General features: G+C 39.5%; 1 protein-coding gene across 2 annotated transcripts; it reads right to left on the bottom strand.

Moving 5' to 3' along the window:
• Positions 1-16070: 16070 nt before the first annotated feature.
• On the bottom strand, positions 16071-68707 carry LOC126484429 (cyclin-Q). Of its 2 annotated transcripts, none has more exons than XM_050107944.1 (7): positions 68576-68707; positions 55705-55849; positions 48341-48438; positions 45648-45866; positions 37680-37775; positions 17015-17149; positions 16071-16935 (listed from the first exon to the last, which is right to left on the bottom strand). In XM_050107944.1, the coding sequence occupies exons 2-7, from the start codon at positions 55820-55822 to the stop codon at positions 16843-16845; spliced, it is 759 nt and encodes a 252-aa protein (XP_049963901.1). In that variant the 5' UTR covers positions 55823-55849; positions 68576-68707; the 3' UTR covers positions 16071-16842. The 2 variants fall into 2 exon arrangements, with proteins under 2 accessions (XP_049963901.1, XP_049963900.1); XM_050107943.1 differs by lacking the exon at positions 68576-68707 and adding an exon at positions 56683-56819.
• Positions 68708-72089: the final 3382 nt, after the last annotated feature.

Genomic DNA, 72089 nt, shown 5'->3' with positions numbered 1-72089 from the left:
AACAGGACTTTAAGGCCCAATGGTATCAACAGACCACCATGTTATCCTCAACCCACAGGCATCACTGGATGTGGATATGGAGGGGCATGTGGTCAGCACACTACTCTCCTGGCCGCTGGCAGTTTTCGTGACCAGAGTCGCTCTTCCCCAACACGTAGCTCCTCAATAGGCCTCACAAGGGCTGAGTGCACCCCGCTTGCCAACAGCACACAGCAGATCAGTCACCCATACAGGTGCTAGCAAAGTCTGGCAGCACTTCACTTTGGTGATCTGACAGGAATCTGCGATATCACTGTGGCCATTGCACTAGTTATTATCGTTTCTTCCCATTCCATTCACATATGGAGTGCTGGAAGAATGATTGAATGCCTCTGCACACAAAGTAATTATTCTGACCTTATCCTCATGATCCCTATGTGAGTGATATGTTGTGGATTTTAGTATATTCTTAGAGTCATCATTTAAATTCTGTTCTTGAAACTTTGTTAACAGACTTCCTCAGGACAATTTACGCCTGTCCTCAAGAGTCTTCCAGTTCAGTTCCTTCAGTATCTCTGTGACACTTTACCATGAATCAGACAAACCTTTGAACACTTGTGCTACCCTTCTCTGTAAATATGCCCTGTTAATCCTATTTGGTACAGGTGCCACACACTTGAGCAAAATTTTAGAACTGGTCGCATGAGTGATTTGTGAGTAATCTCTGTTGTAGACTACACTTTCCTAGTATTCTACCAATAAACCGAAGCCATGATTGAGCTTGTGATCATTCCATTTCATATCCCTACGAAGTGTTACACCTAGGTATTTGAAGAGTTGGCCAATTCCAACAGTGACACACAGATATTATAGTCTTAGGATACTACATTTTTTCGTTTTGTGAAGTGCACAGTTTTATATTTAAGAACATTTAAAGCAAGCTGCCAATCTTTGCACTGTTCGGAAATCTTATCAAGCTCTGACTGAATATTTACACAGCTTCTTTCAGCCAGTGCATCTTTATAGATAACTGCATCATCTGCAGGAAGTATGAGGTTACTATTAACATAGGAGAAACAAAATTAGCATTCTGCGGATTGGAGCGTGGAACATCAAATCCCTTAATTGAGCAGGTAGATTAGAAAATTTAAAAAGGGAAATGGATGGGTTAATGTTAGATATAGTGGGGATTACTAAAGTTTTGTGGCAGGAGGAACAGGACTTCTAGTCAGGTGAGTACAGGGTTGTAAATATAAAATCAAATAGGGGTATAGCAGTAGTATGTTTAATAATGAGTAAAAAAATAGGAGCGCGAGTAAGCCACTATGAACAGCACAGTGTACGCATTATTGTAGTAAAGACAGACACGAAGCCCACGCCTACCACAGCAGCACAAGTTTATATGCCAACTAGCTCCGCAGATGAGGAGGAGACTGAGGAAATGCATGATGAGATAAAAGAAATTATTCAGCTAGTTAAGGGAGACAAAAATTTAATAGTCATGGGTAACTGGAATCTGACAGCAGGAAAAGGAAGAGAAGGAAAAGTAGTAGGTGAATATGTAATGGGGGTAAGGAATGAAAGAGGAACCCACCTGGTGGAATTTTGCACAGAGCATAATTTAATCATGGCTAACACTTGGTTTAAGAATCATGAAAGAAGGTTGTATACAAGGAAGAGACCTGGAGACACCAGAAGATTTCAGATTGATTATATAATGGTAAGACAGAGATTTCAGAACCAGGTTTTAAATTGTAAGACATTTCCAGCAGCAGATATGGATCCTGACCACAGTTTCTTGGTAATGAACTGTAGATTAAAGCTGAAGAAACTGTAAAAAGGTAGGAATTTAAGGAGGTGTAACCTGGATAAACTGAAAGAACCAGAGATTGTAGATACAAGAAGAATGGGTAACTTTGAGAGATCAAATAGTGAAGGCAGCAGAGGATCAAGTAGGTAAAAAGATGAGAGCCATTAGAAATCCTTCGGTAACACAAGAGATATTGAATTTCATCAACGAAAGGAGAAAATATAAAAATGCAATAAATGAAGCAGGCAAAAGGGAAAACAAATTTCTAAAAAATTGGATTGACAGTAATGCAAAATGGCTAACCAGGAATGGCTGGAGGCAAATGTACGAATGTAGAAGCATATATCACTGGGGGTAAGATAGATACTGCCTACAGGTAAATTAAAGAGCCCTTAGGAGAAAAGAGCACCCAAAGCTCACATGGTAAACCATTCCTAAGCAAAGAAGGGAAAGCAGAAAGGTGGAAGCATTATGTAGATGGTCTATACAAGGGAGATTTACTTGGGGACAAGAGGACATAGATGAAGATGAGAAGGGAGATATGATACTGCATGAAGATTTTGATAAAGCTCTGAAAGAATTAAGTCAAAATGAGGCCCTGAGAGTAGACAACATTCTGTTAGAGCTACTGATAGCCTTGGGAGAGCCAGCCATGACAAAACTCTTCCATGTGGTGAGGAAGATGTGTTGAGACTCGTGAAATACCCTCAAACTTCAAGAAGAATATAATACTTCCAATTCCAAAGAAAGCACATGCTGACAGGTGTGAAAATTACTGAACTATCAGTTTAATGATTCATGGTTGCAAAATACTAACATGAATCCTTTACAGAAGAAAGGAAAAACTGGCAGAAGCCGACCTCAGGGAACATCAGTTTGGATTCCATGGAAATGTTGGAATATGTGAGGCAATACTGACCCTACAACTTATCTTAGAAGATAGAATAAGGAAAGGTAGACATACATTTCTAACGTTTGTAGACTTGAGAGAAAGCTTTTGACAATGCAGAGAGCGAAAGACTATTTACAATTTGTACAGAAACCAATTAGCAGTTACAAGAGTAGAGGGGCATGAAAGGCAAGCAGTGGTTGAGAAGGGAGTGAGACAAGGTTGTAGCCTATCCCCAATATTATTCAATCTGTATACTGAGCAAGCAGTAGAGGAAACAAAAGAAAAATTTGGAGCAGGAATCAAAGTCCAGGGAGAAGAATAAAAACTTTGAGGTTTGCTGATGATATTCTAATTCTGTCAGAGACAGCAAAGCACTTGGAAGAACAGTTGAGCGGAATGGGCAGTGTCTTGAAAGGAGGATATAAGAAGAACGTCAACAAAAGCAAAAAAAGGATAATGGAATGTAGTCAAATTAAATCAGGTGATGTCGAGAGAATTAGATTAGGATATGTGACACTTAAATTAGTAGTTGAGTTTTGCTATTTAGGAAGCAAAATAACTGATGATGGTCAAAGTAGAGAGGATATTAAATATAGACTGGCAATGGCAAGAAAAGCATTTCTGAAGGAGAGAAAGTTTTTTAATATTGAGTATAGATTTAAGTGTCAGGAAGTCCTTTCTGAAAGTATTTGTATGGAGTGTAGCCATGTATGGAAGTGAAACAGGGACGATAAACAATTTAGACAAGACGGTAATAGAAGATTTTGAGATGTGATGCTACAGAAGAACGCTGAAGATTAGACGGGTAGAACATGTAACTAATGATAAGTTACTGAATAGAATTGGGGAGAAGAGTTGTTTGTGGTACAACCTGACTAGAAGAAGGCATCAGTTGGTAGGACACATTCTGACGCATCATGGAATTGTCAATTTAGTACTGGAGGGAAACACGTGGGCACAGGGAATTGGGTGGGTTGGGGGGGTGGGGTGGTAAAAGCATAATAGAGGGACACTAAGAGATGAATACAGTAAGCCGAGTCAGAAGGATGTAGATTGAAGTAGTTCCTCAGAGATGAAAAGATTTGCACAGGATAGAGTAGTATGGAGAGCAGCATCAAATCAGTCTTTGGACTGAAGACCACCACCACCAACAGCTTCCTGGGCACACATGAAGTTACTTCCACATCAGATGATGACTTCCCATCCAAGACAACATGCTATGTCCTCCCTACCAAAAAGTCCTCAATCCAGTCACGAACTTCACTTCACACCCCATATGATTGTACTTTTAACAAGAAGTATAGATGAGGTACAGAGTCAAATGCTTCTTGGAAATCAAGAAATACTGCATCTAGAATGAGATTTTCACTCTGCAGCGGAGTGTGTGCTGATATGAAACTTCCTGGCAGATTAAAACTGTGTGCCGGACCGACACTCGAACTCAGGACCTTTGCCTTTCACGGGCAGGTTCTCTACCAACTGAGCTACTGAAGCACGACTCACGCCCCGTCCTCACAGCTTTACTTCTGCCAGTACCTCTCATTCTGGAAACATTCCCCAGGCTGTGGCTAAGCCATGTCTCCGCAATATCCTTTCCTTCAGGAGTGCTAGTTCTGCAAGGTTCGCAGGAGAGCTTCTGTAAAGTTTGGAAGGTAGGAGACGAGGTACTGATGGAAGTAAAGCTGTGAGGACGGGGCGTGAGTCGTGCTTCGGTAGCTCAGTTGGTAGAGCATTTGGCCGTGAAAGGCAAAGGTCCAGAGTTCGAGTCTTGGTCCGGCACACAGTTTTAATCTGCCAGGAAGTTTCAATACTGCATCTACCTGACTGCTTTGGTCCAAAGCTTTCAGCATGTCATGTGAGAAAAGTGCAAGCTGGGTGCCACATGATCGACATTTTTGGAATGCATGCTGGTTGGCATTGAGAGGTCATTCTGTTTGAACTCTGAATATGTTCTAAGATTCAACAACAAATCGGTGTCAAGGATATTGGATGGTAGTTCTGTGGATCAGTTCTACTACCCTCCTTGTAGACAGGTGTGACTTGTACTTTTTTTCCAAGAACTGGGCACAGTTTTTTGTTTGAGGGATGTTCGATATATTAGTTAGAAGAGAGACCACTCAACTGCAAATTCAGTATAGAACCTGACAGGGATCCCATGGGTCCTGGATCTTTGTTGAAGTTTAACGATTTCCGCTGTTTCTCAACACCACTGACACTAATACTTATTTCATTCATCTTTTCAGTGGTCCTAAGATTAAATTGGGGCAATTCTCCTGGGTTTTCCTTTGTGAAGGAACATTTGAAAGTGAGTTAAGCATTTCCGCTTTTGCTTTGCTACCATCAATTTCAGTTCCTGTCTCTCTCACTAAGGAATAGACGCTAACTTAGGTGCTACTAACTGCTTTTACATATGATCATAATTTCTCCGGGTTTTGTGAAATATCATTTGACACTATCCTCCTACAGTAGTCATGGAAGGGATCATGCATTGCTTTCTTGACAGCCACATGCGTTTCATCTATAGTGCTACACTTTGTTCTACTGGGTATGTATCTATCCACTGTGTGGTCAACTATTCTTTTAAATTTGAGCCATAATTCCTCTACATGATTCTGCCCTGTGCTTAAAAATTTCAAGTGCCTCATCAAGATACGGCACTACCAATTTTTTTAATCTAGTTTATTGAAAATATGTAACTTTCTGTTTATTTTAGTTGTTTATCATTGTTGACACAATCACGTCATGGTGCTGATACCAGTTTCGATGCAGACTTCCTCAAAGAGGTCAGATCTATTTGTTGCCATTAGATCCAATATATTTTTAACGTGAGTGGGGTTCCTAACTATCAGTCTATATGGTTTTCAGAGAAGGCATTAAGTAAAGTTTCACAGGATGTCTTATCATGTTTACCATTAACAAAACTGAAATTTTCTCAGTTGATTGTTGAATGATAAAAGTCTCCACTGATGATTATAGAATGAATGGGGAACTTATATACTAGTGAACTGATGTTTTCTCTAAAGTTTTCAGTTACATCAGGGGATGAGTCTGATGGGAGACACAACAATTGATTTATCATTCTATGGCCAACTCTGATACCGAGTCTTGTCCCAACAATCTCACAAGCAGCTTCAATTTCTATCTTGATGGAGTTTCTTGTCTACTGTGACAAATACACCAACTCCATTTCTCATTTGCCTATCCTTTCAATATACACTTGACTTTTCCCCAAAAATCTCACTACTGTCTATTTCAGGTTTCCACCAGCTTTCTGTACCTAGTATTATGTGAACTTCATTCCTTTTCATGAGTGCTTCAAACTCTTGCACTTTGTTGTGAATGCTTCAGCAGTTTACCATTAGGATTTTAACACTCTCACCAGCGGGAGTTATTTCTTTCCAACTTGTATTGATACGTCTGGGTTTCCCACAGTTAACATTATATAGATTGGATGGAGAACCAGCTAAAAAAATAAAACCTTTTTTGCACCCCACATACAGTCAGCTACCTGAGTAGCAGCCTCTGACTTGTCACAGAACCTTCCTTGGTTCAGTCTTTCAACTCGACTCAGAATTAAAGAGCCACGATCAGTTCTGGGAACAATGCTGCAAATTGTGAGCTTCGTTGACACTTTATGTGCAAGGCTGGTCTTCTCAAACTTCTGTGCCATTCACTGGAATGACTCAAGTATGATCTTGCACCAAGACAACAGGCATCACGCCATAATCAGCAATTGGTTGCTCCCTGTTCTCTCAATGGCTGCTGAAACTGCCTCTTCAACATGTTGAATCAGATCTACAGGAGAGAACAGCACAGGTACACGACTCTCAGTTCTTCCAACACAATGACTCACAGCAGCTGCCAATCATTTGACAGTAGTCTGGGCAATTGACAGCTGCTTACAAATGTCAACTATATCCTGTGTCCAAGAACAGCACTCACAGTGGGGCTGCATTTTGCCTCATCTACATGGATACTCTGCAAATCACATTCGAGTGCCTGGCATCTCCTGTAGTGTACGGAAAAACGAACACCTATACCTTTCCATATGAGCCCTGATTTTATTATGGTGATCATTTCTCCCTACGTAGGTCGGCATCAACAAAATAGTTTCACATTCAGAGGAGAAAGTTGGTGATTGAAATTCTGCTGCAACAAAAAATGCCTTTGTTTTAATGATGTCCACCCCTAATTCTGTATCATTTCAGTGACACTATCCTCCCTATTTTGCAATAATACAACATGTGCTGCCCTTCTTTGAACTTTTTCAATGTACTCCGTCAATCCCATCTGGTAAGAGTCCCATACTGCGCAGTAGTATTCTAAAAGAGGATGGACAAGCTTAGTGTAGGCAGACTCTTTAGTAGATCTGTTACATTTTCTAAGTATCCTGACAATAAAACACAGTGTTTGGTTAGCCTTCCTCACAACATTTTTTATGTATTCTTTCTAATTCAAGTTGTTTGTAATTGTAATTCCTAGGTATTTAGTTGAATATATTGTCTTTATATTCGACTGATTTATCATGTAACCAAAGTTCAGTGTATTCCCTTTAGCACTCATGTGGATGACCTCACAGTTTTCATTATTTAGGGTCAACTGCCAATTTTTGCACCATACACTATCTTTTCTAAATCGTTTTGCAATTTGTTTTGATCTTCTGACGACTTTACAAGTCGGTAAATGACAGCATTATCTCTAAACAACCTAAGACAGGGTCTCCCAAATCTTTTATATAGATAAGGAACAGCAAAAGGCCTATAACACTACATTGGGGAACACCAGAACGCACTTCTGTTTCATTCGGTGACTTTCCGTCTATTACTACAAACAGTGACCTCTCTGACAGAACTCACGAATCCAGTCACATAACTGAGATGATATTACACAAGCACACAGTTTCACTACAAGCCGCTTGTGTGGTACAGTGCCTGGTACAATGTATGACAAGGCAGCTAACAAATAACATTAAATTAAGCTCGCTGATTATCTTTTCATCTGTTGAAGCAAAAAGTTGCTAATTGCCTATCAGAATTGAAGAAAATACACAAAATGAGATTTCTATTAGGGCAATACAAAAAAACCTGTCGTAAAAATTAGTAGTTTCCGAAAACATTTCTGGTTTAGTTACAGTTGTTAGTAAACTCGAAAAACAGATTTAATTTACAATAAATGCAGATAATGTATAGGGCTACTGACCTTTAAAAGAGAACTTGATGTATCACAATACCTTAGCTAGAATATCTACTACAGTAACTAAATCACAAATTCCACTTTATTACAAATTGGTTAAAAATTATGCTGAGGCCAATGGTAGCTTCCAAAATTTTCAAAAATACACTTTTATTTTCGTTGCTATACAAGATGTTCCATTTATCTGATGACCGCCTGCCTGGGGTATTGCTGGCCAGCCATGTAAGTCACAACTGCTGGTTGAATGAGTCCATCAGGAACGCACTATGCGCCGTCCACCCCTCTTTTTTTTTTTTTTTTTTTTGGGTTTTAGCCTGAAGGCCGTACAGACATACGTGCCTTGTCGGACAGTGTCATTTGAACAGTGAAACAGGTATCACAAGTATAACAGTGGAGTTTGCGAATGCAACAATGGCAAGAGCGAATTATTCAATTCCATGAATGTTTATTTACAATTCATATGTATGTACAGAGTTTTCAGGTGTTTGAATTCCAAGTAGTGATGCAGTTCACAACTTAGTGAATAAATTTCATGAAACAAGAAGTGTTCACGACAAGAAGTTAAACGATGACATACAGTGCTCACAGAAGCTTGTCTCTATGACATTGCGTACTGCCTGGAGAAAGTCTCTTAGATGTCTTTCGCAGCAAACACAAATATCGTGCACCTCTGTACAACGAGGTGCTAAGCTGTTTGGGCTAAGGTCCTTTAAAGTATCAGTAGTACAAGAACTTTGACCTAGCGACCCTGCACACAAGGTTAATTTTTGTGAATGGGTGTCAAAACAAATGCTTGACGGTGAAATGGACCCTTATCTCATTCTGTTTTCAGATTATGCTTGGTTCCATTTACTTGGTTATGAAAATTCCCAAAACTGTCAACACGAGTGCAGACCTGTTGCACTTCATGAGGAAACCCCTTCATGATCAGAAAATAGGGATGTGGTGACAAGTGAAAGATATGTGCAAAACATTTTGTGACTTTTTTTAATGAACTGAGTGAAAGAGAATGAAGCTTCACATTTTTTCAACAGGATTCAACAAGAGCTGATACGGCCAATGTTTCTTTGCATGCAATTCACAATGTGCTCGATAAAAGTGGGATTAGTAACAATATCTGGTCCGCTAGAAGTTCTGATTTAACTCTGCACGATTTTTATTTGTGGTGTGGGGTGCACTGGAGGACAAAGTGTACACAACAAATCTCACATGATAGAGGAACTCGAGGATAATATCCTTGAATTAATTGATCCATATGTCAGAGAGAATAACTTTGTGTGATTAAAAATTTGTTGAAGAGATGTCAGAAATGCAAGGAAAATATGGCCGGCAGTTCCAGCATCTCCTTGCATGACTGGGGTTGGTAAAAATTTATTTGCTTATATTTTAAATGTAGTCATGTTGTACACAGCAGTACACGGGTGAGACTGCATCTGATCGCCGGGTAACAGAGCGCTCACTGCCCATCATCTAATGCGCCACACTGGCGGTCGTCAGATGAATGGAACACCCAGTACAATGAAATTCAGGAGTGATGTATTCTTTGGCAGAACTTTGAAGCACAAACACTGATTTGCTACGAAGTATCTTACGTATCCTAAACACTCGTACCAGTAACTTACAGAAATATAGTTTTGTATTCATCCGAAAATTCTCAAAAATAACCTATTCTCATGTAATTGCACAATAAAATTAGAGAACGAGTGTTCTGTGCGAGAATAGACCTATTGTTCTCAAAAATTTTGAAGAGTACAAGTAAGTTTAAGTCTACAACTAACAATAACTGTAAGAGTTTATCGGGACACTTGTGAAAATTTGAAATTTCACGATATATCAAAATACAAACGAGTTTTGATACAACCAATAAGATTATGCAGAAGCAATGCGAACAGCGAAATATGCAAATGTAGAACTTCAAATCGGCAAAATGAATCTGGTATATGTGGGCTCACACAAAGGAAAATCCTAATACCTGTACTTGTCATACAAGTGTTTCGGCAGCTTGTGCTCCTTAATCCTGTTACCAAAAGCAGCTTGGGCTACCTTTGCAACACCACCGCCATCACACTTATGTGCCACCAACTTTAGCCAGCACAAGGTGATTTAAAAATTATACTTACATTCGAAAATTTTAATTGTGAAATGAAATTAAAATGTTTGATTGTTAAATTATGTTATCTCTAAATTTAAGACAACAATGAGACTGTTAAATTCATCCAAGAATTCTTTCAGGGGGAGGGGAGGAGATGTACAAGGTTTCCCAAGCCCCCATAAATGACAAATTTTTATTATAATCCTGCCAGAGCCAAGTTCTGTCTGTCACAAGCCAGAACAAAGGGGGAGTGATAGAGGAGTAACACCTCTTTAGAAAACCTTGGTTCAGCTGACCTAGCTGATAGTACCATGTGAGGGCCCCTGCCAGGGTGACAGTGAAGATGGCCGATGGTTTTGAAGGCAGAAGACAACAACCATGTCCCAACAGTGGATAAAGCAGATGAACTATCTTCCTGGAGCAGTGTCTGTTCTTCAGAGAAGTGGCTGCAAAGGGGGACTGACTCCAGAGGAGCGGCCTATTATCAAGCGCTGGGGGCATACAACCTCGTTTCTATTAACGGGAAGGATTTGTCTGACCCACACTAGTTTGATCAACCAAGCATCATGGAATGTCATCATAAAAAGAACACCACCCCAGGTAGTACATCTTTGAGGGAATCTACCACTCATAGGAGTGCAATCAGGCCTGTGGATTCTGGGGAGCCTGAACCTAGATGCTTTGAAGACATGACCCTGCATACAAAATTCAAGACAAAACAGAATTACTATTTTGGGATTCTGAAAGTCAATTTTCTATTGTAAGTTGGATAACACAAAGAGTTGACTATGATGATGGACAAACATAACCATCTTGGCCATTCAAGAAACCAGATACTTAGATGAAGACAGGATTTATAAAGGCAAAAGGGCAGTCAAAATAGGTAAGAACATGCCTGTACTTGGCACAGCTTTTGTTGTTTATAAGAAGGTTGTCAGTTCAATCGTAGAGTTCTTCAGCCCTTCTTACAAACTTTCTATCCCAACTCTCAGCTGTGGTAACGAAGGATACACACTGATCAAGGCGCATGCACCAATCAATGAAGACAACAGACATAATCCTGAGAACATTGAACAGTTCTGGGACCTTCTTGAAGAAAAGTTAGAGAAAATACCAGTTAAGAACATAAAGACCCTACTAGGTGACTTTAATGCTCAGCTGGGAAGAGAACCGCAATTCAGATTAACAATTGGAAAGTATTCTGATCACAATACGACTAATAGAAATGGTATAAGACTCATCAATCTGTGTCGATCCTTCAATCTTCAGATGATGTCAACATTTTACAAACACAAGCCAAGTAAACAGAAGAATTGGCGATCATCAGGCAATGTGTGTGGAGTGAAACAGATTGATCATGTAACAATCTCTAGGAGAGCAATTAAGGAAATAATGAATGTTAAAGTACAGAGCGGTGCCCAGTTTGACTCTAATCATTACCTCTCCATGATCAAAATCAATTTCATCCCCCCCAATAAGGCCATGAAAACCAGAAATAAAATTCATAAATATAATGTTGCGAAGCTCAAAATCAATCAAAACGTATTGGAACAATACAACCAGAAACGGACATTTGAACCTCATAAATGGACGGACATCGTCTCCAAGATCCAACAAGCAGTTAATACTGCAGTCCTGACAGCTAAAAAGATAAAGCATAGTTGGTGGAATGAGGTTTGTGATGAGGTGGTGGCCCAAAGAACAAATGGCTGGCAAAAGTGGAACTAACCAGGAGACCTGAAGATTTTGATGTATTCCGTGAAGTTGGAAAATATGCGGCCAGAAATTTATGAAGGGTTAAGCTATAGGATGGGAAACAGCAGTTAGAGCAGACTGATCAGGATTTCCAGAAAAACAATGCCAGAGACTTCTATCAGATGTTCAAGTCAAATTTGAAAGTACACCAAGACCCTAGTCTTTGTTTTAGAGACAAAAACGGAAAGCTCGGCCTGACCAACAAAGAAAACTGCACGATCATGTCTCGTTATTTTGAAAACCTACTTAATTGTGATGAACCGAAAGAAAGATTTCCTTCATGTGCCCCAATCCACAAACTACCCAACTCATCTCCACCTGGTAAAGAGGAGACCAGAGATCATCAACAACCTTAAGAATAATAGGGCAGCTGGAGAAGATTCAGTAGTGGTAGAACTACTGAAGCTGGCAAATAGTGAAACTATATATGCACTAGTCCAACTTTTTGAGGACATCTGGAGAACTGGAGCGATACCAACTGAATGGCAGTCAGCTTTAAGTCTATGAGTATAGGGGCCAAGTTCTGACATTATAATACAGTTGTAGAACCTGAGGACTTGTATGCATCAAACTTTGACCATGAAAAAGACAAGGACAAACTGAGCGGCTGGAAAAGCGAGACCGTAGGCTATTAAGGAAAATCTTAGGTAATAGATGGGTTGATGGACAATGGCAAATGAGAGCAAACGAGGACCTGTACAGCAAGACAGAAACTATCACAGCATCCATTAACAGGAGACGATTGTTATTTTACAGTCACCTCATGAGGATGGACGTTGATCGACTGACAAAAAGAATATGGAATTTTATCCAATCTAAGAAAACAAGGCGGAGATGGTTTGAAGAATGTGAAAAAGATCTTAGGCGCATTGGTATCTCAGAGAGAGAAATTCCTGACAGTAACAAATTTAGAAGATTGGTAAATAACTACCAAGGATTTAAAATGGCATCAACATCTGAAAGACGGAGAGGACCTTTGTCCGAAGAGCATAAACAGGCACTTCTTGATGAACTCAGAAGATACTGGCAGGAAGTCAAAGCTTGAACAAGAACAAGACCTAGACACTAAAATGAAATTGGTTGTTACCACGTAGTCATAAGAGGCTCAACTCGATAAAGAAAGTAAAATAATATATTTATAAAGTTGCCACCTTTTTCATCCATCACCTTTTGGTTGATACAACAATTGACTGGTTCAGGAATAGGCTGAATGACCGCAGCAAAGCCAACTTTCCAGTCAAATCATTGTCACAGAATTCCTGACTTTTTTGACTGAGGGCTCTCTGAATCGTGACCGAAAAATGGCTCTCTTCTTTTTTGAACAGCTGCCTAGGGCAGATGCTAAATAGCTTAGTTTCTTTACCCTGGCATTTTCCCTTCCCCTCCAAAAGGGGTCTCAGGCTGCTGAAATCATCTTTTCTTGTCCCTCCTGGAATCCTCACCATGAACAAATAAACCAATACAGTTTATTTTTCTGATCTTCTTAATTACAACCCTGCACCTGTTTCTATTCCTGACTACAACACGGAGAGTGTATAGGTATCCAGCCTCTTTCCACAGTATATCTTCCATTTTGCAGTTAATATTCACTATTAATTACTGGTTTCAAACAACTTTCAGCTGTGAGTGGTACATGTGTGCTGTTATTGTTGATGAATGACAAGCATTGGGCCTTACCCTCAACTCTTCTATAATTAATAAATGTTATATTTAAAATTTCCTTTTCTGTCATTTTATGATGCTTGCCACCCTTACAAGGGTCCTGGCATGGTTTCATGTTTTAGTACCTCTCACTGCTCATCCAATACACAGACGGGCTTCTCCAACTTAAATAAATTCACACGCATGGGCCACGCATAGTTTGTAACCCAAGGAACTTGATTAGTGTGTGTCATACATGTATAACCTTTAAGAGGCTCCCTATATTTCTCCACCAGACTTCACAGATGAAGGAAAAACCTACCGAGGTTGGTGTATTTGGCAGGTTTCCGAGGTGCCGAAACAAAGCCGCCAACCCGCAACATAGCATCACTATGCAGGTCATCGCTCCATCTCTGCAGGCACAAGGGCCAAAGTCAGTTGAACATTGTCTGACCTGCAGGAAGCAGGCCAACTCAGACGGTGCGCGCAAAGGCAGTAGAGGCCACCACATATATGGAGGGAGAGAGGGAGGGGGGAGAGGGGAGAAAGGGGGCAAGGAGGGAGAGAGAGCTGGGAAGGAGGGGGAGAGAGCTGGGAAGGAGGGGGAGAGAGGGAGGGAGGGAGGGAGAGAGAGAGAGAGAGAGAGAGAGAGCTGGGAAGGGGAGAGGGGGCAAGAGAGGGAGGAAGGAGGGAGGGGACAAGAGAGGGGGAGGGGGTGAGAGAGGGTGGTAAGGAGGGGGAGGGGGAGAGAGAGGGTGGTAAGGAGGGGGAGGGGGAGAGAGAGGGGGAAGGGGTGAGAGAGGGGTGGTAAGGAGGGGGAAGGGGTGAGAGAGGGGTGGTAAGGAGGGGGAAGGGGTGAGAGAGGGGTGGTAAGGAGGGGGAAGGGGTGAGAGAGGGGTGGTAAGGAGGGGGAAGGGGTGAGAGAGGGGTGGTAAGGAGGGGGAAGGGGTGAGAGAGGGGTGGTAAGGAGGGGTAGGGGGTGAGAGAGGGGGTAGAGGTTATTAGCAGATGCTACAACGTTTGCCAAACAGGTGTTGCTTCACAGGAAACCTAAGTGTTCAACGCCTATTTTATATGCCTCTTCTGGGTATAAACCTTCTTCCATAAAGACTCTCTTCGTAATTTCTTATATGTATGTTTGTTGGAACATCCTTCCCTGAAGGGACATCATTTGTATTAATACAAGTGTAACATGATAAAAGACAGGATTTAACTTAGGAATATGGCCATTAACATATGTTGTACAGAATACCACATTTACCTGATTATAAAACAGGGTTTTTTCCCCAAATTCAACATTCTAAAAATACAAGGTCATCTTATATTCGTAGATTAAACTATTGCTGCTGAGGTTAACATTTTTACTTTGTTTAATAGAGTACATGGGTTGTGTTACACTTAGAAATGAAACTTTGGCTATTGAGATCGCATTCAGATTTATTTTGAAGAATTTGTAAGGGCAGGCCCGGGCAAATGATACTTACATTCAAACATGCTCAAGATTCCCCAATATGCCAAAGTGCTTGATACAGTACCGACGTTGCTTGAACAATCATGTGACTGACTCGCACAGTGCTTGTGCAAGGGAAATACAACAAACTATGGACTAGCCACCATAATTTACAAGTTATTGCTCTTGTTGAAATTTAGCAATTTTTTGAAACATAGGAGGAAAAAGCACTAAATTCCATCATCTTACAAATTCTTGGTGTATCTGAACAAGTTTGTAACAAACATTTTGAGATGTGTATGGATGCCATGCACAAATATTATTGCTGCCCCCACACGTTCTTCAAAACATCACTTGAGTCTAAACCCAGAATCAATATTTTATTTGACTATGAGAGACTGTAATAAATAGTAAAAGGTTGCAAATGAGAAATTCAGTCTCTATTCGTGTATTAGAACACTGGTTACATTACCAGCTTTCGATCAGTTTTAGAACAGGTGATGGTGACATACAGATGAAACAAGAAGGAAAATTAATTGAGGATGAAATCTCTAACAAAATAAATCATATTAAATTGACTAATTGTTGTGGCGAAAATAATTACAGCAACAAGATCCATCGTGGAGATAGTATCAACAGATGTCACTAGATTGCAGGACAAACAGAAGTTCAAGACTGGATCTGAATCATTGTGATTTTTTATTCATGTATTAGTTGCTGTTGTTACATGACTTGCACCCTACAAGCTACTGCAGTCAGCACAGCGCTACAGAAGGGTTGGAGGGGAACAATGATACCAGCTTGGCTGAGTGCAGGTATGGAAATAGTGAGTGGGGAGTAAAATACATCATGTTGACCAACATGGGAATCTATGCTATGTACCTTGTCTTTTTAGGAACATCTAACACATTTACACTGCAGTTTGCTTAAGTCTAACTGTGGCTGTAATTGAACTGACTTTAAAACTGGACAAATACTTAAAAGTAGCACCCATTTCTGCAGAGGACTGTAAAAGTCTAGATAAGGATCAGTGGCGTATTTAGATGTTTCGTACTGCAATGTTGGTGATGTCACCATGACATATGATAGGAGCAAAACAGGTGTATTGTATGCTGGTTGTACACAGCCAGTGATATTTGTGGCAATGAAGATATAAATTTCAGAGTTATGCTAATAGGATGATGGTGATTAAAAATAGTGATACCACTGACAACAAGGTTAATACGCGAAAAATGTAGAAAAGAAAATGGTCCAGAAATGAATATAAACGATCTCTCTCTATTTTATTTCACATTGTATTATCAAAATGTAGAAAATTAATAAATGGGATAAATTTAGAATAGGTATAATGTTAACTTTTTAGGCAAAGTTTATGTCAATAAAACAGTTTATAATTTTGATTAGCAAGAACATGTTAAAAAGATTTTCCCCAAGAATGTTTTTCGAAAAAAAGAGTTTCACTTTATAATCAGGGTCATCTTATGCTCGGGTAAATATGATACATGCTTCATGGGGAACCAGAGACAATGAAAGACTGAAGTTGTCTCAACAATTACGGCCACTGATGTTCAATAGAGAAATTAAGACATGTTCTCACAAAAATTTGTTTTTAGTCTATAGTGTCACTTTTAGTTATTTACACCACAAACAAAACAGTCCAGTATAAACAATATGCATTAATATTTCAAACCGTCACAAATGTATAAAAATTTTATTTGTACACTTGGTTAAAACTAGAAATGCAGATTTCTTATATAGTTCATGGTGTACAACACAAACTTGGCATCTTAAATGTGCAAATAAGTGCACTTCTTTCATACACCCTGAAATTTCACATAAAACATGTTTGTCTTTCTTCGAGAGTAATTATGCAATAAGCAGACAAAATCAAACTGTGCACAGGAACAACTTATGCAAGATAAATTGTTTTGTAGTTCATTTACATCTGAAACTAAAAACAAAATTGTTTTCTCTTGAGAAAGAGTTCAACATTATCACACTGTGGTAACAGGTCCCAAAAATTAATTAATTTAGCACTGCACATTGGAATCTGCTTCATAAACTTCCATCAGCTTCTCCATTATTTCCCACAATTTTTCCTTTGACAGGTCTTCAACAAATGCCTGAAATAGAGAAATAGTTTGTAAGTCATGTAGAAAATGAGAGAAATTAATCAATGGTACCAAGAAAATAACAACTTACAGAATACCAAGGAGTTTCCTCTCCTTCATCTGTCAATGGTACCTGGACACCATAGCACTGAAGTGCCAGATTTATGCATGCAACAGCTATATGCTGAGGTTCATAGTCCAGTACTGCTGGGTCATAATGGAAATCCTGGAATTAAATGAAACAAAGTTTGTATCTTCACTTTTCAGTTTCTCATAGTCCTCCCTTCGCATCTAACAAGGACTATGCATGCTACCTTTGGACATCATGGTTTATCGATACAGCAACAATTACATCTAGTATTAACGAAACTTGTGGCTTAACAGGAGCATTTCTCTTGAAGTATTATTTCCTCTCCTCATCTCTCTCCACTTTTTACTCATTAAATTTTATATGTAATTTATCACATCAACAATGAGTTCAGAATCTTGTGCATAAATTGAAACACTGGCCCCAATAAACATTATGACTGTCCTTAAGGTACTTTCTTTTAATTTTGTCTGTAAAAGCATAAACATGTCCTTAAAAAGAAAGGTTCTTCTATAATCCACTAAATGATTCAATGTGTTTAACCATAGCCATAAATTCCACTGTACAAAAAATTAATAGCACATAAAAATTGCAATATCTTTTTCTGCCTTCATCTTTCCCTTTCTAACCTTCACCAAATAATCCTCTTTTCCTCTCTGAAGAAGGACCATCCAAACTTTGTAAACTAGGATTACTATTTTCCACAGTAAATTTAACTATTGGCAGTGGTAGAAATTTTGACTTTACATTAAGTAATGGCCAACCTCTATGTCTCCACATGATTTTAATAATTTTCTTACTTGAATTTTCTTTTTGATGTAGCTGATGCCTGGGAAATCTTGAAGATGCCCTTTACTTTTGTGTCCTGTCCAGAATTTGAAAGGAATCCAAGAAAAACTTAACACGTTACATTCTGAGAAATTTCATCACTATCATCATTAGTAGTATTAGAAATGAAAAAAAATTCAACCAATTATGATGGGTTACAGAGACAGTCTGGCAGAACAGCCGTGTTCATACAGATATCATCAGCAGTGTACCTCCCATTGTTATAGGGTGACAACCTCTGAATCAACACACAACCTGGGGGTAGAACATAGAAAAGAGCACTTTAAATCAGCTCAAAGTATCTATCTGCAAATCGTAAAGAGATAATGCTGGTTGTATTTAGTCTACACACTGCACGTATTGATAGTAAGAGATAATTTAATTCTACAAATAAAATCACTCCTCCATTAGGGAATTGCTTCAGCCAAATATGTATCTTGTATTCTGGGATCTACCAGTACTACACTACAGTGACTGAATATAAATAATATTAGACTCACTACAGGAAACAGATTGTGTGTGAACAATAGTCACCACTTAAAGAAGATTCTCCTTCAACAACGAGCTTTACAAAGCAAACATGCCACAATACGTGCAGTGGTAGTCGATTAAACCACTCCCAGATGAGAGGGTGTCTACAGTAAAAAAACTTTCTGCTCAATTGAATGAAATTCATAGCTTAAAAGTGAACAACGAAATTGTGTTTATTCTGCTTGACCTACCATTATTATTATTATTATTTTAATGTGTACAAATTATCATTACAGGACATTAGTGTAACAGACATGTCATTTGCACCATTTACAGTTCAACATCACATACCATATAAATCCATGGAATATAACATCAACCACAAAGTTTGAAATTACCTTGTGACTCTGGAATTATAAGAAAAGTGTCTTGTGCAAAGACAAACACGGAAGCACTTCTAAATAATACATTTGCACTGCATTCTACTGATCTATCTATCCAGGGTCTAGGTGGGATTTCTTGTTTGTAGTTTGCACTGATTGTAGTAATAACAGTTCCCAAATAATTCAGTTGCAAAGCTGGAGGTATGCAGACTAGATTAGCAGATGTTAAAACAACTTCAAATGGAACTGCTACAATAATTTCAGTTTACATTAGGGATACGTATGTGGACAGCACACTTAATGCACCACTTAATAGATTTTGCTGTTCAGCAGCATAGCTAGAATACAGGCTGCAAACAATGCAAAGTATTACATTTACGAGGAAAGACATCATGCAACATCAAGTTCTCAACCTTGATGTTACCTTAAATTTTATTTTCTACGGAGTGCCAGAAAACGAGCAAAGATCATTCAAGTACTGATGATGATGATGGTGGTTTATCAGTAAAATGGGCAAAAGCACCAAAGGTTATTCCACCTGTAGAGTCAAGGGTGTTAAATGATAACCACAGCCCTCAGTTGATGGACAATTAACATAAATATAGGTCTTAGGATTGTAGGGACCTAAAATTTGTACATGTAAAATGTGCCTCTGCTTCATATCTACGGGAAATTGTGTTGCTCTTTTCTTAAGAAGTGTTTTGTTTCGTTTTAGGGCACAAAAGCAACAAGGGTCATGTAAGCCCATGTCAGAACTGTAGAACATGAAGACAAAGAGAGGAGTTAAAAATGACTACATGTTAATCCCAATTGACTGAAGAGAAAACAGCTAAAAACAGGGACATGGAAAAAGGTCTACAAAATACACCAAAGAGAAACAGAGGTCCTGGATTAAAAATTAAATGTTCTTTGCCATATTGCTACAACAGATAAAATCTAAAACATGGAGCACCACTTGACAAATGGTGATGGCTAAACAGACAGTGCCCGATACACAACCTAGCTAGAAAGATCTCCTCACGGCAAGAGGACCAAGAGGTGGTCATCCAGTTTGCTGGGAGAGGCGTAATAACCTGGAGCTTGTTTCCACGGAAAGAGGACCAGTAGTGATGCCAAACTGACAGCACCTGCTGACAGATGACAACACAGAGATCGGGCTGGAGGGAATGTAAGACCTAGCAGGCTGATATACCAGGACTGCAGCCTTGGCAGCAGTGTCAGCAGCTTCGTTTCCTGTCACACTGCCATGACCAGGAACCCACATAAATATCACAGTGGCTCCATCAAGAGTGAGCAAGTGACAGCTTTCCTGAACCTGTTGCACTAAGGGATGAAAAGTGTGCAGCACACAGAGGCTTTGAAAGGCACTGAGAGAGTCGGAGCAGATGATGCAATTGAAAAGCCTGTGTCGCTGGATGTACTGTGTGATGCAATTGAAAAGCCTGTGTCGCTGGATGTACTGTGTAGCCCGATAGAGGGCAAAGAGCTCTACTTTCAATAGTGAGCAGTGTTCCAGAAGCCAATACTGAAAATCATCAGTGCCAATGACAAAGGCTCACAACACCACAGTCAGTTCGAGAGCCATCAGTTTACACAAAGGTACTACCGTGAAAATCCATGCGAATGTCGTGAAACTGAAGGCGATAGAGGGAGGCTGGAGTAGTGTCCTTAGGAACTGAATGAAGGACAGGGTGAAGACGGGCCACTGCACGAAGCCAAGGTGGTGAAGGGTTCACACCCACTGGGAAAGTTGCCGGGTGCGTTAAGTCAAGCTGCTGAAAGCAAACTCCAGGAGGTAACAGGGAAGAGGGATGCACTACGTACTGGTGATCAAAGGGGTCATCGAAGGAGGCACAGGATAGGTGGCCACGCATGGTGGACAAACAGCACATTTATCTGCTGAGGAGAAAGACACAGCGGTAGTTCGGCAGCTTCTGCATACAGACTCTCAACCAGGTTAGTGTAAAGGTGCCAGTGGCCATACGGATGCCACGATGGTGGATAGCATTGAGATGGTGTAAGAGGGACGGACGTGCAGATGCATAAACCAAACACCCATAGCCTAGTTTCAAAAGGACAAGAGACCAGTACAAACGGAGGAGGGTGGTTCGATCTCTTCCCCAGGAAGTACCACTGAGGACACACAGGACATTTAGGGACTGCATACAGCGGGCTGTCAGGTAAGACATGTGGGAGGACCAATAAAGTTTCCTGTCGAGTATGAACCCCAGAAATTTTGCAGTTTCAACAAACGGAAGAGCAACAGGCCGAAGATGTAAAGGCAGTGGAAAAAACCAAATGCACCGCCAGAAATTATAGAAACTGTTTCATCAGTGGAAAAACGAAAGCCATTGTCAATGGTCCATAAGTAAAGACGATCATGACATTGCTAAAGAAGCTGCTCAATGAGACAAATCCATGGAAAACTGCGATAGATGGCAAAATCGTCAACAGAAAGGGAGCCAGAGATGCCTGGCAGGAGTCAGGCCAATAGGGTTAATGGAGATAACAAAGAGTATTATGCTCAGGACGGAACCATGAGGCACAATGTTTTCCTGGCTAAAGGCAGAACCCACACATACTTTGAAATCTCAGTCTTTTGAAAATTCCTGGAGGAAATGGGGCATGCGGCCATGGAAGCCCCATGTGTAGAGAGTACAGAGAATACCAGTCCTCCAACAAGTGTCTTAGCCTTTCTCCCAATTGAAAAACATGGCCACAATCTCAGATATCTGCAGATAACCACTGATAACATGGGTGGACAAAGTGACAAAATGGTCAACTGCAGAATGGCGCACTCGAAATCCACACTGTGCAGTGGTTAGTGAAGTGCGAGTCTCAAGTCACCATACCAGCCAGACAGGAATCATATGTTCCATCGCCTTCCAAACACAGCTGATGAGAGAAATGGAGCAGTAACTTGGAGGAGGGTGTTTGTCCTTACCAGGATTAGGTATGGATACGACAGTGGCTTGAGGCCAGTGTCTGGGAAACATGCCCTCCCCCCAGATGCAGTTGAACGTATGAAGCAGTAACTGGTGGCATGCAAGAGAAAGGCACTGCAACATCTGAATGTTAACATCGCCTGTCCCTGTGGTTGGAGGATCGGGATGAAGGGAGATCCTGATCTAGCTCCCTGATGGTAAAGGCGGAATTGCAGCACTCAAGATTCTGAGAAGAGAAGGGTATAGCCCTTGCCTCCTCCGCTCATTTCCAAAGGAGGAAGCTAGGGTGATAGTGGGAGAAGCCCGAAATCTCCGCAGAATGGCAGCCCAAGGTGTTTGAGAGATAACAATAGGGTCCACTATGACATCATTGGCTATTGTCACACTGGAAACTGGGGAATGGGTCTTGGTCCCATAGAGCCATTGGACAACGGCACAACGGAAGAGGGAGTCGAAGTGTTAGAAGGACTAGTAAATGAAATCCAGCTACCTTTTTTGCTATCCCGCAGGACACAGTGACACTGTGCACTCAACTGTTTATAATGGATGCTAGTTTTCCATTGTAGAATGATGGTTAAAAGGGCAGCGAGCATGTCTCCACCCATGAATTGCACCACAGGACCAGGACATGGTGTGGTAAAGAGGAAGTATGAAGAATGGAATGTTCTTTGGCGGTAAGGATAATGTTTGTAAGATATTCTACCTGGTCATCAGAACTGGGGAAATGTTTGTTGAAGGTCGCCAGGGAGGAGCAAAGCCTCCAGTCGGTCTTAATAAAATGCCATTTTAGTGTGCACGTAGGTGGGGTTAGGAGTCAGCAAACGGATAGCACATGGGAAATGTTCGCTCGAATTTTTGTCAGAGAGAACGGACCACTTGAGGCGATGGACAACCTGGGCGGTGATGAAAGAAAGGTCAAAATGCATGGCATCTCAAAGCACGTGGGTGCTCCTGTGTTAAGGCAGATAAGGTTAAGTTGATTGAGAAGGTCAGCCACGAGGACACCTCTGGAAAGGTTCTTAGAGAACCCTGAAGGGGATGGTGCGCAATAAAGTCACCGAGGAGCAGGAAGGGGTGAGGTAGCTGCCCAATAAGCTGCAGGAAGTCTGCCCTGGTGACATCGAATGACAGAAAGGTGTAAACAGTACAAAGGGAAGAGGTCAAGTGACGAAGGAAAAGGAGAACTGCAACAGCTCGAAGGCGGGTAGTCAGGGAGATGGATTGACTATGATCATCATCCCATAAGAGCAGCATGACTCGCCCATGAGGTGAAATGCCATCCTCATGGAGGGAGGTCAAAACAGACCAAAAAGAAATGTGAGAGCTCAAAGCAGTTGTGAGGATGCAATTTTGTTTCCTGGAGGCAGAGAACAAGTGGATGCTGCAATTCTAAGAGCAGCTGTAAATCCTCTTTGTTTGATTGAAGGCTACAAATGTTCCACTGAAGAGCCATAATGAGGAACAGGGAGGAGGGGAAAAAAAAAAAAAAGAAAAAGAAGGGGTTTCACCTCGTCGGCTGCCGAGAGCCAGCCTTCAAAGATTCACTGCTACAGGGTGCAGAGGCTGGAGGATCCTGTTCTCTGAAATATACAGAGGTGTTGGCATTCTCCATCTGTCAATCTGCTGAATAGATGGCAGAAAAATAGTTGGCGGTGTGCAGTAGTGACACGGAGGTCAGCTGGGCGAGGATATCATGTGGCGACACCGTCAAAGAGGATCTCAGGGTCAGCAAAGGGGAAGACCGTTTGCCTTTGTTTGACTTCTTGGAGCCTTTTTTGGTTCGCAGAGGAAGACTCGTATGTTTGTTGGCTGGAGGGCTTTAGGAAGTCTTCGCAGGAGTATTTGTTCTGTTCTTTCCAGCCTGCCTGTTGTGTAGCAGGTGGCTTCGCCCCGTGAGGCGAAAGTTTGGTAGCTTGTTGCACAGCTGGACGAGGAGACATCAGTGCTACTATGAAACTGGACAATTTCACAACCATATTGTTGAATTTGAGGTGGCATGTTTGCATGGCCACGCCCTTTATGAAGTGAGATGTAGCAAGAACAGTACTAAATGCAGGGTTCGTGACTAGCCAGTAACTTGCAAGCGACCAGGTAAGGCACTTTTTTTTCTTTATTCGGATCTCCTGGACAGCCCACTCCTCAAGATACAGTAGCATGTTCACCATTGCAGTTAAACAGCGGGGAGAAGGAGGCGGACAATTGCCCTTGTGAACACCCCTATGACAGGTTACATATTTGGCCAATTGTCGACAGGACACACTAGTGTGGTTGAAATGATGACACTGGTAGCAGGACATCAGGTTTAGAATGTATGGTCAGACTGTGATAACTTCACAGCCTCCGTTGATTTTGGGCAGAAGCACCACTCTATCAACAGTTAGAAAAAGAGTGCACGTGGGCACTAAGGATGCATATACCTTTTTCCATCAACCAATGGACTGCAACGACATCCTGATCAGAGTGGTAAGTTTGGATTTCTGCCTCGGCCAGACCTTCGAGCAGCCTAATATAAATAACACCACAGGAAGAATTCAGACTTCTATGGGCATCAACACAAACAGGAAAGCCATGTACAAGCAAAAAGCAAAGTGCCGCTGCGTAAAAGAAAGCAGGATTTCTCAGGGTCAGCAATTGCATCAACATCTTACTGAACAAGAAATGGGTTTATCATTGCAAAGGACTGACCACCTTCAGTATGTGAAACCATGAGGAACATGCTGCAGCTGGGAAGGTCTTTGAATCAAGAGCTCCATTCTGTTTATGTTTCGTCGATGTTGACTGAAGATGATGGTTGGCTCATTGCGAGAAAATCCCCACGATTGCCAGTGTCTCTGATGGCACATGCCTTCCAACTGGGGGACTCCCCTCAGAGGGAGGCCTAACCCACCTCAGGTCACACCTCCCGAACACCTGACAGAGGGACCAATCGACGACTTAGGAAGGTGGCAGCTCAAGTAATCACCCCTTCCAGGACTTTGCCTGTACCAGAGGATACGTGTGAACAGCACCTGTCGACCCGGGGCTGGGAATTACGCATTACCCAATCACCTGTTAGCCATCAGACATGTTGGCTGGCCTTAAGCAGCCCACTGGGAAGAGGAAGAAAAAGAAGAACCTCAAACGCTGAAATGGAGGAAGGATAGGAGAAAGTGAATCAAGAAAAAAGGAATAACAAAAATGTGATACTGTACTGATGTCAGCTACTGAAAGTGTGAAACACATTCCCAAAAACAGCCCAGATATGTTCCCCAAGGGAGCGGAAAAGGAATAGCAGGAGGATAGACATGCAGCACCAAAAGGAAAAGATGCTGCAATGGCTGGGGCCTCTTGGTAGCCAAGCACGAACCTGCCAACGAGTGGCGAGCCCCCAGGGAGGGGCATAAGAAATGAATTTGAGCTTAAGTGTAAGTCACTAAAAGAGCATTGCTCAAGATGCTTGGGAAAATTTTGTTGTTAAGACTGCATGTATCAAATTCGTAGCTAATGTTGTTGATCTGATACTCGAAATAACACTCATTTGGTTATAGAATGAAATTGCAGGATTTTATTATTGAAGCACCAAGGACATGTAAAAAGGCATTCACACAAGAAGGATGCAAAGAACCAACTAACTGCCTACTCCACTATGAAGATAAAATACACTCAAAGAAGCTAGTCCAACAGATAATGTTGCACGTAAATGATACTGTGGGTGCAAAATCCCTACAACTTAGTATGAACATAGCTGCAGGTATGAGGTATGACACCATCTGTAAAATGTATGTGAAAGTTAAACTATTTTCCTGTATTTTTGACTGATTTGTGTCTCTTATCACCTGTGCATATGATTTTCAACATAAGACTTTGGAAGTACATTCAGGACCTCAAAGGTTATAGTTATTCAGGGAGAACTAACTACTCTCTAAAGTGAAATTGAATGAGGATTTATAACTCATTCTAAGAAATAAATAAATAAATAGATAATCTTAGATTTTTTAGTGATCAGCATTTTGAAGCTTGTGTTGTAGAAGTAGAAATTCATGGGAGGTAAAATGCAGCAGTCACAAATTAACTAATGTGTGTTGTTATCAAACGATGCATGAGTATATTCTGGGGAATTGTGTTCTGTTTTAAGAAAAGTTAGTTTTTCACGCATCTGGAAGTTGGTGACATCATATCTCTTGAACCAAGTGTTGTACCATGATACAACTTTGCACGTACATGCGATGCTATTACGTGGACACTGTCGACAAAATGAGTTACAAATACAGCTAGTAGTAAAGAAGAAATAAATTAAATTGTCAAGGCCAATGTGACTGTTTTACTGAATGAACAGTACAAATGTAGTAAGTGATAAACTTTTTTCTTTCATCATTTTGGGGTGGTGTCAGCAAGAAAACATTTTCCAAGGTTTGAAGTTGTGTATATCATTTGTTGCAAATCACCAAATGCTCTCATTCTCAAATACAGAATGAGTGTAGTCTGGGTACGTGCATGCGGTGGGTTATGCTGACTCTTGACATATATACATTTTATAGCTGTAATACTTGCCTTCTGCATTGAACTTTTCATATAAGATTATACCTCTTATTGAATAGATTGTGTCAGCATTTTGAATTCTTATATTTGATCATTATTTATGAGAAATACTGAAAATCAAATTTTTTGTTGCCTCTGAAAGCCATTAGACAGTGAAGTGGTGTTAAAATTAATCATTTATACTGGTTCGTTGTCCAGTTCTTGTGCTGGTGCATTTCCAGTCATGTTCAGAACAAGAAATCCATACCATGGCAGTATAGAAATGGCTTGGCTCATCCTGCAATAGCTCCTTTTTACCATTACGTTAAACTGTCACAGTACCTGGTCTGGTCTGCCTCAAGCTGTGTAAAAGCACTGATACTGCAATTGTCATGCTGACATATAAGTGCATTGTGTTCAACATTTTAGACCTTCATGTCTTACATTTCATTTAAACGAACCAGTAACCCTGGGAAAACCCCATGTATACGCAATAAGTGTGTGGCAAAGTATTATTACACATTCTTCGATAAAAACCATTATAATTTCACAAGCACTGTGATTGTGCAAATCACATAACAAAACATGAAACTTATTTCCACGAAGACCACACCACCTTCACTAGCCTTGCAGAAGAACTATTAAAATATATTTTCCAAGAGTCAGTAAATCACTGCACCCTTTATCTGGAATTATAAAACCTGTGAACTGAAGTAACATGCATTTCTCCATAATCACTTAATGGCAACAGAATGCATTATTCTGGCTGATAAGGACAGCAATTCCAACAAAACATTTAACCACTATGGGTTATCTCCATGTGCCTGTTCAGCGGCACTATTGGCATATCTCCCACTTCACTCTGAAATCTATTTCATGATTTTCATACACAAAAAAGCTTTGTTTACATTGTTTAGGAACTTTTGGACCAAATATATTTCTTGTTCTTTTTTATTAATATTTTGACATTGGTTCATTGAGTATTCAATGAACTGTGGCTGAAGCCCAATCAACGGGGACTTACATGCTTTGAGTGAAAATAATAGTGCATTGAGAATGGCTAACTTCTAGCTGAAATCTAGATCTGCATAATAAAACTTAAGCATGGACAACCGATTGCTGCAATCTATAATTTACAAGTTTATTTATATTGTTTTATTTTTATCAATTTTAATAGTATTTTATGAAATCACTTAATATGTATACAGGTCTACCTATATTTCACAAACATAAACAAATTCTACTTTTGGTTCTATAAATAACAGGTTTTGTATTATAAACAATATGATCAAACACCAACAAAAATATTTAGATGAAAACTACTTCCTCAAATGTAGAATTTCTGCCATAATTTCGTTGCTTCAGCCAGAATTTTTGTTTTCTTATATTCCAACATCTTAATTTCAGACTGTATTTCTTTCTGGCAAATTCTTGTTATTTTTCAGTTTCATTTAGTTTCTTTTTATCATCTTTATGCAATGAACTTGCATTATTCACAGACAGTTTTAAACTTATGTTGATTTTGAAATTGTCAACAGCACCATCATCATGGACCGTAGCATAAATGTATCTTTGAGCAACAAGACTTTTTTCATTCAGATTCTCAACATTCAGAATTTACTGAAAACCTCGTTCCACAACATTTCCATGCGGAAGTATTAAAATGCTTCTGAGAAAATGTACAAAGTTATAACTTTCTTTTTGTGACCATTCAACCACTCAACCAAACGAGTTTCCCTTCTTTTGAACAATCTCATTTCTTTTTGTATATGAGCATTTCTACAAATGCTAACAAAATCTTGGTCAATATGATCTGGGGTTTTTTTTTTTACGCCTCATAACCTTTCATTAGTGCAAGAAGTTCAAGGCAGAATGTTAACCTTTCTACAGCTATTTGTTGATTTAATGCTGCTGAAGGGTCCAAGCATGAAATGGCACATGTTAGTTTCTATTTCAGTGATGACCTTTCAAGTAGCTTTTGTATCATGGCAGTAAAACAAGAATGCATTTTTTCTTTAAGCCTCAAGATGTCAGCATTTTTACTTTAAGCCTCAAGATTTCAGCTGGGTCCTTAACTTTCTTTAGGGCATCTTGTGTAGTAAAATCCAATACAAAGCATTGCGCCATGATCAAATTATTCTTATACTTCATGTCAATCTTCATGAGGGATTTTTCATCAACCAAAATGATTGATCTGACAACTCGCTGCATTAAAGGGCAGGTAAGAGTGAACAATTCATTATACAAAAGAGGAGTCATAGGTACATCACTTTGGAAATCGTGTAAGAAATCTTTGAATGGATGTGCAGTCGGAGGAGGGAGAAAAAAAGCCAATTTTGATCTAAGAATTTGTCTTTAGACACTTCAGATACAGTTTTAAAACTAACTGAATTAGATAGAGTTTTATTTTGAGTCAATTGAGAAACATAATTTCTTAGATGGGGAAGAATTTTTACAGCTCATTCGGCCACATTTGCATTTTTAATCCATCTTGTCCCTTAGAATTGCAATGGAAAATCTGAGGAGGCTGTACATTGACTTCTTTTCTGTATGTGAGTCATGAAACTAATAATATGAGGCTGTTAAAATTGTGCCATTTCCCAATGTTTGTGACACGCCATTTTTGAAAGCTTAATGAACTACATGCAGGCTGCAACTACCCGCCTGTAAGAGTTGGGTGTTTTCAGAAGTTTCTTTCAGCTCATTATCCATGTTCTTCCAAACTTTAAAATTCACGCTTGGTCCATCCATTGCCAACTGCAAAATTTTTGGAAGATCCTGTACACCAAAAAATCCTTTCAAAGCACCTAGTAAGTCACAGGCCCTTGTGCGTTGAATAAAAGTAGGGTCAAAATATCGGGTTGAAAGCTGTGATTTATTTCGATCCCAAAATCTAACATGAATGTTCATTTGAGTTTTTCGAAAACAATGTTTAAACTCTCATTAAATTCAAGAACAACATAATCACATTGTTTAATCATGTCAATAAGTTCGCCATGAACATGTAGAGCAATATCATAAACAATACTGTATGCAATTTTTGTTATTTGCAATTTAACTTTTGACACAATATGTGTCCAGAAGTGACGATATGCAAGCAGCAGAACTTTGGACTGACAAACGATTATAAATTGTTGTTGTTGTTGTTGTTGTTGTGGTCTTCAGTCCTGGTTTGATGCAGCTCTCCATGCTACCCTATCCTGTGCAAGCTGCTTCATCTCCCAGTATAACATGATTTATCGACTCTAGACGTTTGTTGCAAAGACGATGAGTTAGTATGCTCAAAGATTCGGGAGTCAGTACGCCTCTGCAACATTGTGCCTGCCTACTCCGTAACAGCTGGAATACAAAGACGATCATATTCGACATTGTTCATGGGTGCATTGCGTCCTCTCGCCGTATGAGAGTACGTCCAACATTGTCGAACTTGGTCGTTATGCGGGGTCCGGGTGTTACGTTGGGGGCAGGCACAATGTCACGCGGGCGTACTGACCTCCAAAACTTTAAACATGGTACACTCAGCGACAACGGTATTCTGAGGCTGTACTTTCCCCTCGGTGTCTTTTCAGGTGTATTCGGCCCTGACTATCTTTTCCTGAATTGACCATACAAGGAAGCATCGAACACTGCAGGTTTAGGAGCTCTTGGAAAGAGCGAAGAGACAATGATGATAAAATCAGACAGATTAGAGCTCACACAGAAGCATACCGACAATCCTTCTTTCCACGAACAATACGAGACTGGAATACAAGGGAGAACCGATAGAGGTACTCAGGGTACCCTCCGCCACACACCGTCAGGTGGCTTGCGGAGTATAGATGTAGATGTACTTACTGCAACCTACATCCTTCTGAATCTGCTTAGTGTATTCACCTCTTGGTCTCCCTCTACGAATTTTACCCTCCACGCTGCCCTACAATGCTAAATTTGCGATCCCTTGATGCCTAAGAACATGTCCTACTAACCGGTCCCTTCTTTTTGTCAAGTTGTGCCACAAACTCCTCTTCTCCCCAATTCTGTTCAATACTTCATCATTAGTGATGTGATCCACCCATCTAATCTTCAGCATTCTTCTGTAGCACCACATTTCGAAATCTTCTATTCTCTTCTTGTCAAAACTATTTATCATCCATGTTTCACTTCCATACATGATTACACTCCATACAAATACTTTCAGAAACGACTTCCTGACACTTAAATCTATACTTGATGTTAACAAGTTTATCTTCTTCAGAAACACTTTCATTGCCATGCCAGTCTACATTTTATATCTTCTCTACTTCGACCATCATCAATTATTTTGCTCCCCAAATACCAAAACTCCTTTACTACTTTAAGTGTCTCATTTCCTAATCTAACACCCTCAGCATCACCCGACTTAATTCGACTACATTCCATTATCCTCGTTTTGCTTTTGTTGATGTTCATCTTATATCCTCCTGTCAAGAAATTTGTCCATTCTGTTCAACTGCTCTTCCAAGTTCTTTGCTGTCTCTGATAAAATTACAATGTCATCGGTGAAACTCAAAGTTTTTATTTCTTCTCCATGGATTTTAATACCTACTCTGAATTTTTCTTTTGTTTCCTTTACTGCTTGTTCAATATACAGATTGAATAACATCGGGGAGAGGGTACAACCCTGTCTCACTCCCTTTCCAACCGCTGCTTCCCTTTCATGCCCCTCGACTCTTATAACTGCCATCTGGTTTCTGTACAAATTGTTTCCAGAGCACAAAATTTTAGCTTTTGTGACTTTTCCGGATGATAAAAAAGACTGCCCTAAAGATTGTTTAATGCCCAGTTTTTTGAAGTTGAAGGTTCACACCTGCTTCTGTGGTATCAGCTGCCTTGGAAGAATTGCTAGATGCTGAAATTTCTGCAAAATTTAAATAATCCTATTCCACAAAGACCAATTACATTCCAGAATGTATAATTAGAATTAGATTTTTTGCCAATTATAATGAAAATATTGGATTGTTACCACAATGCCCTCATGTCAAAATAATAATAAACCAATCCTTTCTTTGTTAAACTATGTTCTTTATGTAGCTGTGAGTCTATGTTGGGTGAAAAAATCTCTAAAAGAGTTCTTCCATTAAAAATGACATTCTAAAATTCTTAACTGCACATCCTAATTAGTCATATGGCAAGATTATCTGACATGCATTCCTGCCAATTACTATTGGTAAAAATTGTGAAATACAGCAGAAATTGTCATGGTGGACTGAATGCAATGATTTCCAAAATCAACACAAATAATTCAAAAATCAAACAAAGAACAGATTAACTTAATTTTTAAAAAAAAAAGACTCCAAATACAATTTGTGTGTTGCAAATAAGATAAAATAACAAAAGATGTAATGATCAAGTCAGGTCAACGCACTCTAAGGAAAATCTGCTTTTTGTAATGGCTCATGTTCACAGACGATGATGCTCTCGGGCATAAAAGTTTTAGATTACCAATTTTAGCGCAAAGATAATTCTAATCAAAATCTTCCTCCTCTACATCTGCATTGTCTCAAGGAATACAGTTCAACAAAGATACCTATATTTTAATTGTTCATCTAGAACGATGACATTGTGGCAAAAACCAAATCGTATACAAAATAGGGTTACCTGATTCACTGCTTTGGGAGTCTTGGTGATGCATAAATATATTTATCAGAAAAGACTTTTGTTTGTCTGCAGAAAGTTTATGTTTCTGGCTGTTAGCGTGGCTATCCAAAGCGTTTTTCCCATTGTCGAAATATTTATCGTTATCTTGCACCAAGAGCACAATGCATTCGTTTGTAATTTGGTGTCAAGGATAACCTATGGATAAATGGACTCATATATACTCTGGTATCGAGTTATACTCTGTTTAGGCACAACTGAAAACCACTGCACTCTGATAATGTTATGAGCTACTTCAACTGTGTGAGAAATTCACATCATCCATCTCTGTTACTGACAGTTTCCGTTCTGTCCCTCCATCTCAGAAAGATGTAGATGGCGCTAGTCTTGGAAGAGGTGTAATAATGGGTTCGTTTCAGCTGCTGCCAGACAGCTACTTTCAAGTAAACACACACACACACACACACACACACACACACACACACACACAAAGGCGTTTGTGCGTATGTGCGGCTCCGATGACCGAGAAACCCCTGTTTGCACTTTGTACTGCTTAAACGCTTCTCGTCCCATTTCTGGTTAGATTCCCGCGTATAGTGGTGGATAAACATCTGATATGCTTACCTTACTATTAACAATGAATTGTAAACATGAAATAGTCGAATGCAAGAACTGTAATAGCTTCGAAAAGGTTGAAAAACGTGCCACAAACAAAACAAGTGACGTGAAGTATACCACCACTCTAACTCAGACAGATGTGCGCATCTGAAGGCTTGGCAGTCTAGAAAAATGTTTCCATGTATATTCTGGCTGCTATCTCTCACTGCTTATACACTAAACAGCAATACTCCCAAGTAGCCAGAAGCGGAAGATGGCACTGCTTACACATGATTTCAGCTCTGGGCATGCACAACATGCTATCTGGCAGCATGTATTGTTTAAGAAAACCTGCCTTCCCACTGCATTCGTATATTTCCGAGGTTACCGTATTTACTCAAATCTAAGCTGTACCTGAAAAATGAGACTTGAAATCGAGGAAAAAAAATTTTCCTGAGTCTAAGCTGCACCTGAAATTTGAGACTCGAAATTCAAGGGGAGATAAAAATTTTAGACCGCACCTCCAAATCAAAACAAAGTTGGTCCATTGTAGCAGACAATTTAGGTCGAATGGATGAAGATACAGCTACAGTAGTTTGGTTCGAGTCTTAAGCTTAGCAGTTAAGCTTTACCAGCTAGCCATTGCAATGCATCAGCCGCTCTGTCCGTATTTATACGGGTACCTTTCCTTTTTCAGGTGCTTCGCCGGGTTTGAATTGATTCCTTATTTTGCTTTGATCTGATAAGTGCCGTTCTCTGTTATAGGTGTCTGTCGAATTCTGGTAATGAGGGTTTATGACCTGTTGCCTCTCGCAGCATGGATTGCTTTTGTGCGCACTACCACTGCTTATAAAAAGAGAGAGAGAGAGAGAGAGAGAGAGAGAGAGAGAGAGGAATTGTCTCATTAGCGAAACAATAGCAAGAGACTGCTATTTGTTGTTACTTACACTGCTGAGAGAGAGAGAGAGAGAGAGAGAGAGAGAGAGAGAGAGAGAGAGAGAGAGAGAGAGAGAGAGAGAGAGAGAATTGTCTCATTAGCGAAACAATAGCAAGAGACTGCTATTTGTTGTTACTTACACTGCTGCTTTCTTTGATCAACAAGAACCAAATAATAGACTGTGTATGATAGAAGTTGTTCTGAATGAGAGTTAAGCGAAAATTTTGCAGACACCTCTTTAGTACATTACATTCTGCACAGAAATTACAGTCATCTTAGATTTCTAAAATCTAGTCAGTTGCCTTGCTTCATTTCTGATTGTATCACTATTCAGCATAAGAATAATATGAATATAAACATGACACGATACATACATTCTTCCGCATTTGCTGTGGTCTCACTCTAGTTTTGTAGTTTATTAGGCAGACAGGATTTAAATGAGATAACAGCAAACACGAAAGAATACATGGCGTAATGTTTACATTCGTATTATTCTTATGGTGAAGAGAATACTGCATGTGATTCACGATTCATAAATGTTCCTATTAGCAACCATCTCTAGTCACACGTAGGAAAATATTCAGAACGTAGAGTTGGCCATATTGACATACATCCCAAACAGTCTTGCCAGTCATATTTTCATAGTAGATTTTTAGTGATGACTTCAAATGCAGAGTGTAGTGTTGTTGTCTTGAATCCGTAGACTGGTTTGATGCAGCTCTCCGAGCTTTTCTATCCTGTGCAATGCAGAGTAGCAACACTTATAAAATAAGAATGAAAATAACTTACTAAAAATTACCAAAAACTTACTAAAAATTAAACACTGAAATTTAAAATAAAATTGTATTAGGTTTGTAACACATCTTATACGAAATGTTTAAAATATCAGTCATGATTTTGAATCACTATCACTCGAATCTTTGTTGCTCATTTCTTCATACAGAGTATCGTTCTCGATACCATCTAGTGCATTGGATATCAAACATTTTTTAAATGCTTGTTGCCCAGTCCGATTTGGAACACACTTCCATGCATCATAGATTCACTGACACACTTGCGACAACCTTGCGTGCTTCACATGTCCTGTTGGTGTCAGTTGTCAGTCGCTTTTCGAAAGCCAGTCTGTGTACAGCTTGTCCTTAAATGGTTTATTCAAACAGAAGTCAAGTGGTTGCACAATTGACGTCATCCCGCCTGGAATTACTGCCAAGTCTGTTTTGCTTTCCTCTAATTTTCATTTTACTGCAGGTGTCGTATGGCCTGCGTACGCATCTAATACCAACAGACTGCGTAAACCAAGCATTGTGCCAGGACGACGATTCCCCACACACCTAATCCATTCCAGCACCGTGTCCTCCGAAAACCATCCAGTTTCGTTTGCTCGTAAAATTAAAGTTTTTGGAAACACTTCCGAATTTGGTAGTCTTTCGCTTGAAAACTATGAATGGAAGTAATTTAGGTCCATCTGCTGTGCAAGCAAGCCTGCCGGACACCCGCTGCTTTTTCACCCCCTGCTGTAAGAACACTTATGTCTTTCTTTCCATTGGCATCAACTGTATAATTTGATGGCATGTCAAAATATACAAGAGTTTGGTCAGCATTTCCTACCTGACCAAGGAGGTAGTGCTTTTCTGTGAGCTGTCTAATTATGAAGAGCTGAAATTCCACAAGTTTTTCTTCATAATTTTTCAGTTGCTTCTGTGCAACTGAAGTTCACCTCTGAAGTGAAAAACCCCAGCGCTTCATGAACAGATCAACCAAGCTGCGACTGGCCTTAAAATTTTCGATTTTTTGCTCTCTAGCAATTTCAGGTGCCTCACTTTTTAAAATTTTGGTGCTCACAGGCAGGAATTTTTGACGCTGTTCCTTAAAAATTCGTTTAAAATCACTTCTAGTGCATGATATTGGCCACACTTTGGCCCACTAAATGCTTTCCTGCTACTTGGACATTCAAATAATTTGTCTCTCTGCAGTAGCCATGCCTGATGTTGCTCTCATCAATACCGTATCGCAGACCTGCAGCACGATTAGAACTTTGCTCCGCAAAAGAAATAACTCCCCTCTTGAATTTGGCACTATAATGAAAGCACGGTTCACCAACACCAACAAGCACTTCACAAAATTCCATGAAGCAATAGGTGCCGCTACATGAAATCTTAATGAGCCCCAGCATATCAACTCGTGCAACAATCCTGAAGCCTTGTGCATTGTTGGTATTTTTGTGTAAAGAAATATATTTTTGTTGCTACAAATATTTGAAAGGCTGCTACATTCAAAGATGAACAATACGGAATTTCTATTTACTTCGTTGGATACTGTATGAAAATGCAGTGGTCGAAACTCGGGGCGAAGAAAAAAAGCGCGTCTTCTACCTTTTTTTAAAAATTTATTTACTGATGCAGAGGTTTTGGCGCCAGTATTTATCTTTGTGCCTGCAAAGCATGCCTGTGCAGCGCTACATATATTCGACGGCAGAAGTTAGTTGTGGTGGCACCTACCAACATTTTTCAGAACTATCGCTTGATTTGCACTCGGTTCTAAGCTGCAGGCGGTTTTTTGGATTACAAAAACCAGAAAAAAAGTGTGGCTTGGATTCGATTAAATACAGTATACGCGGATCTCTCTTGGCTGACAATCAGCATGTAAAAAAATTGCTACCAAAACTACACGAAATCGCACTTACAATTAACAATGTCAATGTAAAGTCATCCACAGGAACAATCAATCATTGTTACTAACAAAAACATCAATACCAAATCTTACAAAGCTTTAAGCTCGAATTATTAAAATGTTCACAAGCATGTTTTGTGGAAGAGATTTTCTGACACACAATCGAGAAAGAAAACTAAATGTCGAAATATGTATCCATTATTTGAATGCTTCTTAAAATGACCATACATTGATTTAAAAAATGTTTTTGCATATAAAAATGAAGTGATGAATATTATTTTAAAATATCCTAGTTTCCCACAGAAATTCAAGGTGTTTCCCAGGTTTTTTACCTTGTCTTTTCAAATTCAAAGCTTTTTCCCTGTTTTCAAGGATTGGTGGCCACCCTGGTTAGCTTTACCGATGAAGAGTTAGCCAATATGCACCTAGTGTACGGGTTCACTGAATGCAATGGAAGAGCAGCACCATGATGCTACACTGAGGTGTTCCTGAAGCAACAGCAACTGTATCACAGTACTTCTGCATCTGTCCGTGGGTTATCATGTAGATGTAGTCACTGTTTTATGCTGTGCCTTTTTGTTATTGCACATTATGTGCCTTTTCGCTTTTGAGAATGTATTTTCACAGAAAGAAAGGTGATTGGGGTTTAAACTAACTAAAGTGTAATTACATATTACTCTGTATCACCTCACCTGAGACCAAGAGTTTCTTATACCCAAATGATCAGAAAATATGTCTGAACAACGTTCAAAATGTTTGTGTAAGAATGTGGAATATCTATTAGGACAAAGTGCAAGTGGAAAGGAAATTAGACGTAAGATGAAGTCTGGGAGAGGATGGTCGAGGAACTGTTCTTATAACCAAACAACAGCAGTAAAAAAATTCAATAATGTTATCACTTTTCTTCAAGAATTTATTTTTATCACACTAAATGTATATACTGCATGTCCCTTTTAAGAGTATTAGGTGCAGTTTCTATGGTGTTTTGATAGGTACTTACAATTTTGTTTTTTCAATATGTAGCTGGAGTCAGCCCAAGCAAATACTGCTCACGACATCTGTCATGCGACACCCAGTGTCAACAAAAAGTCTTGGCTGTTTCCTGTTACACACACACACACACACACACACACACACACACACACACACACACACACACACAATAAAAAAATTGTTTTTTTAAAACAGAAATTTACATGCCCATTTGATAGAGTGGTCCTAGACTAGCCCAGTGTGGTATCTGTTTTATGGATATGTAACAATAGGGATGGTGAAACATTAAGTCGCTGCTGACTTACTGGTTATTTTTCATGTTCTACTGTCGCTCTTAATACATACTGATGAAATCCATATTGCACTAGACTAATCTGGGACTGCTCCAGCAAACGGGCATGTAGAATTCTGCTTCAAAAATAATTTTGTTTGTAACAGGAAACAAACTGATGCTTTCTGGTGACACTGGGTATCATATGAAAGACATGATGAGCAGCATCAGTTTGGGCTGACTCCAGCTACACTCTGCAAACAGTAAGTTGCAAATATCTGTCGAAACATCAGAGAAAATGTGCCAGTGACACTCTGGTCCTGTAAGAGGTGTCCCTCCTGTCTCTAAAGTTTTTTCTGTTGTTTGTGTCTATAACACACAATAGTTTATTCATATTTTATGTCTAGTTCACTTATCTGTTACAATCTAAGTTTCCACAGAGATATCCATTTTATTTAATTACCTGCAAAAAGCCTGCTGATGCCTTCACCAGAGGAACCTTTTTCCACTCCTCTTTGTCAAACCATCCTTCCAGTGTTTTCAAGTAATGAAGCATATACTGTAATGGAACCAAGGGCAGGAGGTACATTTATTAGTAAAACAGACTTAATATTGTATTGGACCTCAAAACTCTACACAGCATTAACACACAGTTCTGTACATGTATGATGCAAAAATACTCTGCTTAAATACAATGAACATTAGACAATTGTTTCTTGTTCATACTAAAACCAACAAGGTTTAAAAACAATAACAAAATGAGTACAATAATGATAAAAACAACTGATAGAAAAGAGGGCGTAACCGTGAGCTCAATTCATATGTGGAAAAACTTACAGACACCACAAGGAAAAGAAGTATTTCGTTCTTATAGAAAAGTCACAAAACTGAATATGGACTTATATGAGCTAGAGATCCATGACTAAAGTTTCCAAGGAAAACCTGAGGAGAAGACTGGCAAGATGTGAATCACAGAAACGAAGGAAAATGATTGAAATACAAAGTACAGGGATACTTGAAGAAAAAAGTAGAAATAATGTGGTCCTTAGCTACTTGAAAAAAAAAAAAATAAATAAATAAATAAATAATAACAGATGATGTGATGTGCTGTCCTTATATCAGAAAAAAAAAAAAAAATACCTGTGACGATAACAATTCATATCACAGACTAAGGGAAAAAGCAAAGTAGTACAAATTAAGATATTTGTTGTCAGACTTGAAGCTAACTGCTTCAAATTAAAACCGTACTTTGCAGCTTCAACTCTGTCTACATCAGGACTGTGCATCAGTTCTACGTTTTAATTAACGTGCTTCATTGTAAAACATATACTTTATTCCTCTGTTATCCATTCATCTACACATTGTGTTGTGTAAAACCCACAATGGAGGGCTTTAGGGATCTGGAACAAGTCAAACTATTCGTCAACAGGCAGGAGCAACCATAGCTGTCTACTTCTCGTAAATATACTAAGAACAAATTATGAAATTATGATTAGCACTAATCTGTTGAGACTGATAATTATTGAAATCACATGTAAATTACATTAGGAGCAAAACAGTTACTTTTTTTCGGGGGGGGGGGGGGGGGGGGGGGGGCGGCGCATGACACTTTCTCATTCTACACCATTCAGCTGCTGTTTTTATCCAAAACTTATTTCCCATTTCATATCTGACGCCAACCAGCAACATGTTATAGACTTTTAGTCTCAGAACACTAAACTTCACTCTTAACCCTAGTCTACATGGAAATTACTTCTACTTCTACTATTGTGGTTGTGTATTGCTGAGTCCATGCTAAATTCAGTCTTGTTATTAACTAGAAATAGCATTAGAGAATACACGTATTAGCATGCAAGTGCCAAAATCACCAGATTCCTGAAGAGGCTTCTATCGGATGCCTCAGTAGAATAAATACAGTTTTCAGCTTAAGTATGATGCCCCAGAGGATTATCCCGCAGGTCAATACAGTGAGCAAAGCAGGCACGGCTGAGCTTGGACAGAATGTCATTTCAGTCGCACTAGAGAGGTCAGTGATTGCTTTTGAAAGTAATACATTAGCGGCCAAATCACAATAATTTGAATCCTAAATTACTTGTTTTTGCCATCACTGGCCACCCTTAGTTCCTGAGACAGATGCTGTGGTTCACTCCCACAACTGCGGAAATGACAATATTGTTTTGAAGGTTAGTGCCCAGATAATTTCCTAATGCAGGATGATCCAAGCCTCAAAAGACATTGGGAAAAAGAAATCACCTTTGAAGATTAGATGGCTTCCAAGGGCTGTTGTTAAGCACAAAACATCAATAGGTTGAGGGGTGAGGATAGGGGGTGTTGCACTCTGCTGACCACAAGATTGTTAGAGAAGGCAATTTTTCAAGAAAAGCCTCCAATGTTTTATGAAAGCAAGGACATGCCTACAGGCAGGAGATAGAACTAGAAGAGACGGCGAACATGAAACTAAAAGAATAGACATATAGTAAGCATAAAAAGATGAGGGACAAAGGTAAACATGACTGAGGAAAGATACAACCAAATAACTAAATAAGAAACAGAAATAAGTATGAAATCCTTATGTAAAAATCAATAAAGAGTGAATAATTGTCTATCAATAAAAACGGAGAGATGAAATAAAGCAAAAATAGGAAAAGAATGCAGCAGCATAACCTCGGAAAGTAGCAGAATGTGGTGGCAATAGCAGAAGACTTTGAGAAATTCAGGCTAAAAAGAATATATAATCACAAGATGAGGAAAAGTACCATGTAGGACAAGTGTAGAAATAAGTATAATTGGAAACATTATCAAAGGGACTTATTGGGAAGTATGTTGGAACTCATGCAATATTATGTGATAATACAACCAAACATTTACCTAACCTGCGACATTTGGAATGAAAGAGACTCAACTACACAATACAAATTACGGAGACTGTTGGCTGTGGTATGAATTTGGAAAAACCATCCAAAACATCAATCATTAAAAGAAACTCACAAAAAATTGAACTGAAAAATAAGAAAGCAAGACAGCAGAGACTCAAGGAGAGTTGGTTTGAGAAGCAACATATATTGCTAAGTCACCAGACAACTCAAAGTTTCGTGGGAATGTGTATCTCCCCAAGTGAAGTCAAATACATACTCTTCGGAATGTGCGAAAGTTGTACTATGACTGTTCTTTCATTGCATTGTGGTTCTGAGTTGATAATAAAGTCAAAATATCTTATACATGGGTATTGTAATTGGCCTACATAACTGGTGGCACCAAGAGGAAAACACTTCATGAACAGAAAGTACAGTCGTGTTTTGCATTATTTTTCAATAGCCGTGGGAGATGCAGCAAAACTGTTACGATTGGTGAGGAGAGCTGACAGTTATAGCAGAAGACGGAATTTCTGGAAGTTTCTATGCTGTGGTGTTATGACAGCTCAGGTGCGGCAAATTTACCAGCTTGAACAGTATCTTCAATGTCATGCACGCATCCACGCATTGTGTGCTGCACACCAGCCATCTCAGGGTAATTTGTGCCGCGACTGCAGTTGAGAGCACCACTGCTTTTTGTCAGTGCAACCTGAGATTTGGTTTGCAATTTTAGAATGTATTTTTGCCCAAAGATAATCACTGAGGACCAGAACAGATGTTATCCTGCAGCCTCCACACCCACGGACCTACTAGGCATTCAAGACTGTGCTGATCACGCACTGCACCAAGTTACCAAAACTAAAGCTTAAGCAGGTGCTGTATCATGAGCGAATAGATGACAGAGCCCCACTGGAATTCTGGAAATACTAACGGGCTACGGTGGAAGTTACGGTGGTCTCTGAAGAGTTGGTACTCTACACTGGCAGCAGCAACTGCCTCCACAGGTGCAGCTAACCCTGATCATACAAGCGGCAGTCCTCTGATAAAATTGTTGCAGGTAGCTGACCGTCCACACCACACGTTAGACTCAGCAGTTGTAGTGGCTGTAGCACCAGCAGATACTGATGCCACATGTTAAGGTCACGCTTCAGAGTCATCAGAAGGACAAACACATCATTGTATGATAGTTTCATTTCAGCGAATACCAAGGAGGACTGGAGTTCGTCATTACTTACAAACCACACACTGGAGAAGACGGCTGACCAATTGCAGGTGATGGAGCATCGAATAGGTTCAGACAGACAGATGCAGGCATGATGTTCTACTAACCCACCAGCTCAGGACCGCACAAGATCAAGATGCTGCATCAACCACCTGTTAGTATCACACCGACCATCTGTTTGTATAATAGACAGTTTGGGCTGCAGGCTACAATGTACGAGAATCTGTTTAATTACCCAAATGGCTAAAGCAGTCCGCTGTAGGTGCTAAGGACCTCTTCTTCTCCAAATGACACTGATGGTGCGTGAAATACAAGACACCAGCAGTTCCCAGACCACGGCGCAATATTAACATACTAGTTAAGACTGCAGAACCATCTGTCCTCTCAACTCAATTGGCAGTTTAACAGAAATGCATAGGAACATTGCAGTGGTTGCACACTGCCTAGGACAATCTGTGTTAGTATCTCTGGCGGACAATGGTTTGGGAGTCAGCACTCTACTGACATCGTATGCACCAGATATGGCAGTGCCGGAGTCACTGCAGCTGTTAGCCTCCAATAATTCTACTACCAGGACGCTGGGTCACAAGGAGATGGTAACTGACATCAGTTTTGCTGCTCCTTTAAAGCGGATGTTTGCAGACATTTGCCACCTATCTTAGGAAAAGATTTCCTTGCACATTTTGCGCTGTCTGTGCAGATGGTTGGGTACATCATGTCATAAATACACGTCAACAGCCTGTTCCGCAAATATCAATGTTACCACACAGTGTAAGGACAAGATGTTACACTATACACACATGATCCCAGGCCCACTAGTTACAAGGTGCATCAACAGAACTGCTCCATATAAAATGCTGTAAATTGAAAGTTTTTGAAGAGATGTTGCATTCTGTTATCATATGGCATTTGGACAGTGCCTGGATGTCCCCATTATAATTAGTCAGGAAGAAAGATGGTACATGTGTCTTTGCAGGGATTACAAGGGACTAAGTGCTACGACTGTTCCAGAAAATATCCTATTCCATGTATTCAAGAATTCACAATTCTTTGGCTGGAACCGCAGTTTTTACTGTCCTGGATTGTCGTAAGATCTATAAACAGATTCCTTTAGCACCTATGGATGTTTCTAAGTGAGCAGTGGTCACACCTTTCAGCCTTTTCAAGTTCTTGCACACATTTTTCAGACTTAAAAATGCAGCTCAGATCTGGCAAAGATTCATCTATGAAGCGCTGAAAGGACTGCCATTTTACTTTGCGTACTTCGACAATATCTACATATACTCTGCTGATGCCCAATCACAAGTAAGACATTTGGCTTAGGACCGGCAAAGTTACAAGACTACAGTGTATTAATGAATGAAGACAAATGCATTTTGGTTAAAAGTGAAGTGACATTTCTCAGTTTTTGAGTTTCAAAAGATGGAATTGACCCACTGGCGGAAAAGTTGGCTTTGCTGCCACATCTGAGCAATTACCCAGAAGCTACTTCCATGGCAAACTAACTGGATCACCTAAATTGGGGAACTTTTAGCAATTTAAGAGAGTGTGAAGCACTTCTGTCCTCATGTCGAAGCCCATCCAGAGATGATTTACACTGACCAAAAGCCAATTTACCCATATTCCAGAATGCAAGCGGCAGGTGCTCAGCTCGACACTCCAGGTACACAGTGCGTCAGTCAGTTCATGACAGATGCTTAGATGTGCAACATATTCAAGTGACCAACAACATACAGTTGCGATCCTGACGTTAAGATGATCTCAGCCAAGCACAAAAGGCAAATCATCAGTTGATCGACTTACTGGCAGATCATTTCTACAACTCCAGCAGGTTGAGGTATGAGGTTCTGGTGTCAAGCTACAGTGTAATGTCTCTCGGTAGGTGCTGCGGCCCTGTATCGCGCCACAATTTCACGAGATAGTGATTGACAGCGTGCACAGTTTGGCAAACCCAGGGGCAAACACCTTTGTTACGATGCTAACTAAACGTTTTGTGAGGTGGTCTGTTATGAAAGAGGCTCTCAAGTGGGCTTACATCTGCCTCCACTGTCAACAGTGTTAAGTGGGACATCACGTCGTGCTGATGTTAGGCATTTTTCAGGTCTACTGGTAAGATTTGCAGATATCCACCCTGACAGTGCGCGTCCCCTACCATGTTCTGATGGTTAAAGATACTTGTTCATCTCAGTGCATAGAGGCACAAAATGGGGGAATGCCATACCACCATTGACAGTATCAGCTGAGACAATTGCATAGGCATTTGTCACACACTGGTTGGCACACTTCGGCTATTCCCTGTACATTATAACAGACCAGGGCAGGCAGTTTGAACCCACCCTGTTCAGCAAGCTGATTAAACTGTGCTATTCCAGCACCACAACACCACCAGTTACCATCCAGAAAGCAACGGTGAGGTGGGGAGGTGGCATCACACACTGAAAGCAGCCTTCTTGCCAGCCACAAAGGTGGACCAAAGCACTCTTTCTGGTACTGTTAGAGTTATGGACAGCTGAAAAGGCTGATGCTGGCACCTCAGTGGCTGAGATGGAATACTGAGAGCCGTTAAGGATGCCAGCAGAGTTTCTCAATTCTACACTGCTGCCAGACCAAATAGGGTTACCCTTATGGGTACAGAGGATTCAGGGTCATGTGGCCAAGATTTGACAATCACTGCCTGTACATTACAGTTTGCACTCTTCTTGCACAAGGTACCAATAGATTGTTCGGACATAACGTTGTCCACCGATTCTGCATGAACACCTCTTCAGCCCATGTATACGGGTCCCAACTAGGCTTTGCCATGAAGTGAACACACATTTGAGATTCAGCAAAGTCAGATGAACAGCAAAGTATCAGTGGAAAGACTGAAACCAGTGTGGTAAACACTGGCTCCAGCTCCAGACGCAACCGTGCACCCAGTAGATGAACCTATTCCTGGGCAACCCACACCAGCATTGCTGGCAACCACTCCATTCACAAAGTCATTGCAGCTGCCGAAGATGGTTCACACCACAGCTGGCAGAGCTGTCAAATTTAAGTACCTCTATATTCTCAGTGCTCTGCACTTTAGCAGGAGAGCTGAGTGGGAATAGGTACCTCCCAAAGTGAGGTGCAACAGCTACTCTTTTGAATGTTTGAACGGCAAAGATTAACTGTTCTTTGGTCAACATTATTGGAAAACTGCCCAAAAATTGCAGAAAAATTCTGAGGTACTTGCCTCTGCTATCTGAATGAATTAGAAATGTTGGGATTATGCTTCCACACCTAAAGTTATCCCCATAATGGAGAAAATATTGAGTTAAACCAAATACTTCCTATGGAGCTCTGTAAAGTGAGGTTGTTCAGGGATTCACCCTTGGAAACAACTGGTTCTGCATTTTCAAGAAAGCTGGGAATTTAGTTTTAAATCTTAACTTCAAACAGCATTAAATGTGGAAATTATTTTTCATTAAGTCTAGCAACTGTACAATGTAGGCTGAACTGAAATTCAGTTTAAATGTTAAGTAATTAAACAAAATGTTTGTTCTCAATAAGAGAGGATTTAATATACCTGAAGTCAACAAATTTCTATACTTGGTGTTATGCTGGTGCCTTGGTTAAGTTTGATTAAGCCAAGACAAAATTTCATTTGGTGTTGAACAGATTTTAGTTTACTATCTAACCTCTGCACTACGTGTGGCACTAGACTCAATGATACAATCTACCAACAAGATGCTTTTTGAATTACAGAACATAATAAAGCCAGTAAAAGTTGGACAAAGAACTACTGCTCTCATAAACTGAGATATTGTACACCTTTTACTCTACTTGCCACAGTATGCACCACCCAGTGTTATATATTGTTTGGAAATTTTGTCCAATTTTAATTTATATCTCCATATTTTATTGTGAATATGATTATTGCCATGTTGTTTACATTTTTTGTATGACTTACACAGGTTGGGTATTGCTGCCTATTTATTGGATTCCCTGGATAATGCCCTACTGATCACAATAGTCATTCTAAAAAGAATAAATTTTGGAAATGCGGCTAACATTCTTGCTTCATATTCCCCCTGTTCCACAACTGGGTGTCACATCATAATACAAAATAGTGTAAAATCGAAATAGCTCAAACACAAATAATCACAGCACGGCTATAGTGGTTCTTCAACAAGACACCTAGATGGCAAAATCAAGTCGATTACTTCATAACACATACATACATAAATATTTTTTAATTACAAATTGAACAAATTACCCCTCTTAGTTCATGGTTGAATATCTACTAAATGTTCATGAGACCATTTTTAGCTCTACATCACTCAATACAAAGCCATACTAATTCATATTTTAGTTTGTTCTTTTATCAACAGACCTTGTGAGGGTGTGTTACAGTGACCTCGAACTTCAGCATTCTCATGATCAACAATTCTGCTTGAACTATGGCATCACGCATGTTCCAGTACTCATCTCCAAGCTCCAAAGGTGCTGAACCTCTATGCAGAGTATTATGCGTCACATTAATAACATCTCTTATCTTCAGGGGATCATCTTTCACTTTTCCAGCAAGGTATAATGTTGTTGCAGCAATTAACTGAAACATAACAAAGCAAAAATATGTGCTATATGAAAATGGTATCAAATCAACACTAATGAGTAAATCAATTGCAGATAGCTGTCATCTTCAGGTGAGTAGTTGCCTCTTCTTATTTTTGTTTACTGTTTTCAACCTGGTATTTTCTTTATTGTACTAGAGACTCAACAGTGATGGTGTGGATAGGTTAGTCATAACACAAGATAACAATGTATATGATTATAGTCAGATAATTAGGAACAGATGCACCAGGCACCCCCTCTTCAAAGATGTGCAAACAATGAGCTGCTTGTGTGCCAGAGTATCATTGGTATATAGTGTGTATCCCTTTTCAGGTAATACAGTTGCTGCCAGAGTAAACTGTCACTGTCAACAATGTGTGGATGCTACTGACTGCCTTCGGCAGGTATACACTACAACATTATCATGGCCTTGTTTCAATACCTTAATTACAAAAAAAATGGTTGGGGGAAAAAAGAAAAAAAATCAGCCAAACAGTGGCAAAACAAAGGTTTATTACCCCTTGTCCTAGGTTTCGATATTTCTAAAATATCTTCTTCAGGAGAAGTTAGCCTTTGTCTCTGGCAAGGAGTATGCTAAAGTTATGCAAATATTTTATCATTTGACTCCAGCTATAGTTTTATGTCGACAAGAGCCCTCACCAGTGGGTGAATACATTTGTGCATTTATTCTGACGTGCACTGAATGTAATCTGACTGTTGTCTTAAGCCATGGCACGTGATGTTTCTGGTTTTTATATCAATTTTATGTATCACAAGAGCCACTCGGCTTCAGCTAATGTAATTTACGACCATGTGATGTAACAAGGCCCACTCCTTCTAAAAGTGAGAAATTGCTGTGAAGTGATCAACAAAGGATGAACAAATGTGTATGAAAAAACTCTACTCAGATGTCTGTCGGTCATTACAGACCATGTGAGGGTAGTAAACATTTTAGAAGCGATACTGAAGTTTGAATGGAGTGACTGAATGGCTTAAAGGACTGGCGGCAGCCGACTACTAGACAGAGAATCTAAAGATCATGGTTGGACAAGAAAACACTAACAATGAAGGTGATTACATGGCCATAAAGAAATCTTCAGTTTTGTGAATGAGGCAGTTTCAAATAAAACATAATACTTGAATTTATTAAACCCAAATAGTCATTACTCAATGGATTACCTTCGTATGTTAACAAAATGGAGAGTGCTGAACCCCTTCTCTCCGATGTGTTAAGATATACTATGCTCGACTAACAACCGAACCACATCTTTCGTCTGGGCTTTGATTATCTATCATCATATTCCGGAATGAGGGACACGCCCTACCCAAGATCCTCCCCACATCTCAAAGTGATGTTCCGTCGCCCAACCAACCTACACAACATCCTAGTCCATCATGTCGGTCCCAATCCTGACCCCTTGTAACAGGTGTCATATCCCAGTGGAACAGCCATGTGCAAGACCTACCCAATCCAGACACCCAACACTTCCTATTCCAGTCCCATCATTGATGTATCTCGCCCCATCAAAGGAAGGCAACCTGTGAAATCAGCCATATCATTCACCGGCTCTGCTGCAACCATAGCACAGCTTTTTACATTGGCATGACTACCAATCTGCTGTCCATCAGGATGAATGGACACTGCCACACTGTGACAGGAGCAAAGTAAACCACACAGTGGCACAACATGCAGGTGAATATAACATGCTTGATTTCAATGACTGCTTGAAAACCAGTGCCATCTGGATCCTCCCCTCCACCACCAGCTTTTTCTCAATCGCACAGATGGGAATTATCCTTTCAGCATATTCTCAATTCTTGAAATCATCCCAGCCTGAACCTGTCCCCACACCCTCCACCCAACAGTTGCCGCCCCCTCCATCAGATCATCCCCTCATTCTTTATGCTCCCTGCCCTCATTGTGTGCTGCCCTCCGCAAATGCACTTGCCTGTCCTTTCCTCTTCCCTACTCCTCTCCATTTTCCGCTCCCCTCCCCCCACCTGTCCACATCCCACCTCCAAACACTGTGCCTGGTTGTGTCATATCAGGTTGTGACCTAGTCCCTGCACACCACATTAGACAGCACTCTTCTACCACCCCCCCCCCCCCCCCCCCCACTGCCACCAACCAGCCGAGTACCCTGCTATCCCTCTCTCTTTTCCACTCCACTCCAGATTGCCATTTACATGACAGTCTTATTCTGAACAGAACTTCCAGTAGTAGTGGCCATGTGTGTGTGAGGTGTGCTTGTTCGTGTGAATGTGTACCTCTTTACTTTGTTGAAGAATGCTTTGGCCAAAAGCTAGAATGTTTAATGGCCTTTTTGTTGTACCTGTCTGCAACTCAATAGGTAATCTTTATAGGAACTGGCAGTCTGTTACTTTCTTAATATTGTTGATACAGTCTGTAAATTAATGTAATACAAATTGAGGGGAGTGGGCAAAAATAAAAAGAACAGAGTGGAAACTCACATAACAATCATATCCGCTACTGTCAGTCTCTTTGAAAAATCTGTGGAATAAAACAGCTGCAGTTGCTATGGTCAATGGCTGTGCTTCCAGCTTCACACCTGAAACAAATAAAACAATTCTGAAACAAAATACAAATTTTAACTCCAAAAAGGTATCACAACTTCATAACTTGCTAGCTCTTAATGAACCACTAATATTTTCAACCAACATGTACTACTATCCACAAAGTTTACTTCCACAAAAATTGTGTCTCTAGACATCACAATCAGAGAGACAACTATGAAAATACTGAGCTGGCAAACAGCTAACATGTTTTTGTATTCATAGTCCATGACCCTCACTGTAAAAATACCCAACACATTCAACCCTTCACGTGTTTCATCAGCACCTCTCAACTACGCATGTATCCAATTTTGAAGAACAAAAGTTTGCTTTTATCTGCTGGGTTTTGCATTTTCATTGCTGCTAATAATGAGCTGACTATTTTTTAACATGTCTGAGTTTCATACTGGACTACTGTTTTCCATGCAAAAACTGATACGGTATTCAAATATTTGCACAGAAAAATACATTTGTATCAACAAAATGACTGATTTTGACTGATTTATGTAACTGAGCTAGCATCTTTTCATAAAAATAAAAAAGTAAATGCATGTGTGACTCTGAGAAGTAACAAACTTTATCTTACAACTGAAACTAATTGCAAGCATGCAAAATTCTTTCAACAAAAACTTTAAAATCTGTTCCACATTTTGTATAAAATAAAAAAATAAAAAAAAGTGGGGGAAAAGGAAATGTTACATAGATATGTAAAAATACGTTTTTAGAGCCAGATTACAATACACCTGAAAAATAACGGTTTGGAATAATGAGAAGTCATGTTGCCAGATGTGTGCAATCAACAATGCTTCAATGTTCTCTATGGCACATGTAACATACACCACAAAATGATGACTTTTGTGAACAATCAGTACATTCAATGAAAGATCACTAAATGTTTAGCCTCATAACTACACATGCCAGTGAACAATAAACATTTATTACACACACTTTAGATCAAGTACTTTTCCAGAGTACTGAAAACATGCAAAAGTTGTGCCCTTACTAAAGAAAGGTAATGCAGAAAGTATCAAAATCTACAGGCCAGTCCCACTACTGCCCTCATTTAAAAAAATTTTTAACTGAATCAATCACGAATGGTAGACTAATGAGTTACATGAATAAATACATCTTTTTAACGAAGCACAGTTTGCTGCAGAGTTATGTGCACACCCCTACCTCACCTTATGCTGAATATTTCTGAAGTGCTAGTCGTGCTCTAAATTTTGTCACTGTCAAAACAAAATAAATTTTATGGATGTAAATATTACTTATATATTTAATTTCTCATTATGAAGCTTTTCTGCAGACAAATTACTGTACCAGCAATCCAACAGTTATCTTAAAATACGTGTCTCAAACAAGAATAACAAATTTTCAACAGTTTTCCGATTTTGATAACCAATTCTAACTAAACAAAACTAACTAAAGAAATGAATTAGTCTGTTAGTAGTTAGGTTTTGGAACACAAAACACGAGTTACTACTTAGAATGTTTTATTGGTTAAGTCACATTACAGCCATTTGTGATACCACTCCCAAGGGGAAGCCACGACGTTTGGAACGCGGATTTACTGCAAACTTCGTACGCTCTTAGTACTCCATTAGGACAACAAAATGTATAAGCAGTAGTGCGTACTTCTCAAGCGTTATTGAGAAAATCTCAAGATAATTTCGGTCATCAAATATATAGCTTTGCGTGGCCATTTTTACCAGGAAGCGGCGGCAGCAGAGTGGGTAGCATTCTGAAAATGTATGCTTGTCCATGATTTGAGAAATCCCTTATACCTGGAAGGAGCCCGAAACTACTTGTTACCTCGAAGTTTAGACCAGCACAGATGGCTTTCGAAAGATGTACAATTAATTGTCGCTTTCGACATTACGAGTACAATGGCAAGATGGTATTTTTCGTAAAAACATGGAAAACAAAGTTAAAAGGTACCAGCTGCATTGAATAAATGCTGTTTCCGCATACGCAAGGTCTTTTGAGGTTTTCCTGGAAAAACAAACCTCGTTAACATTTTCAAAAACCTCTCTTTCAGCCGATAATTTGGAAGCAAACCATGCATAATGCAGCAATTCCTCAAATATCGATGCTGATAATTGATCATGCAGTATCGAGTGTATTTTAATAGCGTCTTCACGACAAGCAATTTCTTGGTCTTTTTCCATTAAATATGAACAATTTTGAAGACACGGACAAGCATACATTTTCAGTATCACTTTACGTGTTTGGTCATTTACTAGTCGAGAGTTATGATTATTATATTATTTGTGATAATAAAAAATTGTAGACTGTCAAATAACATTGTACATTTAATAAAAGTTCATCCAATTACATGTATTTTTCCCATTATATCAATTGTAATATAAACAGTAAAGAAAATGACTGTTTTTTAAAAAACCCTGACAAACTGGACTTAATCTAGCAATCCAGCAATTACGGGCTTGAGAGCTACCCACTCGGCTGCCGCCGCTTCCAGACAAAAACGGTCACGCTCAGGTATTTATTGGACGACCTAAATTATCTTGCGATTTTCTGAATAACGCTTGAGAAGTACGCGCTACTGCTTACACATTTTGTTGTCCTAATGGAGTACTACGAGTGTACGAAGTTTGAAGTAAATCAGCATTCCAAACGTCGTGGCCTCCCCTTGTCAGACCATTTATGGAGTGAAGAATGTACAGGGTGAGTCACCTAAGGCACAACACCCTTTTTATTTTGTGAATGCTTACACACACATCAAAACGCGGTTTCAGCAAATATTATAGTGTCGAGGCCACCTTTTTTTTGTCTGGTTAATGTTTTTACTGCTGGTATCAGAGCTATTGAAACAAGCACATTTTTATAACTAAATTTGTTAGCTCTTGAGAAGGTAATTACAGTGACACAACATTTGTTAATGTTGACATTGAAACCTGTCATAAAAAAGTTTGAGAAACGTCCTCGAATTTGAGAGCACGGTGGCCGGAATGGCCATTAGTGATGCAAATACTGCCAAGCACAGCTCTTGTGCTATGTTGTGACAATGTCAGCACATTTGGCTGTTTGCATGTTTGCATTGCAACTCACTCATTTCTGCTTCAATATTCATTGCATACAAACACATACAATGTGGAGAAGTTGGAAATACTGGTTTTATATGGTGAATGTCAAAGAAGTGCCATAAAAACAGTACAGTGATATAGTGCTATCTACGTGGTTCGCCAATGTCCAACACGCCAGGTAATTGCACAAATTATTAACACGCTAGTGCGGATAGGCTGCTTGAACGTCAAAAAGATGACAAGAAAGAGAACTGCAACTGGCAGAGAACATTAAGAAGCTGTTCTGGCTACGACGCTAATCAATCTGCATAGTAGTACAAGACATATTACCAAGGAATGTGGAATCAGCCGCAAGAGTATCATTTGCATCCTGCATCGACAGAATTCTCATCACTATCATCTGCAGCTACATAATGCTTCGACACATGATTTCAAATGTTATACAGAATTTTTTCGGTTTGCCCTTCAGCAACTGAGAGAGAACTAAGTCTTACCGAAGTGTGCTCTTTTCTGATGAAGCAATGTTTACTAAACATGCTAATTTAAATTTGCACAACAAGTACTACTGAGCAGCCGAAAATACACACTGGCTTCATCAAGGCAACATCAACAGCCGTGGAGCATAAACTTATGGTGTGGCGTCATAGGAAATTACATTGTGGTACCTTACTTCATCTCAGGCGTTCTAAGGGGACATTCATAAGCACTTTTTGATGAACATTTTGCCGATTCTTCTAGAAGATGTACCACTGGATATTCAACAGTGTATGTGGCTGCAACACAACGGCTGTCCAGCTTGCTCATCCCGTGTAGCACCAGAAATACTGAGAAAAGGCCTGCAAAGTCTCCCGATTTGACTCTCCTTGATTTCTTCCTTTGAGGAGCACTCAAAGATGCAGTCTACGATAAATCCTTAACTATGCCAGATGAGATATGTCGACAAATTGCCAGTGGGTGCTCTTACATCTGTTCATCATTTCATCTTTTTAACAGCTATTGCAAAGATGCCTTTCAGTCCATGGTCAACAATTTGAAAACATTCTTAAATAAAGCATAAAGTTATCTTTCTGAAAGACAAAACTTACGTTATGTGATTTGGATGGTTACCAAAAATTGTTAGTAAACTGTTTATTTCGTTTACGTTTGTACAAAATTGCACTACAATGTCAAATAAGTCAACAGCATGTCGCATGTAGATTTAACACTTTCATTACACACTTACATTCAGCATGAAACGACATTTTGTTAAGAAGAATATTTATTTTGCAGTGTACAGGTGGTCACCTAAGTATTTTTAATAAAATAGTTAGTTCAACAAATGTATCCCACATGACGTAATTTAGAGAATTGTACTCACAGATAGTTGTCTGATACTATGTATTTTAAAGCACACAACTACATACAGCAGAAGGTAGGTCAAATCTCCCTTCTAACATTTAGATATTAACACAGTTGACTTTGCAGCACGTAAGACATCTATTTTTGAAGAATGAACAGCTTATTTCTCTTTTTTAGCTCGTGTACATCTGGGAGGACACACTAAGGTGAAATAGTTTTCCTAACCCTTTGTGATAGGCTCCATTCTAGCCTACGTCATATTTCCATAGACAACATTCATAGGTGAACCTGCATCTAGGTCTAAAGTTACTACTGAGTTCAACATTGACATTATGAATGCTATATCACTGCAACTGGCTTCTCAAGAGACCTTAGATGTAATTAGTAAAGGGAGAGAGAGACAGAGATTGGGGGGAGGGGGGGGGGGGGGGGGGAGAGAGAGAGAGAGAGAGAGAGAGAGAGAGAGAGAGAGAGAGAGAGAGAGAGAGAGAGAGAGAGAGAGGAGTGTGGGAAGAGAATGCAACCTTGGCACAAAGAAAGGGCTGCAACAGCTTGGAGCCCTGAGCACACCATGCACGAATTCACGGAATTCTCAAAGAGGTTAGAGCCCTCCTCAAAGTCGCAAAGTTTGCTCTGAGGAGTGATTTGATTAGTAATTCCCATAATCTTTACCTATTTGCCAAGTTACCCACTCTTTGTAGTTTTGCGGGCAGTGGGGAAGTTTTCAATTGATACAGTAAGGCATGCACAAAAATTTTTGCAGTTTTCGGTAACCTAAGTGAACAAGGCAGTGTCTACAGGTTAGCCAAGGAACAGTGTTATTCAGCTATTGCACCCATTGGTTTCTGGTTGTTTTTGGTCTACATCAGTGCAGCCATGACTGATGGAAGACGTTTTGGTGAATTTCAGCTTAGAGTTTGTAAATATTTTATACCTGCTCACATAGAGCAAGAGTCTATTCATATTCACTACATGTGAGTTTGAAGTGAATAAGAACACTCAGCTCAGTATGTTAAGAATATTAAATGTAGTGTCCATGCATTTTAAATTCCACACAGGAATTGATATTATTAAATTCACTTGAGGGGCCTTTGCCAAGCAATACATCACGAGTGTTGGGGAGGCCCACCTCCTTGCAGGAGCTGGAAGAAACGGCCAGACAGGTGAAGAACGTTAGACACCTCAATGAGCAATGAGAAACTGACATCAATAAGCAAGAGATATGCACACCATTGGGTAACGCAGCTAATAACAGTTTCGCATTTCAGATCCAGTAGTATTAGCCATCTTAGGTGGGACTGTCAAGAGGTTCATAGGTACCCTGGAGACAATTCCTGTGGCAGGCAGTCCCAGTAAGGTGCCATATATGTCAGAAATGCTCTCTGGGACTAGTTTTGCAGGCTAATGGGTTCAGCAGGCTGAAGAACAGTGGCAGAGCAGAACATTACTGTCAGCATCTAGGTGAGGTGGGTAAACACGGGAGTATTGTCTGTCAACACCCAATGGAGGAGTTTAGCCTTAGCAGTTGCAACAGGGAATGGGGAGGGGGATGTACTTAGTGACCACTGTTTGTAGAGTTGTAATCTTAGTCATATACTTCATATTTTAACATTCTGAGAAAATATTTACTGTTTTCAGTGAATGGTTCTACCAGATTCTTCAGTTTTCAGTTAACCTTAATCCAAAAACTTAAATCTAATTAATGTGTAGTAGCAGATGTGACTTTTCAAAACAAATGCCATATGTAACATTTTCAGGCTTTGGATTATACTTAACACATAATTAAACCTTTAAAAAGCATGTTAAAAATGGAAAACAATAAAATTAATAATTTTTTCTTATTTTTTGCAGTGGTCTTAACACCAAGAATTTAAGACATTTCACCTTATTTACACCTAATTATGCTGAAATCAGGCAGACTATTGCGTTAATTCTGAAAGCAATTTGTCCATTTTATTGTTGTTGTGGTCTTCAACGAAAACTGGTTTGATGGAGCCCTCCATGTTTGTCTAAGCAGTTACTTAGTACCTGCCTAATTACTGCAACCTGACTGAACTTGTTTCCTGTAGTCAAACTTTAACTATTCCTTGAAGAAACACAATATGTCTCTCAAACATATTCTTTTTAGTCATGCAGTACCATAGATTTCTATTTCCCAGATTCGATTCAGTACCTCTCTGTTACTTATCTGAGATACCCATCTCACCTTCAATATCACATTTCGAAAGCTTCTATCCACTTCTTATCAATTCTGTTTATTGTCCACAATTCACTTTCCTATTAGGCTACACAGCAGGCAAATTAATTCAGAAAAGAAACTGTAATACTTAAATTTACACGCAATGTTAAAATATATCTGTTCTTTCAGAAAAGCTTTTCTCTATCTTTATGAAATTTCTTGTAGAGATTATGGCGAACTTTGAAGATAACACTAACATTATAATACCTGCTCCTCAGTTCTCCTGTTAAACCATCTTTACCTAACAACTTCCAGGCTTTCTAAACCACTAATATTATTTACTTTATTTCTCAGTCCTCAACAGCTCTGCTTCTACTTTAGGCATGTTACACAGCTCTCAAAATGATTTCTTCTGCCATTTCTCCCTAACAGCAGTAAGTGAAATATTCAAGTTGTTTTTAATTTTGTCCAGTTGGCTACACTTACAAACAGACAGAAAATATTCATGTTTCCACAGAAATCCTAGTCCAGAGATTTTGAAACAATTCCTTCTATCTTAGCAAATGAGCAGAAGCATTTTCAAGAGAGAGGAGGGGGAAATCGGCTAACTATATCTCTATAAAGAGCGAGAGCAATTGGGTACAGACAAGAAATGCAAAAACAGAACATGACCACCACAAAGGGAGAAAAGTACTACTCACCACATTCAAAAATAAATCTAACTGTAATGAAAGTGCCCTCTGACTGCCTATAGTCTACCACAGGTAGTGGCTTCATCTTATCCCTCTGCATCTGCATTACATCGATTACATCCTTCATCTTATGTTTCTCACCGCCACCACCAAGCTGGAAAAAAAATTAACAACCTATGAAACCCCCACAATACAAAATGATACTTTAACTAACTCTTTTTACCTATAACTCATGTAAGAAAATAGTTTTACAATTCACCATCCCCACAGACATTAATCATAACTTTTAGACATAGAAGTTTATTATTTACAAATGACACGATATAAAACACATCCAATGGTACAGTGGAAGAAACTCCCAACAGCATTATGCAAGAAACTAATACTGTATGGGAGCCAACAGCATTATACAAGAAACTAATACTGTATGGAAGGAAAAAAATAATTTCTGTTGCTACTTTCTTTTTATTGAAAATGTGAGAAATTACAGAGTTGCAACTTCTGCACAAAGATACAATGTGACATCATGATGGCAAATAGATCTGCATCTGAACCTATAATTGTTTTTGTGATGGGAGTATTGCAGGTCAGATCCAGTAAAGTATTTTTAGTCTTGTGGTGATTGCTGAACAAAGAATGGCAGGGCAATAAAGTGAACAATTTCACTGCTGAAAATGCTTGAAGGTCATGTGCAAGAGTTTCCATTTGCAGTAACACAGAAGAGGAAATACAGAAGTTCAAATACAAGCAAAAATAACTCTAAACAGTGAAAAATATCAATTTTTTTACAATATAAAGTAATTTGATGGATAAAAAATCTAATAATGAAGCAGTGGCAGGAGACCACACACATAAAAAAAGTTTCACATATGCAAGCTTTTGGAGACTGTGGCTCCTTCTGGCAGAAGGGTCGAAGGGGGTAGGAAGAGGTGTGAAGGGAAAGGACTGTAGAGGCTTAGGAAACGGGTTAGAGTTCAGAAAACTCACCCAGAACACCATGTCGTCATCATCCTGCCCGGTAAGTCTCCCCTGACAAGGGGTTCTGGGTGACTTTTCTGAACTCCATCTCTTTTCCTTAACCTCTCCAGTCCTTTTCCTTCACCGCTCTTCCTTCTCCTTCAATCCTTCTGCCTGGAGGAGGAGCCACTGGCACCAAAAGCCTGCATACATAAGCTTTTTTTGAATGTGTGCTCTCCTGCTTCCACTTGGTGAATGGATTTTTGTCAATCCAATTAGTTATAGCTCTAAACTGTGACCCATTAAAAACAGTCAAAGTATCTTCACCACATCAAGCCAATAATTTGATGATACTCATACTTACAATGAGGGTCATTTAGTGCCCTCAGAAGGTTACACATATTACAGACAATGTCAGTCTCATTTATTAAGAGTCAGCAATATTATTGGGTATGAAATACATACAGCCAACCATCTATTTCTCTGCTGTAAATGCTTGCACACTGAATGTCTACGTCATCACCTGATGACCTGACTTTAATGTCGTGTCACCAAAAATGAACAAACAACCAGCAACCTGTCAGGGGAACCCTATTTAGCAAACTGACAGCAGTCACCATGAAACTCAATGCAAAAGCAATCAAAAAGGTGTACAAGCCACCACTTTGTCTGCTCACTGATTTTTTTCATCAACATTCTAATAGCCAATATCTAAGATGTTGATTTTCTGCAGCGTCTCCATTGATTACAATCAGTTATGCCAATAGAACATATCCAGTAACCGATCATCTTTACTGACTTACAACTGTGAAAACAATTTTAGGTACAATGTGATGATATTCGCAAATCACACCCGCTACTTTACATAGAACTACTTACAGTTCTTGCACAGCAATGCAAAACATTTAATGCCAATCTGACAGTTAATAAATTAACCACAGTTTCAGTTGGTACAATAAAAGCAGTTTTATCACCATCGAGTGTACAACACACAGTTTGGGGCATATGACATTTTATAAATGGTTCAAATGGCTCTGAGCACTATGGGACTCAACTGCTGTGGTCATAAGTCCCCTAGAACTTAGAACTACTTAAACCTAACTAACCTAAGGACAGCACACAACACCCAGCCATCACGAGGCAGAGAAAATCCCTGACCCCGCCGGGAATCGAACCCGGGAACCCGGGCGTGGGAAGCGAGAACGCTACCGCACGACCACGAGATGCGGGCTATGACATTTTATACATGGAAGTTTGATTCTTTAAAGAATCGGGTGAGAGGATTTAGTGGTATGTATGGCAATCAGGGCCTTCGTAGCATTTGTGTAATAAACTGAGTCAAGGTGTGGCAAGTATCCCCAAAAATGAAAAAGAAACCTGACAATGGTAGAGAAGTAGTGATGAAAATTTTAATAGTACGTTTTTGTGTTAAATGATGTTAAATTTAAGGCACAAAAAGAGTGGAATGGTTGATATTAACCACAGACTATACTGACTAACTTCATATGATCTTCTGACCCAGGAAAGAGTATAAAAGTATTAAGGTTATAATGTAATGAATACATCAAAAACTGACCAATGGGCACATTCATTGGTGAGGGCAGGAGTTGAGGAAAGCAATGTGACACCATGTTCTTAAAGACTCAGAAGCAGGCAGAAGGTTGTCTGAAATGGTAGCATGATATGAGGTAAGGTGAGTGTTTTGCTGCTGTAAGTGACATCAGTGGGATGCAACAATGCGTCTCAGCGACCACATGCGGTCTGCAGTACCATGTCAACCTCCCATGGCCAGCGAGACTTCTACAGCCATTGTGGGGAAATTCTAGCTACTAATAAGAGTGAAGTCAGCCCTTAATGTGTAGCCTGTATGAGGAAGAGTCTCAACTGTAAAACTGGTCCAATTCAGTGTGCCACAGAGAGGGAGGACCTGCTACCATTCTGGGGAACGGATTCTAACTGCATTAACTTGTTAAGAAATAAATTAGCCGTGGTCAATAACTTTACTGTGCTGGATCAGAACTGTTTTTGATGGTTACTTAGAATATAACGTTCAGACTTATTATTTGAACTCCTGATTTTTCTTTCATCTGTCTTAAGCATTACAAACTAAGCATTAACACCTTTCTTATCAAATGCTGTCAGGTGAAGGATAAGACAAGGTAGGGAATGACTTGCCATCTCCACATCGAGAGCAGCATTCTGAAGACTTCAACTAAGTGGACATTATAAGTACCTACAACTTTAATAACAGTCATCCACTTCAACAGTTATGTCTCTGTTGTCACTTGTTACTGGAGTCACAAATACTCTCTGCACCAAATTGTTGTAAAGTTTTAATTACTTCTGTCATTATTATGTAAGTGAGGGCTACACTTTTTCCAGAAAGTCCAGGCTTGTATTTTAGCACTGCTGCTGAGTAAATTGCATACAGAGCTTGGACAGAATGGGAGGAGTGGTTTCAGTGTACAGAGAATCTCCACGAGTTAGCTGCAGCTGACAATACAGTGAGAGCCAGCCGTGAGAGGGTAAGTACCAGACACTAGCTGCCCTGAACTAGGAGGCTTTGTACATTTTTACAACCCTCAGTGACGAAACAAGAAATTTTCAGCTGGCTCTTTAAAGGATGCCTTTCAAGTATTGCAATATTAACAGGGAACAAGCTTAGGTTAGAACCATGATACTTGACGAAGAGAGGCAATACTACGAAATTTGATATGCTTACTATAATTGCAGCCAGTAGAAAATAAGCAAAGATAGTATGCGGCCAATATCATTTGGTTCAGTACAGGGGGCAAACAAGCAAGGTTAAGTGATATGGGCCTCACTAGCAGCAACTGCGAACTGAAAATTAACTGTATCAAAACAAGCAAATCAAAGTAACAGACTTGTTACAGAAGTTGATCACATTCTTGACAATCCTTAGTGGACAGTGTGATGGAGTCTTAGTTTAACTGGCACCCATGACAGGACAGTCCCCCCCCCTCCCCCCCCCCCCCACACACACACACCTAGCGGTCAGAGGGGTGCAAGAGAAAAATGAAATACAGATGCACCATTAAGCGTATAAGATGAACAGATTGATACAGGTGAGCACCATGGTGAGATAAATGGAGAATCTGGAGAGATTACGAAGGAACCAAATGAGGGGCAAGAAGATAGGGGAGACCGAAATTCTGAGGAATCAAGAGTACGCCAGCCCACAAAGTACTATAAATATGGGGATAGAAACATTATTGCTACAAATATGGGAAGAGTTGACAGAAAAATCTGAATTTTTTAAATTCATCATAGGTTCATTGGAATAAAAAATTAAAACAGACTCAGAATCTCTGGAAGTACAGATTTTAAGAGCTGATGAGACTTCGAGATTGCAATGGTGAAATCTATGAACACAGGCTTAGGATTCTTGAAAAAGGGATTGGTTGCCATGAATATGGGTTTAGAAGGGATATTCGAGACAGTCGGGAAGGAAGTGAAATCTGTTTAAATTTGAATGGATGAAGAATGACATTTGAAATCATTTTATATGGACAGATAAGCAAAGTAGATGAGAAAGTAACCATCAAAATCAAGAACATTAGGGAAGAAACGAAAGACAATCTAGAAAAAATTGATTTGCGAAAATCATTCTGAAATGACAGGGGAAGTAGCTAGCATTCTGAAGGCAACTATGAAGGACAGAAAATTTAGGGAACAGATCCCCTGGAACCGAAGAAAAAGTACATGAAGAAAAAGTATAATCACCCTCCACTGATGATGTCACACCGGATTCAAGCCAATGGCCAGAGATTATACACAGCATTAACTAATAGGCCTATGTGGGAACCCTCTGGGGGTGCTAGACCAATATATACGTAAGGTCTTTTTTTTCCTTTATTAGAGACATTTTTGTTGTTACATGTTTGCTTAATTTCTGCCTTTTCCCTTTTAATTTCCAGCTTGACCCTAAAGATACGGTTTCATTTGGGAAGTATTACATCAAAGCCTTCTTATATCTTAGTTGCCATGGTAATAGTAAATAAACAAATCCTTTTATTACTAAGAACACTATCAGTAGCAGAAGGTTGGTAGTGTATGGTTGTAAAGAGTCTGCATCCAAATGAATATGTTTGCCTCGGATGCCAAGGCTGTATGGGAGGGAACGTTTGACGTGGAAAGAATGGCAACTGTCAAAAAGTACATACTGTTGTTTGTTGATAGTTTGAATGTGGACAGAAGTGTGTAGCTGGTCTTCAGTGAGGATAAGATCAACATCAAAGAAAGTAGCATGTGATTTGGAATAGGATCATGTGAAATTTAATTGGAGAAAGTATTCAGAGATTCCAGGAATTTTAGCATCTGAACCTCACCATGAGTCCATATGGCCCCCTCCCATGCCTGTTACACACAATACACTTAGCTTCTCACTCTTATTAACTCATGCACGAAGTTTTAGTGGTAATCTCTGTCTTGCATATTATCCTGCCTTGCACCTTTAAGGTCTCAGGTTTTCAAATCTCATCCAATGCTGTCCCCAACAATCAGTCTTTCCTTTTCATCCCATACGGTGTCTGACCTGACCCGCAGTTCTGGGCGACTTCCCCAAAATCTAGCCCTTTTCCTATACCTCTCCAGTCTATTTCCTTCACCCATCACCCTTCGCCTTCAACCCTTCTGCCCGAAGCAGGAGCCACTGGTTCTGAAAGTTTGCCAATCGCAAAAGTCTTATGTGTGTGTTCTGCTGCCACTTAGCGAGTAATTTTTTATCTGTTCAATTAAATAATGTTATCAATAATTGTTTTCATCTTACTTTTCTCTGGAACCCAAACTGAACTTCTCCGAGGTTGTCTTCCACCAATCTTTCTATTCTTGACTACTGAATTAAACTGACTGTTCAGAAATACTCACACCCATCAGCATCTACCTTCTTTGGAATTTGCAATATTACACTCTTTTTGAAGACTGAGGGTACTTTGCCTGTCTCACATCTCAGGTGGAATAGTTTCGTCATAATGTGCATTTTGTACTTCTCACGGCGTAATGAATGGTCCATTAAATTTCGGGAATGCAGCCATGCAAATAAAATTTCCTCCACTGATATTTTGGCCGCATATTGTCCGGCCATCCTCAGAGTGTCAAGTGTACATAAGCCAGCTATCCTCTTAGAGGTAACATGTTTTGTTCCTCAAGATGCGCAGTCACAACCAAAATGTGATCAAACATTGATAATTTGCAATAACAGTAGACATGACCACTCTGCTCACTAACATCTCATAAGGTGCAGCCACGAGATTCTGTTTTTCTGTTCAGATTTGCCTGATGCATGACTTTGCAACTGCACAACATGCGCATTTTTGCGTACATAATTTCCTGGAAATTTAGGCTGTATGTATATAGCGTTGCTTCCTGGCTTCAGTGGGAATCTTTGCACTTTTTAGCAGACAACGAGTAGCTGGGGACCATGTGTCTTCAAAGGGACTATGCTTAAATTTATAGATGATTACATACAAAGAAATGTCGTACGGAATGACACTTCTAAAGATTATTTGAACAAACATTTGAGATAGGATGCCCAGAGCATCAGGTGTTAAATACAAAGTTTCCAGTCATATTACTTTAAAGACTAGGGCATTGTTAAGTTTCGCAGTAGGAAAACGGAAGAATAGGCCAGAAATTTATGAAAAGTGTATATGAAGATTGTGGACGAATATTCATGCTTTGGTGACTTAATAGGTGCCCCACATCTGAACAAAACAAATAATGGGCTATGTGTAGCTAACAAACATGTACACACAGAAATGAAGGGTACTGTTGGAGGAGAGAGAAAAAAAAAAAAAAACACCTCCATCCTAGTGAACTCTGGTATCTACGCAATTTGCTAATTTGTCGAGTCCAAAGATGTTAGTCTACACTGCCTATAATCTTTCATGATTAAAATTGTGTGAACAAATTTATTTATACAATACAATAGAAGGATTGGAAGTTAGTTAACCTCCACATAACGACTAAGAACGTCCCTTAAGTATTTCCCAGTTTTGGAAATAATTATTGAAATGCTTTGTCTTGAAATGTGAAATAAATAGTTAAAACTGGTATATATGTCGTCAGTTGCTGCTAATGAAATGTTATTGTCAGCCATATGGCGGCTGTTTCCCCAAGCAGAAAATTCAAAATTTCGCTGTAACTTCCATCTGAAATTTACAAACTAAACGTTGTCACTTTGCATTTCTCGTACCTCTGTCCTTCAGGTACTTCTTTACCTACACTCCTGTTTGTGTTTTCATTTTCTGTCACTTCTTTTTCATCACAACAAACGCAGCACAAGCTTCCAAGCAAAGAAGGGGATCCATAACATGCTGCTTGCACACCAAGGCATGTGGAGACGAGGATGTCCATGCTTTTTTCCACAAATTTTGTGCATGCACTTTTATTTCCGTGCATCTGGGATTACGCACAAGGAAAGAGGCATCGTGTGGTTTTTGGAAACATAAGAGCGTGTGAAAAATTCAGATCTTATGCAGATTACGTTTATTTCCAATGTCACATCATGTAACAAGCAGCTAGCGAATGGTGGAAACTATATACAACTTGGTAATAATTACATCATGTGTTCCTCCCCTAGCAATTGCGCAAACCTCTATAATACGACAAAAAAGTTACTAAAAGAGTTTAATATGGAACTATTTCTCCGAGACTTATCAACAACTGCACTTTCTTTTTTCTTAGATTAGATTCAGTTTTTGTTCCATAGATCCAAAAAATGGGATGATTCTCATGGGTGTGGAACATGTCAGAAAATATAACATACAAACATAAAACATTTGAATATAATACTTACTACCCTGAACATTTGTCAGGAGATTGTCGAAATAGGTGAACACAATGTGGTAAACTGAAATAGCTAATATTTACAGAATTAACATGCTGTCAGAATGAAACAGTGTTATGCACTATTAATAAATTTACCATAAACAAAATACCTAATCTTGACTGTTGTGACTAAGTGCTGTCAAAACTGAAATCTGATAGACATTTTTACTTAAGCTGGCTTAACAGTCTCTGTTAAGATATTCATCTATAGAGTAGGAGTTGCCTATCAAAAAGTCTTTCGAACTCTGTTTAAACCATGCTTACCTGAAACCAAGTTTTTAATGGTTGCTGACAATTTACTGAAAATGTGTGTTCCTGAATATTGGACCGCTTTTTGGACCAAGGTAAGTAATTTTAGGTCTTTATGTGGATTGTTCTTATTCCTAGTATTGATACTATGTATTGAGCTATTGGTTGGAAAAAGAGATATATTACTTGCAACGAATTCTAGTAAGGAATAAATAAACTGAGAAGCACTGGTTAGAATACAAAGTACCTTGAACAGCTTTCTAGATGATGTTCTTGAATTTACACAACAAATGATTCTTATCACATGCTTTTGCACCCTAAAAACTTTTGCTCGGTTTGATGAGTTACCCCAGAATATGATCCCATATGACATAATAGAATGAAAGAAAGCAAAGTATGCAAGCTTTTTTATATTTGTAGCTCCTACGTCCAACATCATTCTCACGGCAAATACAGGGTTGTTTAGGCGCTTAAGCAATTCTGTGGTACTCCCTTCCCAACTGAATTTATTATCAAGTTGTAATCCCAGAAATTTAACACTGTCAACCACTTCGATCTGTATGTCTTCATATGTTATACATATGCTGGAAGGAAATCTCTTACAGGTTCTGAACTGCTTATAGTGGGTCTCCTCAAAGTTTAATGACAGTGAATTAACTTTAAACCACTTATTAAGGTCAGTGAAAATTTGATTAGCAGCTATTTCTAAATCTGTACTTGACTTGCTACTTATTGCAATGTCTGTATCATCTGCAAACAAAACAAACTTAGCATCTGGCAATGTAACAGATGAGAGGTCATTAATGTACACAAGAAAAAGCATTGGACCCAAGATGGAACTTTGAGTAACACCACATTTAATTAATTCCCAATTGGATGAAGACTGACTGCTTACTGCACAGCTATTTTGCAACGACACCCTTTGTTTCCTGTCAGATAGATAAGACGCAAACCATTTTGCAGCATCGCTGGCGACACCACAATATTCTAACTTACTTAAGAGAGTGCTGCAGTTCACATAGTCAAAGGGTTTTGACAGGTCACAGAAAATGCCAGTAGCCTCTAATTTATTATCTAATGAATTAAGTACATTCTCACTGTACGTATAAAAAGCTTTCTCTATCAGAATCCTTAAGAAATCCAAACTGTGACTTGGACAATATATTATTTTCAGTCAGGTGCTTAAGGAGACACTTGAACACAATGTTTTCAAATATTTTTGAGAAAACCAGCAAAAGTGATACTGGTCTATAGTTCGATGGTACCTCTTTATCCCCCTTCTAGTAAAGAGGCCTAACTTCAGCATTTTTTTTAGCCAGTCTGGAAATGTTTCACTGATAAGAGATTGATTACACAAATAACTTAATACAGAACTAAATTCGCACGAGCACTCTTTAATTAACTTCGCTGATATGTTGTTATACCCACTGGAATAGGCCTACTTAGATTTTAAGGACTTTATGATGGATGCTACTTCTGTTGGAGACATGAATTATTTGTAAACACTGGTCTCAGATAGGCCTACTCTATTGCACTATTCACCGAACCTGATAACCCCAAGCTGTCACTAACAGAAATGAAGTAGGCTACTTGTTTCGAGGGTTGTTCATAGATAGTAGATACACTCTCCTTTTTGTCCCACATGATATCATTATTCCTTTTGTAATCCATGGTTTACATTTTGGTCTCTGTGCGATTTGAGTTACCTGTAGGAAGTGCTTTTTTTCTAAAAAAAAGTTTGAGGGCACACTGACATTGGATATAATGCAGCGAAAATTACTCATAACTGAAGCATGGGATACCACTCGTCTGCTTTTAGCCACGACGTCTTCAGCATGCCGGAAAAAAGGAGAGGGAGAGGGAGAAGTGGTATCTGACTCTTCAGTTGACTTAGCTCAAATGAAGCACGCAATACCGAGAGACAAACATACAAGAGAATGTGGTATTGAACACTTCAGTTTACGTCACCTCAAATGAAGCACAGTTTGTTAGTTTTCTGCTCATCTCTCACGTCCACCTTAAAAGTTGCAACGAAAGACAGGACACACTGTAAAACTTCGCACAACCGACAAGAATGGAACAGCAAACGCAAACGAATAAAGAACAACAAAATAGAGACAGCAATGAATGATGAAGGATCATGGTAGCGGGACCGTAGAGACATCTATTGGTAGCTCGGCGTTTGAGCGTACGCATATCCGTTTAGCACTACCATCGCTCACTATTAGCGGGCCAGGGCACTACACGCTTGTCGAACTGGCTGCCAGCGATTCAGTTGTTGAGAACAGTTGCCGCAGCTTCAAAATGCTTGAAACAGTGAATGACATCGTTTCTCCCACCAAAAACTGCATTGGTATCGTTCCGTATTGCAATTACCACCACAAAAAATGGAATTAAAAAATTTACGTTCGTGAAATAAATCTTTGGCACTCTTCCAAGTTCTCAACATCGTAAAAAAAATTACTTTGTAGACGAAAAAGTTTAGGGGTACGCATCCCCCAGCGTTCCCCAGAAAAACAGCACTGCCTCTAGTGAAAAACAATTTTCAAAAGAGGAGGTAAGTTTATTAACGAATGCTTTGCATTTTCCTTTTGAGTCAGAAGTATTTCAGGCTAAACATCTATCCAGTTCATGTGTTTGAGCAATTTCCTGAGTTCCTCAATTTTTATTACCCTCGTGTACTCAGATTTAATCAATTTCATATCCTGACATGTTTCAACATTTAACACAAGATGTTGCATGTCATGAATCAGGTAGCCCATTTACTACTGGTTTTGTGATAAGACTTTTTTTCCCTAGATGTGTTTACAAAGATATGATCAATAGCAGTCTCAGAGCATTTACATATCCTAGTTGCAAAGTTCACAGTAGGAACTAAATTGAATGATAATGTTACTGATTGCAATAACTTTTCACTGACAGAGCTTTTCAATAAATCTGCATTAAAATCACCAGCAACCACTATTTCCTTGTTTTTTTACCAAGAGATGGAACAAGAGAGCTTCCATTTTTTTTTAAGGTTAAAATTTCAAATGGTTCAAATGGCTCTGAGCACTGTGGGACTTAACATCTGAGGTCATCAGTCCCCTAGAACTTAGAACTACTTAAACATAACTAACCTAAGGACATCACACACGTCCATGCCCGAGGCAGGATTCGAACCTGCAACCGTAGCGGTCGCACGGGGTTATAATTTCCTGAAGGCGATCTGTATATGACTACTATTATAAAGGACTTCTTATGAAATACTACTTCTGTGGCACAAGCTTCTATGTTTTGCTCCGAGCAAAAATTTATTAATATCAGTATTCATGAAATCAAAACAGTTTCTGACAAATGTAGCAACTCCTCCTCTCTCCACATTTTCTCTACAGAAGTAAGAAGCTAACTTGAATCTTGTAGGATTTAACATACCCATACCAGTGGTCACATGATTTTCAGAGAGGCAGATTATATCAACTGGTTTGCTCAACCCTCATTCTTCAACGCAAATAAGCAACTCATTAAGCTTACCCCTTAGTCCTCAGATATTCTGATGCAATAAGGATAGCTGACTTTGTGCTATGGCTGAATTACAACCGGATGAACCAAATTTTCCTGTCAATTTTTGAGTATCTCTAGTCTCAATCAGAGGCTGTCTGCATGAATTATATACATTAAAATTTGCTTTCTGGCAGCCTATTTTATCAATGTGAATGTCATTTTCAGCCTCCTGATCTGTCTCTCCTTTACCATTTGTGACAGTGCCTGCACCCCCCCCCCCCCCTTATGTTATTTGCCATTATCCCAGACAGATTTCCCTTTCCTTTCCTGTTGAGGTGAAGGCCATGTCTAGTGCAATCCCAACTGCTGACAAGGTCAACAGGAAGCACACTGATATGAGACCCCATAGCCGCTCCAAGCAGGAAATCCACCTCTAAGTTAACTGTCCTAATAAAAGAGTTTAAATGAGGCCAGTCATGGCGACTAAGAAGAGACAAGGCCAACACCAGTATGTTTTGTTGCTGAAGCTATCTTCACAAGGTCGCTCTCAATTTTATAATTAGAGCTATCTATTCTGTTGCCCAACCCACCCACTATTACCATGGTGTCTTGCTTTGTGAGGTCTTCGCAAAGGGAACCTACATCCTCTATCACCTAACCAAGACTTGCACTAGGTTTCTTTTTTTTTTAAAAAAAAAAAAAAAATAAAAAATAAAACCCTTGTGTCCTGGTAACCTGACCCTAGTGTATCCTGCAACAGTCGGCTAACACCTCTACCATGTAAACTACATAACAAAACTTTCTTCTTATCATCCTCTTCTCAACTAAGGAACCAATTTATTTAGAATAACCAAATACAATGACAAACAGCAAGCAATCTACGCCATTATCTGCATACAAAAATCAAAACCAATTGAATAACAGATTCAATACAAATCAAGTCCATGTGCGTACAAAACAACCAACAATGTGTCAGATGTCTCTTAATTATAGGGCGTACAAGACTTAACAAACGCACGATGTCCGGTAAGTAATATAATAACGGAGGAACAAAAATGGTTCAAATGGCTCTGAGCACTATGGGACTCAACTGCTGAGGTTATTAGTCCCCTAGAACTTAGAACTAGTTAAACCTAACTAACCTAAGGACATCACAAACATCCATGCCCGAGGCAGGATTCGAACCTGCGACCGTAGCGGTCTTGCGGTTCCAGACTGCAGCACCTTTAACCGCACGGCCACGGAGGAACATCCAAACATTAAACAATAGCCAAAATATAGTACACGTACTATTTACAAGGCTGAAACAACAATTATGATTCATTTCAAATTTATTTTATACCTGTATCTTAATCCAAACTTAAGCTTCCTTCCCTTTCACTTACACGCAAAGTCCACACTTCGCACCAAGCTTTATAAACAAACAACAATCAAAATTCATATACGTCAAAGATAGCACTACTTCAACGGATACCAACTTTAGATTTGCGCCAGTAAGTAACTGGCACGAACTTACTCGACTGCATACACACAGTTAACACAGACAGGCGAGCTACAAACCTATTTCACTGTATTGGTCACAATGATAGAAAGCATTCCTTGTGGTGTATTCCCATCGACTCCAAAGCTATTTGCCGTAGAGCGTTAGCATCGCCTACCACGATATGTCGAGTGTGGACAATTTAGTGATTTGTGGTGTCCTCACTATTAATACTTCAAGTTAGAAGCAAAAGAAAAGAGAAGCGCTATCGTCTTTGATCGACGAAAACATGCGTTAGAAGACGAGGCAGAAATAACCTATAACCTACTACAAAACTGAGTTTGGAAAATCTAACTTCACTAGGATGTAATCCTCCGATTTTGAAAATTCGGGAGAATGTTAGTTAGTTAGTTACTTTCATTTTCCATGGATCATTTTCCCCGATAACTCGTAATGATGTGTAAAGACTCATTTTTCATTCATATTTCTCTGGTATGTGGTGCCCTAATTCGTTCAAAAATCGACACAGACTTCACGAAAGAAATTCGAGTCAACAAAAGACTAACTCTTACCTCTGGTCTCCACATATATTTATCAAAGAGCGCGCAAGATTCTAAACCCGAAATTTTTTTATACAGGATGTAACCAATAATGGCAATTTCACACTGGGCATTACGTCACATCACTTCAAAACATTCCACAATGCATTTCAAATCATACCATTCACAGAGATCGCTAGCGGATCGTCACATCACGTCACGTCACGTCAAGATTTCTCGGGAAGAAAGTTTGGAGGGCGGCGCCGTCTCCTAACATCGGAAGTGAGCTATTCTCGCCCTACTCACTTATAGTAATGGATCTTCTGCTATTGTTTCTTTGTAATATTTATATTTTATTATTGTGCTCTGTTTTAGTGTTAAATTCTAAATGTTCCATGGTGACCTTCATTTTTGAGAAATTTAGTACATAAAACTGGAAAAGAACATATGTCAAGAAGTTTGCTTTGACCCTTAATATACTTTATTGTTTTGCTAGTTTCTCAATTCCGGTACTATACTCCAACTAGTTGTTTCACGGATGGTAACCTATAACCAAACTTTAAGCATTTGGTAATGGGCTAAGCGAATTGACAGGGCATGATAGTATGAGTACATTACATTATGGTGCCATGATGTGATGGTATCGTGGCCACCAGTGTGAGCTGGTCTTATCTGTCTACATTGTACCACAGTTATGTAGCGGAAACTGAGAGTAAATATTTGACATAAGAGACTATCAGATTTTGAAACAGCCTCAAGCTGGTCTTCAAAAGCCACCGAAACTATAGTGCATGCACACTGCGAGAAATTTTTAATTCTGGACCTCTTATGTCAGCAGGGGTGACTTACTAATTGTAAAATTGATAGTTATGTAAATTTTACCTCATAATTTAATGAATTCTCACAGTGTAAAATTAACAGTCAAATCGTTCTGGTCATCTGGGCTTCACACGATGAGACAAAAGTGCTAATAAGGTTTAAGCATAGTCAGAATTGGAAATAGTTTTACATCACTTGTTCAAAAGTCTTTATCTTTCATTATACTCATAGGAAAGGTTATCTTACTAATGTTAACGAAAGATAGTTGAATATGAGGGTGAGAGGATAATAAAAACCCTAAATGGTGCACATTCACTGTAGCTTCAGTGGGTTTTGTAGGCCAGTTAGAGGTTGTTTCCCAGCTTGATAGACCATAAATGTCACTTATCAAATTATTTGTTTCGAATTCCCCTACACCAAGGATGTACCTTGTAAATTGTTATCATTTTTGAGAACGTGTAATGCAGCCATGAAATAAACTTACTGTGAAATACAAAAATATGTTACACTGGCGAAATCGACAATGGCTCACAATTCCTAAATATCATTAAGAAGTGGATATACATCCTAACGCCTTCCTCCCTCTCCCTGTACATCCGCCTCCCCTGCTCTTAGTCTATCTCCTCCTCCCCCTCTGTATTTCCATTTCCTTCCCCACTCTCTGTTCCCTTGCCGCTCTTTTCTTCCTTTGAGCCTTCATTGAAAACGAAACTTTGATAATGGATTGAAGTCACTTAAAATGAATGGGTGTTTGTGATTGTTGGTACATGGGGTATGAGAGAGACCTCTCCAGATGCTGGATCTGTGATAGTAATAACTTCAATGACAATACTGAATGGGTGAACAAGTTGGGATCATTAGCGTACAAATATGCTGATCTGTGAAGACAGTAGCTTCAGTGACAGTATTTTCCACAGTTTTTATCTACGAATGGGTAGGATTACAATGTTCTGGACTATTCAGATTCCTTAGTAGGTAGTATTCGAATCATAAGCTGATAAACCATAAACACGCCTTTCCTGTATTCTGTTAAAACCGACTGTGAGGGGAAAAAACGTCACATTGTTACGTATACAATTTTTGGTTAAGGAGAAGAAATATATATAGAAGAAACAAACTGTTTAACGATTTAAATGTCGTAATATCATAGGTAAAGCTGACTTAGAGAAAGATATCGAAACTGCTCATTTTCACAGCATAACACTTCTTTTTTTTTCATTGCAGTCGATTTTAAAAGAAAAATTTAAGATTGTTATCTAGTGAAATATACAGCTTCTCTTTGAATATATGTTAGTGTATCACGTAAAAAGTGAAGTAAAATGGTCAAACTTCCTGAGTGTTTTGGAGAATATGATCACAATCAGCAAGATAATATGGAAAATGCCTTACATCAGTGTATCAGACGAGGAGCGTTTGAAGCTTTTAAAAGTCCTGAATTCAGGTACATTTCTATCACTGACATTTCGCTCATGGGAGATTTTCGAGTGCCCAGTGTTACCAGACAAACATGATCAATTAAAACTTCTTCCCATCTAGAGACACCTAGATTCATCATACTTGCGTTTCAGACTGACAGAAGGCGTAATATGGCAAATGATTCCACTGTGTTCGACAACTGCAGGTTAACTAATGCCCAAGTCTACCTGAATTTGGAATTCTACCCCTATGACAATTTACATTTGCAGTGGAATCAAAATGTATACAGTCTAGCATATGACATGTATGCAAGGTTTCGTGCTTCTTACTATGAAACTGCGGAGGTACAGGGAGGAGGGTGTCTACTCACTCCGCGTAAGTTCAAGAAGCTTTCACTGACCATCCACCGAGCGGGGTGGCGCAGTGGTTAGACACTGGACTCGCATTCGGGAGGACGACGGTTCAATCCCGCGTCCGGCCATCCTGATTTAGGTTTTCCGTGATTTCCCTAAATCGCTCCAGGCAAATGCCGGGATGGTTCCTCTGAAAGGGCACGGCCGACTTCCTTCCCCATCCTTCCCTAATCCGATGAGACCGATGAC

This window comes from Schistocerca serialis, chromosome 6 (genome assembly GCF_023864345.2).
Source record: "Schistocerca serialis cubense isolate TAMUIC-IGC-003099 chromosome 6, iqSchSeri2.2, whole genome shotgun sequence".
In the NCBI taxonomy this organism is placed as follows: domain Eukaryota; kingdom Metazoa; phylum Arthropoda; class Insecta; order Orthoptera; family Acrididae; genus Schistocerca; species Schistocerca serialis.
The sequence above is the reverse complement of the archived record's forward strand: the minus strand, read 5'-3'. Positions and strand labels throughout refer to the sequence as shown.

Excerpts from the sequence above, each read along its gene's own strand:
- LOC126484429 (XM_050107943.1), bottom strand. Across the intron at positions 45,867-48,340 it reads GTAGCGGATATGATTGTTAT|TTAATTGCTGCAACAACATT; the intron begins GTGAGTTTCCAC and ends GTTATGTTTCAG. Across the intron at positions 37,776-45,647 it reads CTGTAACACACCCTCACAAG|TATATGCTTCATTACTTGAA; the intron begins GTCTGTTGATAA and ends GTTCCATTACAG.